This window comes from Elaeis guineensis, chromosome 5 (assembly GCF_000442705.2).
Source record: "Elaeis guineensis isolate ETL-2024a chromosome 5, EG11, whole genome shotgun sequence".
NCBI classification, from domain to species: Eukaryota; Viridiplantae; Streptophyta; class Magnoliopsida; order Arecales; family Arecaceae; genus Elaeis; species Elaeis guineensis.
Window position 1 is genome coordinate 30,014,228 of NC_025997.2, and position 72,089 is coordinate 30,086,316.

The 72,089-nt window shown below is 36.2% G+C and overlaps 1 protein-coding gene and 1 pseudogene across 1 annotated transcript; both read right to left on the reverse strand.

Moving 5' to 3' along the window:
• Positions 1-9,122: 9,122 nt before the first annotated feature.
• On the reverse strand, positions 9,123-26,206 carry LOC105045241 (probable serine/threonine-protein kinase At1g01540). Its single transcript, XM_010923451.4, has 10 exons — positions 25,502-26,206; positions 25,345-25,383; positions 25,121-25,273; positions 24,725-24,921; positions 24,376-24,608; positions 23,489-23,615; positions 23,341-23,412; positions 23,005-23,188; positions 22,667-22,799; positions 9,123-9,653 (listed from the first exon to the last, which is right to left on the reverse strand). Exons 4-10 carry the CDS (start codon positions 24,876-24,878, stop codon positions 9,402-9,404), a joined length of 1,155 nt encoding a protein of 384 aa, XP_010921753.1. The 5' UTR covers positions 24,879-24,921; positions 25,121-25,273; positions 25,345-25,383; positions 25,502-26,206; the 3' UTR covers positions 9,123-9,401.
• Positions 26,207-50,817: 24,611 nt separating this feature from the next.
• Positions 50,818-50,970, reverse strand: LOC114914266 (5.8S ribosomal RNA; annotated as a pseudogene).
• Positions 50,971-72,089: the final 21,119 nt, after the last annotated feature.

The following is a 72,089-nucleotide window of genomic DNA, read 5'->3' on the forward strand; positions in this document are numbered from 1 at the left end:
TGCCTTGTCAATCCTGAGCCTAATCGGTCTGCTTTCAAGGAAAGATCAAAAAATATGGTGTACCGACTAGGAGTTGAGACTGATAGTTTTTCAATCAAGGCTCGATTAGATGAGTTGATTTGAAAGTTTAGCCGACCTATAGTTGTTATGCTGATCAGAGATTATCTCGATGTGCAAGTTGAATGAGGTTCGGATGCGATAGGAGATCGACCAGCCCTTTTAGATCAGAAGTCGGATCAAGAACATACCGACGAGGAGTTGGAGAGAATAACCTTCGACATTTGCCCGACTAAAGGTTGGGCAAACCTCAACAATTAGGCTGTCAGAGAGGTACCGATATGGATCTGATGGGTTGTAATGGGCTTAAGTCTTCACATATCATCAGTCCATTCCAAATTACTCCTAACAGGCTCCATTCATCAAGTGTGCATCTCAGTGCACCACTACAGGAATGAGGAATTGTGATTGGTAGCATACATGACCATATGGTATGTACAGTATAGGGAATAATTTCTTTTCATTGAGAGTCTTGTTCCATATAGAATCACACACGATGCATGCATTGGTCTACTTGGCCCTATGGTTCAGTTTTAGCAAGGTCTAGGCATGTTCCATTAGGTTTGGCCTCACATATTAACCTATTTATTGATAAGATCTATTTATAGTTGTCTTATTAAGTGTTTATCCACAAGGATTTTGTTTATCATGATTTTTTTTTTGGGTGTATTCTTATATACTTGGTGTCTACTTCCATACCAATCTAGTCAAGGGCAATTGTCCAGTTTTTTGCTTATATTTTAAGTAGTAAGTATTTAGTACTTCAATATTAATGTTTACCATTTAATGCAAAATGTTTACTCTTTACCAACTACATCGTTATTCTTCAACTTTATTTTTAAATCATACCCAAATATTTGATAATTACTATAGCATGGTTAGTTTTTACTATGTCAATAAATGTGTATCCTCCAAGGACTTTTGTTTATCTTAAGAATGTTAGTATTTTTTTCTTATAGTTAGCATTTACCCATATCTAGCAAGCAATCCAATTGAGTGCAAGTCTCCTTTGTCTGTTTATCTTCTAGATTGTAAAAATTTTGTCCTTTAATCCTAGTTTTTACTAGTTAAAAGTAAGTGTTTGTTCTTTACCAAATTATCTTATTAACCTTTTGCCCTACCGTTTACTCTAAACCATTTGTTGGTTTCCTATCATGGTACCAAAAATTAGCATTTATGTATTTCCCCAAGCAATTTATTTGCTTAATCGATTGATGAAATATCTACCATCCATCTAATAGATTTTTTTTTTAAATAAATTAAAAATACCAAACTCAATTGTTAAAATAGTAGATTTCAAATAATAATTTCAACATGAGTCATCCAAAAGGGTCTAAGTTTTCTTGTACCAAACCCATCCATAAGAGTTCTATGGAGCAGCTACATAGGAAGATTTTACAACATTTATGCTAACAAGTTACGGCGCACTTATGCTTGCCTACCACAATGCATGTTCTAAAATCCAAATTTACCTAAAAAATACCAAAGTGCGGGACTGGCTCAAACATACTAAAGCAAAAGCTAGAAACTAAATGATATCGAACCTATATGAGAATATTTGTTCTCTAGTAAAAAGATAAAGTTGTTATTAAATTTGTCTTGGAACTGAACAAATCATATTTATGGCATGACTATGGTCTTAGCATGAAAACTCAAATCAAGCCAATGTTTGGGCACGCTAGATATAGAGAGATGCATGACATTGAAGGTTATAAACCTTTTCTTTTTTAATGAAAAGGGAGGTTAAGCCACCCAAAATTTTATTAAGATAAAAAAATAAAAAGAAAAAGAGTACACAAAGTGAGGAAAAAAGGATCCCATATTTCCATCCAACATAAGAAGAGAAATACAAACTTTGAAATCTAAAACCCCCTCCAAACATTGAATATTATTCAAGTTTTGAAATTCAAATCTCAAAATTCAGGAGAAATCCATCTTGCCATTATCTATAGAGCACAGTTGATCGTCGAAGAACTTAGCCAAAGAAGAGTAGGAACATGCCTCAACCTCACCTTACTTTGAACACCAAAAATGAAAAGTGAGAAGGAGAAAAAATATGGAGAGGAGAAGGGAGCCAGATCGAAGAGAGAGGAGAGAAGAAGATGAGAAAAGCAAGAAGGGAGCCAGACCGAAGAGAGAGGAGAGAAGAAGAGAAGAAGATGAGAAAAGCATTGTCTTATGGGATGGAGAGGAGGGTAAGGCTCAAAAAATGAGGATTGAGCACTCATAAAGAGAGAAGAAAGAGAGGAAGAAGTATGGGTGGGGATGGCCTCTCATAAGGCGAGATCAAAAAAGGGGGGGGGGCCTCACACAAAAAGAGAGAGAGAGGGAGAAGGTAGAGAGGGTTATTTCATTGGCAGATAGAGAAGAGAAAGAGAGGGAGAAAGAGAAGAAGGGAACCCTAGATCTACTCGGCCAAGGCATTGAAGGGAGGAGGGTAGAAAAGAGGAAAAGAAGGGGGAAGATAGGGAGAAAGAGGAAAGGGGAGATAGAGATAGAGACAAATAAATAGATAGAGAGAAAGCAAGACAGGTGAAGGGGATGCTGGATCTATCAATTGGGTAGAGTCGGTTGACCACCAAAAAGCTTTTAAGAAGGATCTAGATCAAACAAAAATGTTGTTGCTGCTACATTAGGGAAGGGGGATTGGGGAAGAGTGCAGGTGCTACGCCAGTAGTGGAGTTAAGAGAGAGGCCTGCTATTACAGCTATGAAGAGATGGAGGCAAGTATCGTAGAGTGGGATGATGAGTGAGGGATGTCTGATCGTTAGAGAGTAAGAGTGCAAATGAGTCGGATCGAAGTCGATTATAAGTGATCCTGATCCAATCTGATTTTTTGATCGGATCTGAATATTGGACACAAATCTAGTTCAATAGAAGATCAGATCGCATCGAGTTTATGATCAAATTTCTTGATCCAATAGGTCATTCAGCTCAAGTCGGGTCCATATATAACCCACCCCAATCCATGAAATATGGGTTTGTTTCGGATACAGATCCGGGTCAGTTTAGATCTGGATTATAAATAATAAGATCTATAAACAACCTTATTTGCACTACTATCAAACTTAACTAAATTTTGATCCTGATGCATGAAACTATTAAAGCTCCCATGTCCCATATTCTTCATCCAGGAACCCAAATAGCCTAATCATATTTTTTTCAACAAGATCAATAAGTAGAAGATCTGTAAGCAATCTTATTTACACTACTACCAAACTTAACCAAGTTTTGATCCTGATGCATGAAACTATTAAAGCCCCCATGTCCCACATTCTTCATACAAGAATCCAAATAGCCTAATCATATTTTTCTCACCATTATCCCTAACTTGGTTAATCCAAATTCAAAATATTCTGATACAATTTTAAAAGATGAGAATTTAAAAAATTAATAGGATGTATTTTCAAGAGCAATAGATATTAAAACAGCTTTGATCAAAATTAACATTCATGTAACATAGAAATAAAGAGAGATGAGGGAAACTTGATAGAACAAGAGCATGTATAGAGGTACTTCTAGTGTTGTATGTGATCTAGCATGCTTTTGTTATATAAATGAAAATATATAAACATGCATAAAAGATATGCTTGGGATCCCCTAGATGAACCCCTGAGAAAAAGTTCAATCATATTCATGACCTTTCTTCTTCGAGTCTTTGTATTTTACTGCTTGAAAAGCAAATAACATCAAGTGAGTTCCTTTGAATTTAATATAATCCATAGGACCATAACATTTTCCATAGTGATTGTCCATATGCAATATTTCCTATAGTCAAAGTAATAAGATATTGGCTTTATTGATAATAAAAATAAGCACTATAGATATGATGGTAGGAAGCACTTACATCTATCCAAAACCAGCACTACAAAAAATTATTAGCCATAGCCTAGTGATCTGTATAAGAGGTTAAAACATTTGAAACAGCAAATACTTCAATAACATCCAGTTGTAGAATTAAATACCATTATAACTAAGAATGACTATTACAAAATTGGTGGATGCTAGCCTTTACCTTATCGGTAACTATGATAAAGGGGGGTGTGCATGCAGCTTTCTTCATATTTCATCCATTTTTTTGGGCTAGAGAGATGACCAGCCAAACCTACAAATAAGAGGTATTACATATTAGAGAAGCATTGAGAATGCACTGCATGCCAAAGTCACCACCTCACTGGCTGCTAAAGTCATTGTCATTTCGTTGGGGAGAAGGAAGATTGATCAAGAATGAGAAGAAGCCTGGGACATGGAGAGAAGAGTGATTGGAGATGGAAAGAGAGTGTTATTGTATTTTAAGAGAGCATCTAAGAGGTTAAAAGAGAGACTTGGGATGGGTTCAGGTTCAGCCATTCAGATGAGTGTTTGGGTCTTATATTAGGTTCGGATCAGTTTGGTTGGATCGAATTATTTATCTCAAGACCCAAATCAACCCAAAAGCTTCCACAGATTGGGTCAGGTTGGATCGGATCGAGCCAAATCAAAATTCAGTAAATCTAGACCCAATCCGAAAAATGGAACAAATTCAATTTTAGAATCTGATCCGGATCTGCAGATCCTTTAAAACAGTCTGAGTCGGATCTATGCGGATCGGACCATAGGTCAACCTATCCATTATAGCTTTATTGAAGAGGGAGACCACTCGGTTATTTTCTTCTTCTTTTTAGATGGCAGAATGAGAAAACAAAGGGAGAGGCTCCTAAAGAGTTGGAGAAGGGAGAAGAGATAGGAAGGGGGAAGAAAGAGGAATGGGGAAGAGAGGAAGAGAAAGAAGAGAGAGAGAAGAAAGGGGTAGGGAGGGAGAAAGAGAAGAAGAGCCTAGCAGTCAGCTAAAGTTAGACAACCGTCAAAAAAAGATTGCTTCCTAGGCGCTTTCACTAGAGAGCTCGAAGAAACTCGGAAAGAGATAACTTCCCATGGAGGTTCTCTTCTAAAAACCTCTAGAGAGAGAAAGCTCCATTCATTCTAATGGCTTAAAGGTTATGAACTTTAAGTCCAAGTTAGATGAAGTCTACTTTCTTATGAATTTTATCTTCGATCATTATTTGGACTAGTTTGACCTTGGGGAATAACTAATAGTAGGCTTAGACTTTGCCTTGTTGTTCCTAATTTTTTTTATTTATAGGTGAAGGTAATTCTTTCCTTTTGTGTCCTAACATCTATTGTACTCATGATATTTTATTATTATTCTTTCCTTCTATGCCCTAAATATTATTTAGGAGGTTGCAAGGTCCTCCACCATTATATTTCGAAAGAAAAAAAAATCTATATATCGAGCATGCAGGTTGCTTAGATATTGTATACCAACAATGTGATTTATGCAAACTTCCTAAACACAAGGGATCCTAGAATCTAAGGATTTCCAGGAACCTAACTACCTCAAAGAAGTAGCCAAGACAGATGCTGGAAGTTTTCTTATTGAGAAATTGTCAAGTTCCTCTCCCTAAACTGGCCAGCAAATTGCAAATGATTATATCTCTAAATGTGGTTATAAATTATTATTCATGAGTTACATATATTTTATAAAAAGATGGTTATAATCCTGAAATTCATTTATTAAATCGTTATGAGAAAGAATCATCCTATAAAACATCTAGATGCACTATTGTCAGGCATAAATATAGAAATTGAGAAAATATTATTTTATTTTGAACTAGTTTTATCTTATTTTGAAAATTAAAGAATTCTATTTTATTGAGAATTGCCTCTTTCTCTGATTCTTCTCCTTCTTCCTCTCTTTTCTTCCCTCCTCTTCTTTTTTCTCTTCTTCCTCTCCTTCCTCTTTCTTCCATCCTGTGTCACTTCAGATTTTTGTTTTTTTGGTAAGGCAAGTATCCATATAATTGTTGTCGTGATAGATCTTAAGATTTTAGCAGGTTGAAAGAAAGAAAACTCTTTCTGCAACTTCAGCAATTAGATAACTTCTCCAAATTGCCACTAAAAAGACAGAGCAAAAAGGCTTCACATATATTTGTATCAGAAAGGATGACTTAGCATGTGTTTTGTTTATGATTGGAATAGGAACGAGAATGACCATATCCCCCAATATATTTGGTTTGTGATTGAAATTAGAATAAAATTTGAATACCAAGAAAGAATAGGGATTATATTTTGGGGGATTGGGGCTATTCTCATTTCCACTATAATCAGAATGGGCATGGAACACCCCACACCCACAATAGGAATGGCAATGAGTAGGGTTTGGATTGGATATTGTACTATCCATCTCTAAACCTGAACTTAATATCCTATACTCAAATCCTACCCGATATCCGATCGGATAAGAAAAGAGATACACATTCCCATATCCAATGGGTTCGGAAATACCCACGGATAACCCATTTCTCCATACCCAACCCATACCCGTCCCATACCTATCCCATACAAAAAAAAAAAATCAAAATAATTTTATGCATATTATCAATCAAAATAAAATTACCAATTCAACATAGAACATAATTTATGAATCCAAATTTATAGAAATCAAATATAGAAATAGAATTACAATTCAACATAGAATATATAAATAATCAAAATAATTTTATTCATATTATCAATCAAAATAGAATTACCAAAATAGAATTATAAACATATATATTCAAGTATGGGTTCGCATATTACTCATATCCGTAGGTTTAGATCGGGTTCGGATTCGGATTTGGATAGAAAACAGCATTACCCATACCCTACCCATATCTATGCTACAGTTTTCGGGTTTTACCCAAATCCGAACCCAAACCCAAACCCAAACCCAATCAAACCTTATTTTTCGGATTTGATCGGATTTGGATAGGGTGCATACCCATCGAGTCGGATCGATTTTATCATCCCTAACAACCAACCCTACAAACACACACAAAAAACATGCTCCTAAGTTGTTGTGTATATTAAGGAAGGTTTATGCAAGAATGGACCTTATGCAACTTGACATCATATTTTGGCCTAAAATTCAAACCGTGCTCGTTGTATGATTTCTATTTTTTTTTTTTTTTTTTTTTTTTGACCTTTTTCCTCTTTAATGAGGGCATGCTAGCATTTTATTTGAACAACAAATTTTCAAGCACGGTCACACAAAAGCAAGAAACCAGCCGGTAAATCAAAGTCTATATGTCACCATTGCTCCAGAGTAGAAAGGATACGGACATAGTTGATATATAAGATGTAGGTACTTGGAAGAGTGTTGCCTTCACTATAATTGATTAATCTGGTGTCACTACCTCAGTAAGTTTTCAGCAAGTAAAGCATGCGTAAGTTCAAAACATTAGGTCAGCATTTGTTACAAATTTGGTGTGCTAAGACACAGGATTGTACATCTAGTTCCTGATTTTTCAACCACATGGTGATGACTGTTAGCGCCACAAGATCTTTGCAATCTAAGAAATTATACCCTATACCGTATGCACCTCGCCTCACTCCTGTAAGCCCCATTCATCGTGGACTTGTCTCGGATTGCCACCCCAGTCACCTCGTCTCGGTTTTTTCCTGTGGTGCGCGGCTGGTGTGGTGCATGTGTAGGGCATAGTTTCTCGTGGAATTTAGACTCTGCCACATTGCAATAACTTCAACTCGTGGAATTTAGACTCTACCACATTGCAATAACTTCAACCATTAGAAACTTCATCCTTCACCAGTGAACCAAGAGAAAATAATTGTATAGCTTAATTTGCTATAGAGCATCGTGTCTTGGAAATCCTGGAGATTTGTAGCCCAGCCAGATGTCTCAATTTTGTTGGTCTAAATGTTACAGGACTTGGTTCCACTGAACAATCGAAGCGGTATTAAATCGCAGTTGCCTCCTTGCTGCAGCCTCGGATACACGCTTGCACTGAGAGGAGAAACGAGAAGAGGAGGGTTAAGGTCTTGATGAAGCTTTTCTTATTTTTTCTTTCCTGCCTTCGGGGATTTCTATTATTAATGCATGTAAAGCGAAGCCTCCTGGGATCCAAGTGAAAAATGCACTCTTCAGGCGTCTATTGGTATAAACTGCGGGATGTTGCCGAGTCAAAGTAACTCTTCTCTGAGTTCTAATGGATTTCAAATTGATCCTTTATAGAACTTGAAGCTTAATTTGGACAGGCACAAACCCGATCTTGTTTATTGCGCCATTTTGTTTGTTAGGCCCGATTTCCATGCAAAACATCTTTCTTTGAGCTTATGGAGGCTTTTTCTTTAAAATTCTTAAGATCTAATTTAATTGGATGCGAACAATTTTCCGTGTCTTGCCTTCATTAACAACTCGGTAATCATCTTACACATTAAAAGTGGTTCCAAATGTGGGGAAGAATATTTTAATGTGGCCAACAATACTGGAACTACAATATGGGAATTAGCAACCGTTCTTTGTATTTTGAAAAATTTTGTACTCTGATTCCCATGGATGTATTTACACACTGATGGTATAATTTATCCGATTTATCCCCCGTCCCCCACCCCCAACACCCCCCCGCGCCCCCCCCCCCGGAAAAAAAAAAAAAAAAAGGTTTTCTGGCTCCAAATCTAATCTGAGGGATTCAGCATATGTACATGATTTCCCAGCAGAGTTCAATAACAAGCCCAAAATGATACATGGAAGGTTTATAAAACAGAGTGCTAGCATTAGGGGAAAATGGGCTGGAGTTGTGTCAGTATGAAGGGGAGAAATGGACGAGTCCCAGATTAGATGGTCAAGTATATGGGTTACATGTTTAAGTTTTCTCTATAAAACAAGGAATCACAGTGCTCATGGTTGTATGATTTGCTTAGTTAGTATTAATCTGCTCCTGTTTGTTGGCAATTTCTGGCAATTCTACCTCTTGGATATGTAGTTTATGCTCTAATGAAATGAGGTTGCAAGTCTCCTGGACTCCTCTAGGCTTTGAGGAGTCTGAACAAAGATTAGCGTATCCTGCTGGATGGAATCACTTTGATATGCTACGCTGTAGATTTGATAAGAAGGAAGCAGATTGACATTCCTGGAGTTGGAAGCTAGAAAGAAAGCATTTGGGACACCATACAATTAGAAATGTCACACCTTGCTTGGGACTCTAAACTATAAGAGAAAAGTCACCGACTACCAGAAACTCAGTAATGGTTTTTAGATGGATAACGCACAGAGCTTGAATTTAACAAGATATCCTATATCAAATCCTGAGCTCACCAATTTGTAGCTGCAAATATTTTTGTTATCTTCAATAGAATGCTATTACTGCACATTATAGGAGAAAAAATGATAATAATGTACAGCAATCACTGCTATACAGGGCTGCAAAGCAGGTACACTGCACTGTCCAAAAAACAAACAGCCACAGGTCCTTTGATGAATAAGATTGCACCTGGTGCTGATTATTAGGCAATGGGTGTTCTGTTCTTCATGAAGAAGTAAACAACTGGCTGCCCAGGGTCACTATGGCAGTACCATCACCCATAACTGTTGTCAGCGTCATCTCTGTCTCCAGAATCAGATCAAGGTCTGCGACAACAGCACTCATCTTCGGTCGTTTTCTCCCAGATGGATTCAAGCATTGAAGAGTTAGCTTAATCAAATCTTTCATCCCTTCAGGGGTAAAACTGCTACCCAGTCGTTGATCAAGGAGGTCTTTTGAAATCAGATGTGCTTCCACCTTGTATGCATATATATATATAAAGAGCTATCAGCATCATTATTTCAGAGCAGCAGCTTACAGAAGAAAGGAGATTACAGGAACTAAAACATCTAAGAAGAAATTTGGATAACATGGTCATCAATTTCACACTGAAAAAAAATGGAAAAATTTGGATATAGCTTGAGTCATAACATGCACACAAACAGACATGCACATGGAGAGAGATATATGCTAAATGAAAAATTAGAGCACCTTTGCCAATTCACAGAAAAATTATGTGATGTCAAAAAACTAATCTCCAACATGTCACTGGCTCATGGAATGACAGCCATTCATCAAATAATCCTTCCTGCAGTCATGTGCATTGCATGTGTTGCATTCATGAATTTATGGCCCAGCACAGTATGAATATAGTTGTCTTTGAGAGACTGGATGGTTATATCCATGATCCGAGCATTAAAGAAGTTTTCTCATTTCATGGGGTTATTGGAAAGTATTTTCCAATGTACATGATGAGATGTAAATAAGAGCCAACTATTCAACCATGTATTTAGTAGACCATTAACCACTCAGTCAATTGTTATGTAGACCATTAAGGCAACTTTCATATATTGAAAACCACAATCAAGAATGGCTGAACTTCATGTTTTACACGCTACGCGCACACACCGACAAACACAGAGAGAGAGAGAGAGAGAGAGAGAGAGAGAGAGGATCTAGTTGTCTATTTCCTCTATTCATATCAAATGAGAAAACATTCATTCAAGTCTTGTTAGTCCTACACATTATTTCTAAGTGGCCTCATGAATAATCATTCTGCTCTATTTAAGTTTTTTACCAGCTGGTCTGCTCACACCACATGATCTGACCTAATTCAATCAGATTCGTCTACTCTAGATTGCTTTTCATCCTAGATCATTGAAGGACACAATGTAGCTGATTGTTACGAACCTGCATTTGTTTTTGATGCTTTAATTGGAGATTCAGTGCTTCCTCTATATCTTGAGTGCTGATTTTGGATTTTATTTTACTCAGACTTTCTTCGTTTGTCAATTATTCACTCAATCTTTTTCTGAGATCTAGTTGGATCTTTTTTCTTTTTTTTTTTTTTTGAGTGGTTGTTGGTTGGGGGGGGGGGTGTTGTGGAGCGACTGTTACATCCATCTGAGGGACTAAGTCCATTGGAAGATCATTGTTCCACTTTTGTGTCCTGCATTTTAGTTTTGAACAAGGAAACAAATACTGTCAAACAGGACAATACATCAGGACCATACTGTTCCAATGGAAGACCAGCACTGTACCATCCTTGGATGCTGAGACCTGTTGGATTAATAGTTACCGACTGTACTGGCTGGTATCGACAGTCCATCCTGATTTTGTACTGTTCCATTGTTGCTTTTCACTTTTTCATCGATCATGATAGTTTTGATATTTATGAACCATACTGGTACTGTAGCATTTTGTGACAAAACTGGTACAGGATTCAGTTCAGCATTTAGAACCTTGGTATTAGGTCCACTTCACCCCATTACCCCTTGACAGTATCTAACATTCAGTCCATCTCAACATTAAGAATCAAAATCCTACTAAAAACAGAATAGAATATGTTTCCTTCTTACAAATTTTTGGAGTGGGGCCCTTTCACTGCAATATTCAGTTACATGGGTGAAACATTGCAAAATATCTAGTGAACTTCTAGGTTTTCTTCTTGTTTTAATTTTTTTCCTTCATGGAAGACTGGCAAATTCCATTCTTTACATCAACAATGTTAGTGCTAATTACTTCTAAGTCAGACAAAATGTTTACCATTTTTGCTTAAATCAGCCATAAAATTTGTTATAATAAGGAAAAGAAATTCTTCTATGGTCAGTGGATCATTCATAATATCATCCATTTAAACATTTCAACTCCCCACATCTGGATTACCTCACATATTTTCTGCATCATTTGTGAGTTGTAGCTGTTCTAAGAACTAATTTTTACTTTTCAAAATTGCTTGAAAATTCTCCAATCCAACAACACCAATGAATTAATTCCAAAGGATGCAGTGGTAGAAAGTTTGCCATCTTGCTATCTATATCTTTGATAATAAGGAGCTATTTGATGATTGGACCAACATGAAAACTTCAAAAGTTGCCTATAAATGCACTTAGTTGTTCAACTAGAGATAGGTTCCAATGCAAATGACTCCATCAACATTCGCAAGAATTTCACTCCGGTGAAAATTGTCTATAGTTATTAAACAGTCCCATAAGGCCTTTCACATATAGCCATGTTTTAGCCCAAAAGGTCCATCTTGCTTCTTGTCCTCCCTATCAACCTAAACCCTAGCTGAAATTAAGAAAAGAAATCAATAAATGCAAAAGTTCTCATATATATTAGTCCTCTTATTAATTGAAGGTTCTAACAATACTGCCACCCCTCCATAACATTTGCTGGATCGTGTGTTTGTAGTTAGCTAGATGACATAATTCTAGGAATAAATAGTAAAAAGCATGGTTCACATACTGATCCATATCACCTGGTACTGAGTGTTTCATATCATACTGGTAAGATACCAATACAATACCTAGATTCAATATGGCATCAAGCCAAACCACCCTATACTGGGCAGAATTAATTGGTTCTTCCCGATTTTGTATTGTGCAGATTGTACTGCTAAGACACCAATATAGTACCTTGGTCTAATATGGCACGGAGCTGAACCACCTATACTAGTAGAACAAGCCAGTTCTTCCTGAGTTTGTATTTCACTGACCCACGCAACCTAGATTCCAGTGGTACCATGGCATGCGTTGGCATGAGAAAAGGGTTTCTCAAACCTAAGCTAGTATGGGTTGCACTGTACTATAATGAGTGTGCTATACCATATTGGTAAGATCAAGATTCACCATCTTGATACTGGGCCTCATACCAGTCCAACCTATTACTATGTTGGTATGGGCTAGTTTCAGCATACCGAGTGTTGATACGCCCCTTACCACGTATTGGTACTGGACCGATACAATATGTATATTCCATACTGTCTGGTTCGGTATGGTATAGCAAAACCTTGGATAAGATACTGGTATGCCAGGTAAATATGCTAGCTTGCATTGGCACACTAAACCTTGTATGACATGGCAAGAAAGCCAGTTTTATCCTGTGAACCAATCCCAAATAGAAGTTGCTGAAACATTCAACCATCTTTATGAATTGATAAATCAAAAAGCTGATATCTATATAAATCCCTCCTTTTACCAAAAGAAAGAGTTCCTAAGATTACCCAAAATGAATTAGTTCAAGTCTTTATACACGGCTTGCCTTTGAAAAATATGTAATGAAATTGTTAATTTTGGCATTTTAAGCAAGGTTTAATTTTTATTTGACTTGATCACAAAATATTTACCTCCATATTATAAAAAGCATGTTAGTATTATGTATGTAGTTACACTTCCTATTACATCTATAATAATGGAATTAACAATCTTTTTGCCATCGGTGCTAGGGCTGTCAATGGACCAGTCACCATAAACAGCTGATCCAGAAAAAAATGGGCTTAGGCATGAGCCTCAATGATGTTCAAAGGCCAGACTTAGTCCTAAAAATTGAGGCTAGGCCAGGGCTAGAAATCGGATATACAATAAAAAGGGTTCATTTGGAGCCTAGACTGAACCATAAATAGTTCAACTAGGTTGGGATAGAACCTAATAACCCAACCCAGGTTTGGGCCTAGCCCACTCTAGGTTCAAGGTTTAAAATTTCTAATTTCAAGCCTAGGTCTGACCTAAAGCATTGGCACCCATAGACATGCCTACCAAGACACCATCTTGTAGTTTTCAACCTTCATGCACATTTATAACTAAAAGTTTGTTGACATTGCCAAGATTCAACAAATATGCAAGGACACATGCATGTGTTACAAAAGTTCAAAAACATAAACACCAATTATTCTTAGTTCAAAGTAGCGAATTTGGAAACACCTAAATGGTTACATGTTTCCTCCACTTGGGGAAGGTCTTATGTTGAACATGGGAGGTGAAACCCTAGAATAGGGCATGGGTAACTTACAATGATGGGTCTTATATTCTTTTCTCTGCAAGAAACTTGAAGCCAGCTAAGAGTAGATCCCAACTCACAATTGGTTCCTATCGAAGGCCAAATATAATACTTGTTCCAATATTTTCCAGCTTAAATTATGTGGCTCCTCTTAACAATGTTATCTATAGCTTATGCTTCTACTATAGACCAAAATAAGAGTATTGAACTCCTCTTGCCACGTTTAACCTTCATCAACGTAGTCATTTCTAGTTCCATCATTTTACATTTACCACACATCTAGATGCCTTTTTTGGTCCTCGCATTTAACATTGTGGTCAAGCTAGTTTTGTAGCTATCTCATATCAACAATCGCATAACACCCTGTTCCCTGATATCAGCACATTGAAAATATCTTTATTCTTTTCTTAGTAATTGATCTTAGTAGAATGAAACAACCAATTGGGGTGGCCTGTCAATCATCTTCAATCATTCCCTTGTTTGAAGTTTCTAAAAAGAATTGCCTTCTATATCTGCACTTGTATCAATTCCCACTCCCACACCGGCTTTTGATAACCAAGCAATAGATTTGGAAATATATCATCCCTTGAAATTACAAAATTGTCAACTTAGATAATCACAAAATATATTCCTTTTGGTCTAGAATGATTTGTGAACTTCTATCTTGTAACAATTGCTTTCCTAAACAACACAACTTTCTGCTCTCATCATCTGACATTGTAGTATCTTGTAGATAACATCCATCAAGGGGCTCTTGGAGATTAAATTGCATCTATAGGAAGTGAAATCGGTAGAGGTATAAAACAAATAATTAGTGAAGTCTTGTTGTCACCAAGCACTCCTTATTCTCAACATATCTTACTATAAATAACAAAAAAAGGCTTCGTACCCAAACTTCCTTTAAAAAAAAGAAAGATTTGGCCTTTAATCGGGCACATGTGTCTCTTTGGTATGGGAAAAGAGAGGTTTGCCGTATCAGTACCTACTACCTTGAACTAGGCATACCATGTTGTACTGGTATCGAAATGTTGGTATGTCGAACCGACCCTAATATTGGGTGCACCGACATGGTACCAACATAGTATTGGTCCAGGATCCAATACCAACATGGCAAACCTTGGAAAGACTATTTATTTCATTTTCCTTTAAGCAATATGCACTTCTATTACCAAAAGTAGTGCTCCATATTTACTCTTTAATCATGATTAAGAAATAGGAAAAGAAAATGTATAAACTAAAACATGATTCATATTTACCCATTTTTCATTCCAATGCTCCTCTTGAATAAAAGATGTACATATCATTACGTAGTCATGATTAATGGGATTTCAGCCATATATTAAGTCCTCTTTCCACTTGAATTATAGATATTTGCATTACACATGCTCATTGCTAGTGATACATATAATTGGCATCTTCATAGAAATTCTGAAAATGCCATCCACTTTTGCTTAACAACCTTGTCAATTTGTGATATTGACTTGGTGCTAGTCTAGGACATCGTTGATTGACCATCACCTTAAATTACAACAAATCCTTTGAATCATTCCAATCACCTCTTACCTCATTAGCAAAGGGAGCTGATGGGATGAAGAGGCAATGAATCATAACATTATTCAAAACTTTAACATTGAGAGGTTTTATGCACCGATTTTCATACCTAGTCAGTGCCTAACTGGTACATTCCTTATTGAACACTAGTAGCATTCATCCTATGGTCTTGACACCTAGCACAAGAGATGTGTTGAGTACCACTTCCCTACTGACATTGTATGGTACATGCCTTATATTGGTTGGTACAATTTGGTTGCTCTCATAACCTATGGAATGAGATTTATTAATGATTACTGCAAAGGTTTGTATGGTACATGCCTTATATTTGGTTGGTACAATTTGGTTGCTCTCATAACCCACAGAATAAGATTTATTAATGATTACTGCATAGGTTTCAAGTCGAAGATTGTACCAGTTGGTCTAAATTGTCCTGCATTGTATTGATGAGATGCTGGGTCTTTATGGATTCTAAATACCTATGATCGCAGAACCTAATAAGATAGCAATTATGACCCAAGAAGTGATAAATACTTGGACATGGATTTGTAAACCTCCTATTTGCCAATAGAAATGTTCTACACACGATATATCATATAACCCTTTGGTCTTTTAATGGAACATGGTATTAATGTTCATAGTGCCCTCTACAGAAATTGAACATCAAAAACATAATTATTAGGGCCAATTCATTGTACTTGCTTAGTATGCCCCCCTTTTATCGAGTGCCTTACCTGGTTCACTAGGCTGTTGGCCTACCAAGCACTTGCCTGCTGCTCCTGCCGCCCGCTTGGCAGGCGGAGTGCTCATTATTCTAACTGTTCTCTTTGCTGGGTCCCCTTCTATTGCTCTAGACATAAGCTTCAAGGCAGATTTTAGTCTCAGTGTGGAGACACTGCAGCCAATTGCAAGCTCCCATCAAGGCCACTTTCCTAATCAAAAGGTAGGAGAGCACCCCTTCTCTTGAAGTTATGGGGTCATTTTGCCTTGTTCTGATATGGGACCTTGATACCATAAACATCAGGTTATCTCTATTGGTATCAGCTGATAAGAACCATAGTCACAAAGTTTAGCATTCGAGAACAATCTGACAAAGTTGCGAAGCTTGAAATTCAGAAAAATTTGGCAAATTCAAAAAATGTGATAATTAAAAATTAAAGAAACTAGATATTTGCTAGTATAAATAATAAAAGGATCTATATTTATAATGAAAAAAAATGAAGATAGAAATTCCTTGAAAGAAATAAGAAAAAGCTCCCAATTTCTGATTTCATTCCAAACTTTAAGATTGCTTAAATGCTAAGAATAGACTTTTCACTATCCCTCTATTAGTTTATTTTACCTCCAAGGACTAAAGATGGGCTAACCAAGTGAAGAGGTGAAAGCATCAATATCATTAGATAATCAATTTCAGTTCTTTCTTTTTTTAGAAAAATAATTGTAATCCTTGATGGTAAATGAAAAGAAGAGGGAAAGCTAATGAACATGGAGCACCATGGATGTTTTCAGAGTATAAATGGCCAAGAATAAGCCACTTCGAAAATTCCTTGAACATATGAGACACTCCATGGATCATGGGATGTGGAGAAGAAAACAAACATGGAAAAGAGAAAAGAGAAAACAGGAAAACAAGAGAAGGAACACGCAGGGCCGGTCCTAACATTTTTTAGACCTGGGGCCAAATAAAAAAATGAGGCTTTCTTTATTAAAAATTAACATACTTTAAACATTAATTATCATTGAAAAATTAATCTACGTGCAATAATTTTCTATAGATATATTCGTTAAGCAGCGTGTAAAATCCATCATTAATCTATTTAATTATTTCTCTTCTTATAATATTATAAAAAGTCATTCTTGTATCCCATTGGAACATCAATGCAGGGCCTGGAGCCTAGGGCGGTCGCCCAGTTCGACCTGCCCTAGGGCTGGCCCTGGGAACACGATAGAGAGGACTGGCTCTTCTATTTCCTTTTGGAAAAAAATATATTTTTGGTACTCTAATTGAAAGCTAAATCCCTCACAACCTTGCTTTCCATTGTACCTCGAAAATTGAATCTTGCACACAGACAAAGCCATGCACTCTTTCATTTCTCAGAAAATAGTTCGCGGATCAATGAATTATATGCAAGTTCTACAAATTTAATTAATTATTGGTATCAAGTATGTGAACTAGGGAATTATTTACTCAATGGTTCCACTGATTAGCTGGTCATTAATAATTCACAAAATTTTTAACCTGACAATTGGTGAATGAGATGAGTAGTACGAATAGCATGGGTGATCTGCACCAGCCAGTATTCATTAGTGCTAACCAGGGCATATCAAAAGGAGATGCCCAAACCTCTATTTTGGTTGTTTGACTCACACGTGAGAGAAAGAAAGAGAGAAGAGAAAAAGAAAGGGAGATAGAGCTTAAATATGGCTTCCATCGCTGAGATCCAGCCTCCTCGAAGCCTAAGTCCAATTAGTTACCAAAAAAAGCCCAAGTCTAATTAACATCCTCTATTACCTCATTTTTTTCTTTTAACATCATTTTGGCTGACAAAGTCATGCCAATATTTTACATTTGGCATGAACTTACGATATGTTGTGTCTTAGGTATCAACTTGTTTATTTTCGATATGTATTTTAGTATTTCAAATGAATAGCTAAAAAAAGGAAAAGTTAAAAAATAAAGCGAAACCTGAAGCACCATAAACCAAGACTTCTTCAATCTTACGTGTTTGCTAGGTTTTGGACTGATGCAATTCAAGCTGTTGTTTTTCTTATTAATCGTACTCCCTCTATTACTGTTTTAAAAGGCAAATCACCTTACTATGTCTTGTATGGCTATCCTCCTCGTGACTCACAACTTTTGAAGATATTCGGATGCTTGTGCTACCCAGATCTATAGGACATCGCCAATCATAAGCTCTCTCTTTGGTCTCTACCTTGTGTTTACTTGAAAATTTCTAGTAAACACAAAGGGTTCTGATATCTTTATCCAAGTACTGATAAAATTTATATTTCTCAATATGTTACATTCATTGGATCTATTTTTCTGTACTCTTATCTCTCCAAATTTACTGACTCTACATGTTCTCATTCAAATTTTCAATTGTTTTAAGATTTTTATCAAATCCACCTCTGTTAGGTACATCCCTCTACCCTCAAAGCAATCTCATAATTTGATTTTCTTTCTAACAACAATTCTGATTCGAATTCTTTTGGATACTCCTAATGTTTCACCAGATTCCTCGTGCTTGGAAGGACTGCCTACCAACGAGATCTCTGCCCCTCTCCACCTAGGACTAAGATACATACGTTATCTGACAATTTGAAACAACTTCATGTCTATACTAGAAGACCTCATCCTCCCAAATCTAAAACTAAACCCTTAGTCACAGTCAAAACCACATTCGAGCCTGCACTCCCAAATCGGAGTGGTCCATAACAATAGATTGATCCCTCACTCGGATCGGCTGAGACTGATCCAATTTTTGGGATCGATTCCTTTGATGCAACCAAGCTGCCACCCTCATTTATACCCTCCGTTGCTCTTGCATTGTCTTTTATTCGCACACACCCTATGCTCACAAGATCACTTGCTGGAAAGTGAGATATGTCTTCTTCCCTCCTGACTTCCATGGCTTCTACTTTACCTATTGAACCTAACTCTTTTTCTAAAGCCTTTCAACATACAGGTTGGTAATAGGTAATGTTGGATGAATATCAAGCCTTACTCTCCAATGCATCTCGGATCTTGTGCCTTCACCACCCTCTGTTAATCTTATCGACTACAGGTGGATCTTCAAAGTGAAATAGAAGGCAGGTGGCTCTTTGGAGTGCCTCAAGGCTCGGTTGGTTGCTCAAGGCTATAAATAGCAACCGAAGATCAACTTCGATAAGACCTCTTCGGTAGTTAAGCCTACTACTATTCGCATTATCCTATCTGTTGCTATCTTTTCTTGGTGGTCTCTTTGACAATTAGATGTTAAAAATGCCTGCCTTCATGGTGTGTTGTCTGAGAAGGTCAATATGACGCAACCACCTGATTTTGTGACCCATTCTACCCCCACCATGTTTGTCACTTGCGAAAGGTTATTTATAGGCTCAAACAAGCATCCTGTGCCAGGTTTCAATGATTTACCTCATTTCTTTCTAAGTTGGGTTTTTACGGGAGTACAACTGACCCTTCCATACTTGTGTTCCATTCTACATAGGGGATCATTGTCCTTTTATTATATGTTGATGATCTTATCATTATTGGTAGCTCCTCCTCTCTATTGGCTTCCTTAATTTCCACCTTGTAGGATGAGTTTGCCATGAAAGATCTCAGCCCTCTTCATTACTTTCTGGGAGTGGAAGTATCTAATTCGACTAGTGGTGTATTCCTTAACAAAAGTATGCTTATAATCTCCTGAAGTATTATGGTTTCTCCTCTAGCAAGCCGATCTCTACTCTCTTGCGCTTAACATCAATCTATCTGCTTATGAAAGTTGTCTGCTTGAGGACTCTTACACTTATTGTCAAATCATGGGGCTTTGCAATATCTTACTTTCACTCGTCCAAACATCTCTATGCTATCAACCTCATGGCCAAGTTTTTGCATGCTCTATGTGAACCACATTTTCAAGCTGTCAAGGGCATCTTTTGCTATATTTGTGGTACTTTATCCTATGGGCTTCAATTTTATTGATGTCAGCGTCTGTTCTCAGTGGCCTATTCAGATGCAAACTAGACAGGATGTCCTGATACTAGATGCTCCACTTACGCTCCACTTCTGAACTTTTTTATCTTTTTGGATGCAAATCTCATTTCTTGATCTGTTAAGAAACATCCTACTACATCTCGGTCAAGCTTTGAAGTTGAATATCACTCCATCGCATTCATGCTCGTAAAGACCATCTGGATTCGCCATCCTTTTTAAGATCTTGGTGTGGCCCTTGTGCGGTCGATCTTTATTTACTGTGACAATCTCAGCACTACTTATATTGCTATCAATTTGGTTCTTCATGTGTGCACCAAGCACATTGAGCTTGATCATCATTTCTAATAACAGAAAGTTCAAGTGGACAATTTGTCTCTTTTTTATATTTCTTGTGACAAACAACTTGCTGATATCTTTATGAAGCCATTGTCCACTTCTCGGTTTACTTTACTTCGATCCAGTCTTCACATTCGACCACAGGATTTTCAAATTGTGGGGGATGTTAGAGTATTATTTTATTTATAGTATTAGATGTATTTATGGTGGTGTTTTTTTTTTAATTTCTATGCCTTATTTGTACATGTCCATTTATGCTAAGTCATCTGTACATATCTCTGTAAATATTAATACAACCCTAGAGAGGGGTGTGTTGCTTTTACCCAAATTTTTGGATAAGCACAAAATCCTCCCCTAATCTTTACTGTAACATAAACAAAGCTAGAAAGCTTTAACAACTATTGAAAATAACAAATAAGAGGAATGAAATTTACATCCCAATGAATTACCAAGATGCTGGGCATCCAAGTCGATACCATACCAACCCAGTCCCTAATTGATACCAAATGCAACATCGGGATTTGAAACCATAGCTAGTGCAATTTGATGTAGGCTTGTAATTTGAAATTTTTCCATCAAGTGCTAGAGAAATGCTTCATTAGTAGCTCCCCAGCAAGAACCCAAATGATTTTTCAAATTCCTTGTTACAATTTGCAACCCTCTCCTACATTCATAATCATAACCACAATGGCCATATATGAAAATTAGAATGTCAAAGAAACTTCTCCTTCAATTGAGATGTTGGCTAGGTACCAATCAACTTAAACGCATTGATTCTGACACATTATTCAAATGGAAACACAAGAGGAAGTAAAATGGCTGAGGTATTACGACCAAATACCGAAATATCAAATATCATGTGATAGTAGTGTGCCAATCTGGAAGCAGCAAGGTACATACTATGGCATGCTATGCCTTGTTCTTATGTGCCCATGCTTAGCATGTCTTATATATACTACAAGGTGGCATAACACATAATGAAATATGGCTACTGCAGTATACAAATGGCAATTGTCGGTAAGGCACTGGCACGGTATATACTATACCATGCCATGTCGAGCTAACCAGCACTTAACCCATGGTTTCAACCATACAAAATATTTTGAAGGTACAGAGGAATAGGACATATTTTATTTCCATTAATCATCTGCACCAAATTAATGATTAAGGGTAGTTATATTTAGAAGACATCACAGTTTTTTGCAATCCCATGTGGGATTGATAGGAATCTGATTTATACTAAAAGTGGTATCTAATAGGTCTAGTGAGTACTATGATAAAAATTAAGAAGAGAGGGGCCAAGAGTTGTCTCTGTATAGGGTGCATACCATACCAGTAACCATACTGAATCGGTAATGTACCAGCTTGGTATCTAACACCAAGATTGTGGACTTTGTTTATGAGTGCTAGATCTAAAGGTCTATCAAGGTTACTTTGCATAATTAGGAGGGCATCTGAAGCTGTTACATCAGTAATGGCCTTTATCTGATGTCCACTTTCATTTGATTGGCATTTGGCACTGGGAAAATTTTAAATTAGTAATGGGCCATTTGTCATCTATAGACTAATTTGTCAATATATAGTGCCTAATGTCCACTTTCTTCCTAGCTTGGTATCTAACACCAAAGTGCCTGGAAGTAATGGGCCATTTGTCATATATAGACTTGACTTGTATGTCTATTAAGTTATATACTTAAAACAAGCATAATCATTACACAAGTCATTCTCCAAGTCTAATAATTTCACGCACCATGAAGAAAAAACATATTAAGATAAATAAACATTTGTGCATCCTTCTGTTTAGTAATTACTATTCCAAGTACCAACATGTACTGATTTTTGATAACTGTAGACTTAGGTTGGACCATTGGAATTTGAAAGTCTTAGTTTGAGAGCTAGCTGCCAGATCATTGTTTTCCCTTTCAATTCAGAACAGAAAGAACATCGAATAAATGGATCAATTGCATTGAATTTGAAAATTTAGGCTGATAAGAATTGAAGCTCAAATCTGGTCCATACAAGCTATGTGCAATTTTTCTGATTGAATGAATTGCTTTTTCTCTTTAATTTTAGAATTGTATTCTGAATCTGAGTAATGGATGATACTAATTACAGGATGAATTCGATACTATAAATTCATTGTTTCTTAGATAAATAACCTTGACATGGTTAGGTCAAGAGTAGCTATCGACTGACTTCTGATTTTTTGAGTTCAGAAGAACATTGAGACTGATCTGATGTAAACTCATCAAAAATTTATTTTCATCCCACCAACAGGTGCAGTCGTTATCTAGGTTTATGATCTGTCATCCATAACTACTATCCCTACCATGCTTTTCAGAAACAGAATTTAAAATTACATTCTAGTACTAAGAAAAACTGTCACAACAATTGCATAAGAGTGCTACATTACCCACTGGGCTAAGCTTTCATCTGACTCTGGAGAGAAAAAATGTGCAGCTTCTCGACCAGTTATGAGCTCCAGAAGGAACACTCCAAAACTGTACACATCACTAGCTTCAGAAAGAGCACCAAATTCTTCAACCCTAAGCAGACAATAGTAACAAATTATCACACAATCATCAGATAAAATGAGAATAACTCTACACCCCATAATATAACTCATTACTTATTGTAAAAGAGCTGTAATTATGCAATATAACAGATACTGTGTTGTATAATCTAACTCATGCCTTGAAAATATTGTTCTTCATGAAATTTTCTGAAGAAAATTTTAGAAAATGAACATACTCTGGATCCTGGAAGACATTGCCACCAAATGATTGAGATGGGCCAGCATCTTCAAGCCTCTGAAGTAATTGAGCTATACCTGCATCTGCTACCTTTGCAATGAAGTTTTCATCAACCAAGACATTACTTGATTTGAAGTCCTTGTGAACTACTTGAGGAACAAGATTATGCAGATGGGCTAAACCTGTAGTTTGCTAAGGTGTCAATTTTTAACTTTCAAGTGTTAAATGTCCCTAAAAATTAGACAGAATCTGCTTTGTGATCTACTTATTACAGTCCTAGCTTTGTCCTTTCTTCAGATAATGTAGCCAACAAGAATTTAGATAACTTGATTACCTTTAGCAGCTCCTATAGCTACAGAGAGCCTCTGTTTAAATTCTAGTCTTGCCACTCGATCTCTTGCACTATCTGCAAAGCAACAAACAGAAGTCATATCTATAAGCTCTGGAAAGAGTTGTTCTGTTCAAACAGAATTGATCATTACCATATAGATGACGGCTGATACTTCCATTAGGCAAATGTTCAAAAACTATCATTTGTAAACCGCCTTCCTGGCAATAGCCAATAAGAGCAACAAGATTGCGATGGCAAATTTCTGATAGTTTTTTAACCTGCTTGGCCAATGGAGAATGTCATTTTGCATTCCACACCAACGTGACTGATGATGCAAATCTTGTTCATCAATTGAATTTACCAAAACAAAAACCTGGATAAAGTATAGATAAATAACGGTCTTTTTTTTTTTTTTTGGAGGAAAAAATGGAGTAAATAAGGAACTTCTCACAGTCCGGTATTGTTATTACTGTGTCCCGCACAACTAAATATTAGAAGATGATAAGCTAGATGCTGTTGTAAAAGCTTAAGGGCACAAGGCAAGTTTTTTCAACAAAGAATTTGATGTTTTCTGGCAAATTTTATGATTTATGATAGACCATAATACTGCAATCAGACAACTTCATTCAAGCGCACAACCATGTTTTGCTCATGTATTTGTGACAAAAGTTTCCATATTTTACTTCATATCCAACTCATCTTTCTACATCTTTGTAAACAAAAGAGAGAAAAGAAAAGAAAAAAGAAAGGAAAAGAAAAAACTTTTTTATGTGGCCTATCATAAATTGCAAGACCTCAACATTATATCAGATGGTATTAAAAGCTTTTTGCGTCACATTGTATGTCAACATTGCCAACAAAAGTGGATATGGATCTTATTGAGTAATTTTAAAAGTAAACATAAGTTGTATGATCTTTCTCAAATGAAATAAAGAACGATGAAGAAAATGAGAGTCAAGGAACAAGAAAAAAGGATGATTTGGTGCTGGATATGAAAAGAAGAGCACAGCCTTTACTACTATACAAAGCAGTTATTACCTCTTCGATAAACTCCTGTCGTGGAGCACTTTGACGCCTTTTAATCGCTACAATAGTACCATCGAGAAGCAAACCATTGTACACCAAGCCAAAGCTACCACTGCCAACAAGGTTGCACTCATCAAAATTATTTGTGGCCTGGCTCAATTCTTCAAATGTAAATTGCCTAGCTCCCTGATGTTCAGTTGCATGACCCCCACCAGCAGAGGACATCCGACCTCCCCTACTCCATTCTACCGCTCATTCCAAAATAAGAAAAGATCAACAAGAAAAGGAAAAACAATCAAGAAGAAACTTCTCCAAACTTCAAACTTGTTAAATCTCAATAAGAACTTGGGAGAATTTGTACCTATAGTTGGAGGGTCCGACGAACCAGTCTCAGAACTTCTATTTGCTAGGATCCTACGGTGGAATATACAAAACCACAGAAACCAAGTGACAATCACCAAGAATGCAAGAGCACCAATAGCTCCTCCAACCATGGCTGCGAGCGACCTCGACATCTCGTACACACTTGCCCCGCTCCAAAAAACCAAAACATTGAACCTGAAACAATGACATGAATAAATACAACACTGCAGCATCAAACGTGGCAAGCGTAACGGACCAAATAAATGAAGTCTGCAGATATTAGTTAATAAGCACAGAGTAATAATAACATTCTCACACTACTCACACTAGTGTTCTGCTGCTTTTAACTGACAATTAAACTACAAGCCTACAAATCACAAGATACTTCTCATACCTCAGATGACGACACTGGATCCAGTGCCACTCTCCCCAGAGTAATTATTGTATTTGACACTGGCCTTATATACTGCCAAATTTGCTCCTACCTTGCCCAACAGCAATGCCAATACTGCTCAGAAAGCCCAACTGGCATGACCTATAATTCTCACTGCAACAGAAAGATCACGTACTCGATGGCTTGTCAAAATTTGGAAGGAAGAGAGGCCAGAAACAACCTACATTGCCAACCTCAAGCATCCTACTGCTGTGATCAGTGACCTGCAACTCATCTCATATGTTTCAGCAACATATCATATGGCTTAAAAGCATAAACCCAAAGGAGAATCTCAAACTACGCACACATAAATAAAGAAATAAATCTGGAGCCGACAGATACCGTCCTGCATTGTCGAGCATCGGTCCTAGTCGACGACCACTTTCCTTTGAATTGATTGAACAATGCCAGCTGATGAGGATTGGTCCTAAAGCAGAGAGGAGGAGCAAGCACTCAAAGGAGTCCAAAAGAACAGATAGGGAGCTTTGCCCTTGTGCCCCACATGACCAATGTACCACCTTGCAATCTTTTAACAAAGGTAATTTTGTGTGTGTCTGTGTGTTTGAAGGATCTGAGACCATGTGTTGACACATAGTATATACCAGCCTGTGGAGAATCTCTCCATCAAGAATGAGTAATGGTGAGGGCTAATAGTATAAGCTGGTGTCTGGGGAGGAATGGGGGTGTGGGGGCCTGTGGTTACCAACTGTAAAAATGTTGGGGGGTTTTACCAGCAGGAAGTGGACAGGAGGAGGGTGGCTTTTAATTGGAAGAACAGTAGCAAAGAGGGGCATATTATGAGCTCAGGGGATTGGGGGAAAGGTGGTGCCCAAATCTCTCATCCTCAAGATCTCCTTCTCCCCCTCCAGCATGGTTTTGCCCCTGCCATCTCCCATGGCCTCATGTGGGGAGAAGGGGAAGGATTACCTTTTCTAGTACTGGAGATTGAGATTCTGTTGTCACTAGGGTGCCCCCACCCCATGTTCCCAATTCTGATGGTGGATGGTTTCCTACCCATGAGCAATAATTGAGATTAAGGAAATAAGCTCTCTTTTGTTTAGATGCAGTTTGGGTGGTATTGGAGTGAGTGTTACTTTCTCCTCACCTTCTTCTCTTGGATGATTGGTACTTAATTGGCTATTTTTACCCATTTTGGTGTCAAAGACTGGGTCCCTTGTGCTTGTCTACTTGTCTTTACCTTGAGGCATATAGCTGTCATTGTTTGGTGTTGGGTGTTATTTTGGTTTGTTGACTTGTTACCTTTGCTTTAGATAGGCTGGAAAGCCAGGTAAGGGTTGGTGAAGTAGTCATATTGTAGAGAGAGAGAGAGAGAGAGAGAGAGAGGAAAAGGAGGACAATGAAAGGCTTTTGGTTTGGAAACTTTTTGAGTTTTGACCTGAAAAGTGAGACTTTCATCTAAAAATTGTCTCCAGATTAAGCTGCTGGAAGCTGGGGAACCACTCCATTATTTTTTATTATACTTTAATAAACATGTTTTAATACATAAGAATCCTAGCAGTTAGCATTACATGACAAAGTAGGCAGCTTTGTGCCGTTGAGAAATAATAATTAGTACTAAACTCTCTGTCAGAATCTTTTAATTCATTGGATGAAAAGCCAAGCCGAAACTTTTAACAGGAAAGACAACGAACTGCTGAATCTTTTTAACAGTTCAGGAACATGAATAGTGAGCAACTGAGTGCAGGGGGCCGCTATAAACATGATAATTATTTTAAGGTAACCCAAAAGTTGTTTATTGTTTCAGTTTGCACGAGAAGCTACCTTCTCTTGTGAGGATAATTAATTAACTGGTCACAGATTTCAAATTTGGAACTACAAAGGAGTTAAACGATTTATTAAGGAAGTTACAGGGATTATGAATCGATGTTTTATTCTTTGTCTTTGGCAATTAATCAGCAAATATCTTCAAATTTAAGGGTCTACCAGAAGCATTAATACTTCAGATTTAAAAGAATTGCTGCTATACGTATATTACAGGACTAGAAATATCTATGGAGTTCTTACTTGAAAAGTGGGGGAAATCCAAGGCATGAAGTAGATTCATGCTTTTTTATGGACTTGAAATGCTAGTATTCCATGTCATCCATCAGTCTGTTATAAGGATGATAAATATATTAAGATAAAACCAAAAGCTGTTTGTTTGTCAGTTTGGTGCAAGAATTGACTTGCTGTTATTAGGATGATAAACTAACCAGGTCAGAAATTTCAAATTTGTAATTTTAGAGGACGTTGAACCATTTACTAAGGGAGTTGTGGAGGTTATAACTGAACATTTTATTCTGTGTTAACAATTAATCAGTAAAGTTATACCCATCCTACATATAAAAGCAAATATTTTGAAATTCTATCTGTCCTTTTTTCTTCAAAAAACACATCATTCCACCTCTTTTACAATGTTTTTAACTAATTCCTATTTAAATAAATTTGACAATTTGTTAAAAAGTAAAGCAAAATCCTAGCTTTTACAAAAAGGAAAGGAAGAGAATAATTGGATTATATTATCAAGGAGACAAAAAGAAAAAAAATGAGATCCCATTATTTATTTTTCTTCTTAAAACTTTATTCCATGTATCTGGTTGTTAACTCTCTCAAAATTCAAGGGTCTATCAGAAGGATAAATACTTTAAATTTTAAATAATTATCACTAAATTACCCAAAAAAAATTGCTACACATATATTACACTACTAGATATATGTGAGGAGCCAATCAAATGAAATATTTTTTGAAGAGGAAGAATGCCACAATGCCATATCATGGTTTGGAACACCATGTCCCTACATGGTTAGACAAACTTTCATTCTGTGTCTGGTCCTACCCTTGAAAGTTCTGTTTGAAAACTAGGGATTCAATCAGTTTGATTTGCATGACTCACGGAGTTGAATCCAGCTGAAAGAAATACAACTAATAATGGTACACCTCCTATCCGAATCACAACACACAATTCAACTGGATTCCAATTCAAATCCCAGACTATCAAGCTTTGCCCAATTAATTGACCCAGCCACATTATGGACTAGATCCATTTATGGGTTTATTAACTCCACAAACAATCTGAATCTAGGAACTTTGGCAGATGGAGCAGCGAAGACTCAAAGGAGAAACCTTGAGATCTTAAAAGATTCATCCAAATGATTGATCAACTAAGTTGGAATCTCAAACAAACTATAATGAATCATCCAATCAGCTATAATTCATGAAATAAGGACACAGCAATCCATTTGATTGTTCAATGTAAAGACAACCTTAGTGTTTCACTTATCGGCAGTCCAACAGCATGTGGAATGAGTTGACTATACCAGCCCAATGAGATGTAGAACTGACCACATAAGTATTTCATTTTTTGATTAAAAAAAGAAAAAAAAAAAGATGGGAGAACTCATGAAGGATGTCCAATAGAAAATCTGGTGACTGCCATTCCAAGCACAAACATAAGAACAGGCCCACTGCCAGCCTAACAGATCTGCTCCAAAACTTGCTCCTCGAACCTTGTTTTATGACCATGTGAAACAAGAATGAGACCCTGTCACTATCAACTATAGTGGGATACAATAAGCTAATATGATTCACCAACTTACATGTCTAATTTTAGGATTATAATAAGAAAATCAAAAGGCAGGTGCATAGATATATCCAACTGCATCAAAATAGTCACATATGAGTCGGCAGAAGAAACAAGTGGGATGAGCTGGAGAGTGCCTGCCACCCAACAAAGTTTGCAGTTTAAATCAGGGATATCCCATCATACCCGGATGCATCTGGCAACCAACACATTGGGTCTCATTGCCATGTTCCCTTGACCCACTCCCAGAGGAATATCAGATCTTAGTGCCACAATTTCTGCAAAAACTACCAGACTTGTAGATCAATTCTGAATCAGGGGAGAGAGACATGGATTCGGAAATGAGGTGAAATAAAAATAGTATCAGAAGAGTTCTTTGTCTTGACCAAGTGAAACTGTTTCATTTGATATATTTTGGTAATAATACAACAAACATTTCTCTATATACCATAAAAACAATTCAGTTATCTGACCAATAAATGCATATCCAAATAACAAATCTCTTTACAATAAATCATAAACCAGGGCCACTTAGCCCTGCAATGTGAATGAAACCCTGCTTCAGCTGCAAATATGGACAGAATTTGTAATGCTTTTTGATTTTTCGTCCACCTTTAGTAAAAGATTTGTTGTAACAAGATGTCAAATAAAAAAAAAATCGAAGAAAACAAAGATCAATACAAAACTCAGGATTTCACATAGAAAATCCTTTGAATCAAAGAGAAAAACCATGGACAAAGATAGTTGGAGATTTTTCACTATCTTCAAAATTAGAGATTACAGACTATAAGATAAAGAACTCTAGAAAAGTACTCATACCTCAAAAAGCAACATATCTCACCAAAATAGGTACATCGAGATACCAAAACAGATATTCCGCCCAATAAAATGGAAAGACTCCTATTAACACTGTGGCCAGTGCTAATCTAAATGCAAGACATACCTCTACAAGATTGATTATGCAATAGAGGTGCACTTTACACTACTTTAGAGGATCTAGTCACCAGCACCACAACATTAGCATATCTACAATATTGAATATAGCTATTAATTCTCCTACATTATATAGTAAAATAAACCAAAGACAAGATTCATGCATTCTTACCAGACCTTGGCTAGAAGACTGCCCTTTATTAGATGCTTAGAGTCAAAGACTACAGTTGTAGACTGAAAGACTACAGAGATATAGATAAATGAATTTGAGAGTGTGCACAAAATGTATAGTATTGGGGAAAATGCCAAAATTAGGTACATAGGCCGGCCCAAAAAATTGGAACAAGGTTTGATGGTTATGGTTGCAATTTGATACTTAATGTTGTTGCAAGACTATGAGTTGAAGTGGATGTGACTGAGGTCGGACTCCTTCTACCTGAAAACTCGACATCGGCCCAGGGGATGAGACATCCAGGAGAACCTGCAAGAGAAGTCTACGCTCACTGAGATTTTTCTGGTAGGAGATCTTTCGATGCTTAAGTCAATCGGAGCTTGAGAAAAGTAGAAAAAAGAGAGTATGAAAGGAAAGAGTCAGAGCACAAGAACATTCTCTTTAAGCTTATTTAAGGGTCCCTTTGTTACCCCCTGATATAGAGATGGAGCTGTGAGTTGTTACACTAAAACTTGGTAGGTGGTTAGGCCTTAATTCTCAAGGCTGCTAGGCCTTAATCTGTCAATTGATCCGCCCACTAACCTGTGAACCAAAATTATTAGTAGTGGGCGTCAATCATGGATCATGCCCATGTTCTAAGAGTTGTTGGAAAATTTCAAGGATCACCCATGTGGATAAATGGATCGGTGTCTGAAGATCGATGTTGAGCTATGGTTCTGCCTTGGATTAGCGCTTAAGTAGGTTACCCGGCTTGATTCATCATCGTCGGTAGGATCCAACCTTGGGTTTGGTAAATGTCCAATTAGCAGGTCGGACAAGAGCGCATGACATAAAGTTGCTTCATCTTAGTTCCTTGGGTCTTCCTTCGGTATCCAGGATTGTCCTATCGATGAGTACTCGATTTTAGCCTGAGGAGGAGAAGATTGGTTTGGATGGTAGATAACCTCCATAACATTTGCCCCCACTTTCGAATATGAAGTACTGAAAATAGTAGTCAATCAAAAATCGAAATATCCAAAATAGATCAAAAGTCAAAATATTTAAAAAAGATCAAAAATTGAAATATCCAAAGTAGATCAGAAATCGAAATATCCAAAGAAGATCGAGTCGAAATATCTAAAGTAGATCAAAAGAGAAATATTGAAATAGATCAAAAGCGAAATATACGAAGTAGATCAGCAGTTGAAATATTTGAAAAAGATCAGAAGTCAAAATATCCGAAGTAGAGCAAAAGTCAAAACATCCAAAGAAGATCAAAAGTCAAAATATTCGAAGTAGATCAGAAATTGAAATATTTGAAGATAATCTAAAGTTAAAATATCTGAAGTAGATCAGAAGGGAAATATCTGAAGTACATCAAAAGTTGATCCTTGATAGTATATTTTGTCAAGTCAATGTCATTGTTCTAGGCCTTCACTCAACTTGTTTGTGGATAAGGAGCATCAGATGACTATATTGAGGGATTCTCAGAGAGTTAGCCCCTTCGTCATCATCCTCAGCCTCTACTTGACTCATCTATGGACAAGGAGCACCAGGCCGCATGAGAGGTTCCTAGAGGGTTAGCTCCCTTGTAATCCTCAGACTTCGCTCGACTCATTCATGGATGAGGAGCGCTAGGTGGCCATGAGGGGTCCTTAAATGGTTAACCCATCGTTGTTGTCATTGGCCTCTGCTCGACTTGTTCGTAGATGAGAAGCACCATATGGTGACGAGGGATCTCTGGATTAGCCCCATCATCATCCTCAGCCTCCACTAGACTCATCCGTGCTTGAAGAGTGTCAGATAGCCATGAGGGATCTCTGGAGGGTTAACCCCATCATCTTCCTCAACCTCCACTCAACTCATCCATAAATAAGGAGTGCTAGATGACCATGAGGGATCCTCAAAGGATTAGCCCCTTCTTCATCATTCTTGGCCTCCACTCGACTCATCCATGGATAAGGAGCGTCAGGTGGCCATAAAGGATCCCTCGAGGGTTAGCCTCATCATCTTCCTCGAACTTCATTCGACTCATCCATGAATGAAAAATGCTAGGTGGGCATTCCATGTGGTCGACCCTTTTCGACCTAATCATCGATTCTCGATCGAGGTCCGGATATCCCGTATTTGATCACTTCCCTTGAAAATCAATGCTGAACTCGATTGCCTCGAATACATATTTTCGATTATTTTTGATGACTTTATTTGTGGTTAGCTATAACCAACATTTAACAAGAGACCTACATCAAAACCCAAAGGAAACATTTTCATTGATATAATTAATGGATATATGACTTATTGGCACTGTCTCTTCGCTCCCTTTGCTCGATCTCCTACCCCCCTGCTATCTATGAAGCTGAAGATCATATTGATGACACCTACCGTGGGTCAGTTGCTGTTGTTCTCCTCATCAAGTAGGTGCCAAGATGGCTCTTCAAGAACTTGAATCTGTCGATCCCTAACATACTTTCTGAAATAGCCTATTTATATTAGGGCTTCAATCTTGTCCTTGAGCTGGAGTCATTCCTCGATATCATGATCGTGGTCATAGTAAAAGCGATGGTATTTTCCCTTGTTCCTCATTGGTGAGGCCTCCATTGGTTGGGGTCGGCAAAAATACCCTTGGACTTCAATTTCTATCAAGATCTGAGCATAAGGAGTAGAGAGAGGAGTGTAGTTATAAAGGCACCGAGGGGGACTCCTCAGCCTGGGGCTCTTCTACAGCCGAGAGGACTCTTCCCCCACCTGGTTTGTACAAAGTTCTTCTCAAACTTTCTTACTGGAGCTACTGCATGATGCAAGTCAGCATTTGGATCTGCTAGTGATTGCAGATCAGCTGTGGTAGGGGGTTGCACAATGGCAAACTCTCGGGCAACACCACTTTGGTTGTGGTGAGAGGATCATCGGCAGGAGATGGTGGAGTTGTGTTTTCTCATTCTCACCATGCTTTCTTTGCTCTTCGATTGAACTAATAACCCTCCTAGCATCAATTTATCATTGCAAGACTCCAGTCTGAAGCGGATGTGGTCGAGGTCCGACTCCTTCTAGCTCGAAAACTTAGTACTGGCCCGGGGGTTAGGACATCAAAGAGAACCTACAAGAGAACTCTACTCTCATCAAAATTATTTTGGTGGGGGACCCTTTAGTTTTTACTTTAGCCAGAGCTTGAGAATAGTAGAGAAAAGAGAGTGTGAAAGGGAGGAGTGAGAGCATAAGGGAATTTTTTTAAGTTGAGCTTACCTGAGAGTCCCTTTATTACCTCCTTATATAGAGGTGGAGCTATGATTGGATAGGCCGTTATGTCCTAATTCCCTAGGCTATTAGGTTTTAATTTGACAAACTGTTAGGATAGGAGATCTGCTCACTAACTTGCGAACTAGGATTGTTAGTCATAGATGTTATTCACGGATGGTGCCCATATTATTAGAGTTGTTGGGAGATTCCAATGATCACCCACGTGGATGAATAGATCGATGTCCTGAGATCGGTGTAGAACTATGGTTCTATCTTGGATCAATGCTCGAGCCGATTACTAGGCTTCATTCATCATTGTCGATAGGATCTGACCTTGAGGTCAGTAAATGTCTGATTAGGAGGTTGGATAGGAGCCAATGATGTAAAGTTGCTTTGCCTTGGTTCCTTGGGTCTTCCTTTGGTATCTAGGGCTGCCTCATTGATGAGTGCTCGGTTGTGGCCCGAGGAGGGGAAAGTCGGTTCGGACAGCAGATAACCTTCATAACACTTAAGAATCTATGGTTAATTTCTTCCACATGTCAAATATGGTGTTCAAATTATTTTTCTCAAGTCAAACACTATACTGGTATCTTATGCCATTCTAGACAAACTAGTAGTTATAAGATTTTTAAACAGTGCAAAAATCATGAGATCATGCTTAAGGATACAAAAGTTTAGCAGGACCAGTAGTCAAATGTAGGATCTCTTTCTCTAATTTTGATATTTTCCCTACCACAGTTGAATGAGTTCTTCAAAGCATTCATAATGCAATCATAGATGCTAGTCTGTGCAAACATATCACATGTTTTGGTAATAACATCATGTACCCCACTAAGGGTGCTAAGAGTTTTGCCTCCAAAATGTTCAATAATAAAAATTGCTAGCAAAATTCTATTTCTTTAACAATTGCAAACTACAACTTTATTTCTTTTGGGTCAAGAAGTTTGCCCGATTCAATTCGGAGCTCATCTATTTTCTTTGGTTAATTCTTTAATACAAGCAAAGGCATCAGCTTAAGAGTATAAGCAGTGCAAAAGTAGGTATTTAATATCACACTTCAAATTCGGGACATAACATGGCCATGCTACCGAGAGGTACGATTTTTGATAATATGAAGTCTAATAATCATAATCAGCTAAAATCTCCATAAATAAAATATAATAAAAATCTATCGTTCATTAAATAATTAAACTAAGATTGGTTCAGAGCATCTAAATCCAAAATCAAATATCAAATCTATATCTCATAATTCATTAATAATTAATTATAAGTTCATAATCATCCAATAAATTAAGATTCAGCTGCAAAATTTTCAAGCTCGCTAGCACAGACCCTCAAGCCTAGATCATCCTTCATTTTTAGTCTTATTTATCTGCATAGAAAAAAAAAAAAAGATATGAGCTATACCAGCTCAGTAAATAAATCTTACACTATCTTATCCGAATCAAGTATAAGTTTATACATGCATCAACAAATCATTTAGAGAAGATGATTATCATAGTAAGATAAAACTTTCAAAATAACAGTATATCATAAACAAATGATACCATTGCATATGCATAAATCATACAATTTATATGAACAAAATTTTTAATAATAATATAAATAAATTCATAAATCATGTCAACTTTATAGATAAAGTTATAAATCATTTATTATTTTATTATATCATAATTCTTAATAATTTTTTCAGACTAAATGCTAAGGCCACTATTATATCCATGATAGGCCTGTGATTATGTACCAACTACTATTATCTATTGGTAGGATTATATACCAACTACTATTATCTGTTGGTGGGGTCACATGCTAGCTATGTTTACCTGCTAGCAAGATTATACATAGCTATCTGAGATTCTTCAACCATATTTATTAAAATAAGTATTCTTAAATCATAGTTCATTGAATTATATTTTCTTAAATCATGTATAAATAAGATAGTAGATAATTTTGTAGAGCTCATTATCCATAAATAATTTTTTTATGATAAAACAATAATGAAATCATTCCTTTCATGACCAAATATAAATTTCATAAATATGAAGTTCATATCTCATAAACAGATCATTTATAATAAAATATTCAAATAATTATTATTTTATAATAAATCATGAATTTCATAATAAATATGCTCGATCTTTACAGAATAATTTTTTTTTATGATAAAATAATTAATAATTTTAAAAGTAAATAAAAAGTGTCAGGGTTACTTATCTCTTCTATCCTAGTCCTTCAAACTTCAATCGATGAATTTATCAAATCTATGAATATATTAAAAATATAATTAATTTTTATTCGATAAATTCAATCATAAGAAAAAAAGATTGTCGATTGGATGGTCGGTCCAATAGGTTGTCAGGGCATCGGGGCAATTCAAGACTATTTAGTCGAGGGTCAGATCTAAATGACTCGATCAAGAAATAGTAAAGTATAGATTGGATCAAAATCAAGATCGATCAATAGGATTCATCAATAGTAGATTTCAAATATACTAGACATGACCAGATAATCGGTTTGACTGCATGGATGTCGAAGTAATTTTGGATTGTCTTGTTTTCATCTCAGGTTCATATGTACTGGGGTTCATGGGTCAGATATAGAGAGAGAGAGAAAGTAGAGAGGAAAAAACCCCTAAAGAGAGAAGGACAAAGAGAAGAGAGAGAATTCTCTTTCTTTTTTCTTCTTCTCTTTTCTTTTCTTTTCTTCTTCTTCTTCTTCCTTTTATTTTTCTTTTCTTGTTCTTTTCCTTTCTTCTTTTTTTTGTCGAATCAAGAACCAAGGGGGTTGATGGCTCATGGTTGGTAGTCTAGTGGTGACATAGGTGGCCAGTAGCGGCAGAGCAAGGGATGGCTTGCGGTAGCGCCTAAGGCTAAGAGAAGAAGGGGAAGAGAGAAAGAGAAGGAAGGATCAGGGCCTTACCTTGGCTCCGATGGTATGTTCAACCTCGATTTTCGATAGGTGCAAGAATAGGAGGCTGCAGCTTCAATAGGAGAAAAGAGAGAGAAAAGTGTTTAATGCTCGCCTGTGGAGAGCTATAGGTGGTCATGGGGGATACAAATAAGGAGCCCTAGGGTCCTCTTTGCCTTAGGACTTCCTCTTTTCCCAAAATCAAATGGAGAAGAAGACTCCCGATGGGAGTCTTCTTCTCCCAGCATTTTTGTTCTTCTTCTTTTTTCTTTTCATTTTTTCTTGGCTGCTTTGAGATTTATGTGGCTGATTTGGGTTATCATATTTAAGATGTACATTACGTAATGACAAGGACTTGGTCAGATGTACAATTTTTCCATTCAAATTCATATTTGTAGTCTTTTGACAATATGCTTGGAGGATATTTCATCCTGAAATTCAAAATCAATCTAACAATCAGCTACCTTCCACAATTAAGGGAAGTAAGAACTAAAATTGCTCATTACCATTCCCTCTTTAAACTTAATAAAAGATGAAATATAAAATTCCTATAGATACTTAATGATGATCAAGAGTTGGGTTATGGGATATATTTTGCTCACATGTATGTGATCTAAATTCTTTAATGAACAACCCATCGTCATAAATGCAATCAAATTTTAATTCCAGCATACCCTCAAGTAAATCTAACTAATCCTCCTATGCTAATTTATTTATATGAATTCTAGAGGGGGGAGAGACATCCGTATTCACTCTTTGTCATAACTCACATCCTTGAAAACTTGAACGTGAATGAGGGAAAAAGACTCAAACAATGTGTATATAAATTTTTACTACACCTTAACTTGCAAAATACTCTACACCTCTAAAGTTTAATGAGTCGATCAAAACACATGTTTGTCCATTTCATTTATTATCGAAAGAACTAGGTTTTCCAAATTAAATCTAATAATGGTTATAATTTGAGTCTATCAACATTCAGTATCTCCTAATAACAATGATAAATCTCAAACAATTACTTAATTTCAAAATTTATGCCTATAATTCCAAGAAAACTCTAATTAAATCCACTATTTTTCACACAGGTCAGTTATAATCATCTTTAACTTTAGAAGAAGCAAGAATACACAAGATTCAATTGACATTAAGATCACCAGATAATGATTATCTGAAATAAATAAAATAAAGGTACCATCTTTGCTGCATTAGAGCATGTTGTCGTAAGTCTCCAGTCTAAGGTGTGTGGATGTGATTGGTCTCCTTCCGATCTAGGGATCAACCTCAATCCGAAGACTAGGACTCCTTAAGAAACCTGAAAAGAAAGTCTAGTCTCATTGGAGATTCTCAGGTGGGGGATCTTCTGATTCTTAAGACAACTAGAGCTTGAGAATAGTAGAGGAAAGAGTATGGAAGTAAGAGAGTAGATTTGTTCTCTTAGAAGAAGAACTTATTTAGGAGTCTCCTGTCCCACCTTTATATAGGGGGAGGTAGCTATAAGTTACCTCTAAATTCGGTAATAAAAGTAGAGAATTAGTTAAGATTTTAAATTGTTGACCTCATGATTGATTTTGATGATTATCAAATTTTGAGTATATTATATATCTAATCATGTGTTTCAAGAATATTTATAAGTTTTTTCAGATGTTAAAATTAAAAAAATATTTATTGAAAAAGATCTCGATAAAATTCACTAAGTCAAACTCTTCAAAAGAGAAATTCAAATTAAGACTTAGTGAAGTCAACCCTAGAGCAAGATGAGCTGACTCTTTCACTGAAACAAAGATGGCTCGTTATGAAGAAAATAAAAGTGAAAGATAAAAATATCATTTAGAAGAGGTTGGAGCCAAGAAATTTAAATTTGAAAGGTCAAACAATGAAAAAAAATGAAGTTAAAAAATCATAGCCGATCCATACAAGAATCGAGCCAGCTCTGGCATGGAATGCCCTTGATATTTTGGTTTGGCATGCAGTTGAGCTAGCTTAAGATAAATTCGAGTCAATTTGAGATAAATTTGAGCCAGCTCTCTCATATGGATAGAAAGATAAATTTTGAGTTCTGCAACTCGAGCCAGCTCGAAACAAGATTCAAGTCGGCTTTGTCAGTACTTTAGAAAGCTGAATCTTCATTTCTACAGTTTGAACCAGCTCGAAACAAGCTCGAGCTAGCTTGAATTCAAGTCGAGCCGACTCGAGATTAGTTCGAGCTGACTCGATGGCTCCTGACAAGCTTAACGGCTAGTTTTTTTATCAGAACTTAATGACTATTTTTCCACTCCAACGATCATTTCAGAGCTTTCAAAGGCTAGAACTCACTCTTTAGCCATCTCCAAATATATTTAAGGCTAGACAATCAAATTAGAAGCAAGTTTTTGAGGAAATGAGAGCTTAAAGTGAGATATCTTCAAGAATAAGAGTGAGCCACATTGCACATCTACAAGAAAGAAAAAAGAAGATTTAAAGTACTGAATTTAGATGGTATTTCAAAAGTAATCATCCACACTTTTTCAAGCATCCTCTCAATATTAAAGGAAGCAAAATGAAGCTTCAAACGAGCGATCTTTTCAGTCTCTTCTTCAAGCATAAAAGAGTTCATTATTTTATTTTTATTTGAACTAAAATTTTTATCTTGTTTAATAATATTTTTACAAGTTTCTTTAGGAGAAAAAAACTTAGGATTAGATTGGTCCAAGCCCTTAATTGGACGAGTATAAGATTTTGGTTGGTTGGCCCAAAAAATCAATTGAGTTGTTAGTGAGCCCGAAAAACTAACTGTGTAAGATTTTGGTTGGTGATCCTAGAAAACTAACTGAATTTTGTTTGTGAGTACAGAAAACCAAACACACTGTAATCAAGGGAGGATTGTAGTGAAAATTTCAAAAAAAGTTTGAAAAGTAGACATAGGTGTGGGTTGCACTGAACCACTATAAAATCTGTGTGTTTGTGATTGTGCATTGCTTTCTTCGCCCTCTTGCTTTTCTTTCTTTACTTGGTTTTAGTTCTTATTTTTTATTTGATTATTAGTTATAAAATTTTGTGGATCATTTATTTTTGCAGCTGCACATATTGATCATATCACAAGTACTTAGTTAAGCTTTAAATTGAGGAACATTATTGTTTAGAAAGAAAATCTGATTAAAATTTTTAAACAACCCAATTCATCCCTCCTCTTGGGTTGCTACCTCTGGCAATAAGTGATATCAGAATAGGTGCTCTAATATTAGATTGTTAACCTAACGCTCAAAGAGTTAAAGATTATTGCAACCCCAATTAGGTCATCATTTGTTAAGGGCCAATCCACTTCTAAACCACCACTTTTTAATGGCTCTAACTATATATTTTAAAAAGCTAGAATGAAAATCTTTATATAAGCACTAGATTATGATATGTAGGGAGTCATAACTAGAGGACCACACACACCCACATTAGAAATTAATGGTGCATCTTTTCCTAAGCCACAAAAGAATTAGGATGAATATGATAAAAAGATGGCTTAATTAAATGCAAAAACCATCAATGTTCTTTATTGCTCTCTTAATGTACAAGAATTTAATAGAATATCCACTTGTACATCAGCAAAAAATATTTATGAAAGATTGAAAGTGACTCATTAGGGAGCAAGCCAAGTAAAAGAATCCAAAATTAACTTGCTTGTTCATAAATATGAAATATTTAAAATAAAAAAATATGAGTCATTTTTTGATATATTTTCAAATTCACTAATATTATTAATGCTCTTAATGATCTTGACAAAACATACTCTAACTATAATCTTGATTGCAAGGTTTTAAGATTTTTGCCAAAAAAATGGAAAGCAAAAGTGATGGCCATACAAGAAGCCAAAGATCTTACAAAGCTATCTTTAAAAGAATTAATGGGTTCACTCATGACCCATGAGTTGAACATAGCTCAAAAAGAAGAAGAAGAAGAGCCAATGAAGATGAAGACCATTACCTTTAAGTCTACTGCGCAATATGAAGAAAGTGATGAGTCGGATGAAGAAAAAAATGAAGAAGAGAGTGAAGATGATGAGGACTTGACACTTTTAACAAGAAAATTCAAGAAGTTTCTTAAAGAGAGAGATATGAAGAAGAAGAAGAATGAAGAAAAGAAAAATATCACTAGTTGTAAAAAATACTCCAAAAGAGCAAAGAAAAGAGCTATGCTAGGAATATGGGAAGATAGCGACACATGAAGTTTGGATGAGGAAGAGGAAGCATCAAATCTTTGCCTCATGGTCAATGAAGATAAGGTAAATTCTGAAAACTCCTCCCATCTTACTTTCAATGAGTTATTTGAGGTCTTTAACAATTTAATGCATGAATTCAAGATGTTAAGGCTAAAAAATAAAGAGCTTAGAAAATCTAATCCTTCTTTGGCCGAAGAGAAAAACAAAATTTTGAATGAAAAAGAAGATCATTTGAAAAATATGAAAAACATAGCCAAAGAAAAAGAAAATTTCTTAAAACAAATGAAAGCTTTAACTAGGGAAAAGAAAAATCTTGCAAAATCTAAAAAATTTCTAGTTGAAGAAAAAGAAAAACTTTTGAAATCTCAAAGATCTTTAGAGGATGAGAAAGATAAATCCTTGATTTCTGAAAAATTTCTTTTAGAAAAAAATGCCCAATTAAAGAAAGAGATTGAAAGCTTAAAGTCTATACTTTAAAAATTTAGTATTGGATCTCAAAAGTATCAATTCATTTTAAATAATCAAAAGGCTATTTTTGATAAAGTTGGAATTGGATACAATTCATTGGGAAAACAAAAATTTATCAAAAACATGCTTAACAAAGCTTCAATTGAAAATTATTTAATTAAATATTTTAAATATAATAAAATTGATCACAAAATTTTTGAATGTAATGCTCAAAAAATTGGCCAAACTTCTATTAAACAAATTTGGGTTCTAAAATAGACCATGTTCTCTAACCTCCATAGATCCAAGATGACTTGGGTACCAAAAATTAGTAAATAATTTTGTAGGTACCCCAAGGATCCAATGGAATGAAAAGAGAAAAATATTATAGATGGGAGCCTTGGAACTGAACTTCAATAGGTGATGATATTTGGTATAATCTAAACCTTTCTCACATCATTCCATCAATGATTGTTAAAATTATTTTGATTGAATCTATTTTAATGATCTATTAATATAGTTTTATATTGTGTTTACTTGAAATAGTTTTTATGCATTGATATGATTAGTATGATGGATTGATTTTAATGTTTGCAATGAGTTGAATGTTTTCATTTTAAAAATCAATAGACTCTCCTCTATGTTTCATTTTTGAATCAATTTAAAATGAACTTATCTTAAAATTTAGCATGATATTCTAGCTTCTCCATATCAAAATTTGCAATTGATAAACCTAAATTGAAAGAAGCTTAGTTGTTGAATATTTTTTATCATAAAAATTATTAATGTTGATATTGCCCCCATAAGATGCTAAATTATCATAATTTTCCTAATAAATACATGAAATAAGTACTTGAAGATTAGACACTCAATCATAAAACTCAAGTGCTTGTTGTGTTACATTACATCTTAGATTTACCCTTAAGGATTTAAAAATTTTCTAGTTAAACCAAAACACATAGAGCTTTTATCTAGATTTTCTTTCTTGATATCCTCAATTTGAATAATTATCTCACCCTCAATTGATCAAACTTTTTTATTTTCAAATTTGATTTGAATATCATTTTTGACCACTTTGGAATTGACTCATTTCTGAGACAGGTTGATCCTTTTTTTGGGATAGGGTGTTATAACCCGAGCTGTCCCTTTTCTTGTTCTTTCTAGCTTTTCTATTTTGAACCAGAGCTTCCTCCAAACATTTCACTGCCTAATTCATCCTCTCTCCACTCAAATCCTACTCCATTTCTGGTGACTTGGTATTTATGGCACCCTAAAGTTTGTGGCTCAATAGGCTAAGTGCTCACTCACGATTTCTAATGAGGTTCCAGTTACAATTCCACTGACTGAAACTCAACTTGAGGAGCTAATCATTCAGACTATAGAGGCATAGGTGGACCATCCAAAAAGTTTAGACAGATTATATTTTGATTGGACGAGGATGCACTAGTTGAGAGGATCTCTTTCCGAGTTGTCAGCGAGGTCAGAGCAGAGTTTCAACGATTAGCATCAGAGATCTTTGCCTTGATGGGAGAGAAATTTCAGAGACTTGCTTTAGTAGGGACAGACTCTCGAGGCCAGTCATCCAGAGCTACCAGATCACCATTTTCTTCCCAACCTGATCCATCATCTTAGAGCCTCTTGATCATTTTATTAGAATGCTAGAACATTCATTGTAGAATCATAGTTCTCCTAGCAATCTAATTTTTGGTTGTTTTGCATGTATACATCATTTTACTTTTGAAATTAATTAAATATGCATAGTTTGGAAGAAAAAAGAGGGAGTATCAAGTTAAATAAATCATTTGGTACTAACTATGAAAAATAGGGGGAGATAACATTATTAGAACTTAAAGGAGAAATTACTTTGGAACTTAATGAAAATAGAAATTATTGATTTATTTGTACACCTCTATTGCCTTGATTTATTCTTGAAAAATTATTTGTACCTGATTTCATCATTCACACTTTACATGACTTGATTGTATTAATATTTTGATAATTAACTAATATCAAAAATATTTTTGATCAATTTTTTAAATGCTTTTCATAATTTGGTATCAAAACTTTTTTTAAGAAGTTACCATTTGGATTGGTTTTCAGGATAAATAGCATAAAGATGATTATTTTCATAATTGGTATCATATTTTCATAATTGGTATCAGATGGATTATGGGTATCATATTTTTATAATTGGTATCATATGTTGTCTTGTACTCAATTGTTTAAACCTTTTGGCAAAACAAAAAGATATTTGTTTGTCTCAAATATATTTTGCATAACCTTGACATTATACCTATAAGATAAATTCTAAAGATTGGTATCTTTATAAATCAAATTGATTAATACTTCTTGAGAATAAAAAGAAATACTTTTTATAAAATTAAATATGTCTCATGTCATACTTTGAATCATCTACTCAATATGCTCAATTTTGAAAAGATCTATCTTTTTGGGATCTATCGAGTTTAAAGCAATTTTGTAACTAAATTTAAGAATCTACTCGATGCATCTATCTTATTCAAAAAGGAAGATAAAAAGTTTTTAAATCTATATTATTCTAAAATTCCATCTGAAATTTGAAAAAGTAAAAAAGTTATGAAATTTGAATATAATTAATTCTAATGATGTTCTTTTTTTTTTGACAAAAAAATGAGTATTATGTCTCAAATTAATTTTATATTAATATATTCCTGATATAGCAATATTTGAGATGAAGTTGAAATATTTATATTCTTTTTCTGAACTTAAGAGATTGATGCTTGAAATATATTCTATGCTTGACTATCATAATAATTTTTTTTAAATTTAAAATCTAAATTTAAAAATTTGGATAATCTGAATTTAAAAGTCAAATTTAATTGGTATCAATTAAAGGTGCTTAATTTGAGAGAAAAAGGGGGAGAAAGCATCATACCATAAAATTTTCTGATATTCACTCTTAAATACAGGAGGAGAGATATTGATTGAATTAACTAATTTGATTTAATTAGAAATATCAATGATTTTGAATATTGATCTGAAACTCTTAATCAATTGCTTTATAGTTTTTCTAATTTATGCTTTCATATGTTCATTCTATTTGATTTACTTGATTTGATTGACAAATCATTTTTGACAACTAATTGGAGTTGAAATAAATTTGAAATATATTCTCACTCCTAACAAATTGATTTTAACATAAATTTTTAATTTTGAAACTCATCATACTGAATTTTTTATGTACTAATTTTATTATTCATAACAATTAAGTGAAGTTAAATTGAATTGAAAACTCATTCTTACTCTAAGAAATGAATTTCTAAATCTAATCTTGCAAATCATTTGAAAATATGAAGATATCACTAAATTTTTGATGTGCAATAAAATTTTTTTATAAAATTATTTTTACTCTGATATTATATTTGATACATTTCCGATACATATCTTTTCAAAACTCAATTGACTGAAATTTATTAAGAAAAAGAAAGAATAAATATTGATTTGCATGTTATATTTATTTCTCTGCTCAAATCTTTTGAAAAGCTCTATCCTTTAATATCGATTTGAAAAATCTGAATTTGATCCATTTAGAAAAGGGGAGAGTGGTATCAATATGAATTTGATACCAAACATGCTTATTTGGGTATTAGGTATACCGTATAGTTTAAATTTGACAATCTCTTGAAATCAAAATTTTTTATATTTGATATATTTTTATATTTGAACTTCGATTGATTTTGATGTTATTTCTTGATTCCTCCCATGAGCTTTTTGATGTTGTCAAAAAGGGGAATAAGTATGTTGAGTATATGCCTAAAGGATTAATGCTTAAGAAACTCAAATAAATTTGATGCTTGAAATTTTATGTTGAGTATATACCTAAAAGATTAATGTTTAAGAAACTCAATGAATTTGATGCTTGAAACTTTAATACTTATTTATTTGAATGAAATATCATTTTGATATGAGTATGTGAAATATATATGTGCAATGAATTAAAGGCTCATTAAGAATTTTTATTCATTATTTATAATGTCTTGATTTATATTATCTATTTTTTTAGCATATACTCAAAGTTTTGCTATCATAAAAAATGAGAAGATTATTGACCCCGCAATTGATTTTGACGATTGCCAAACTTTGATATATCATATATCTAATCATGTGTTTCAAGAATATTTGTAGGTTTTTTCAAGTATTAAAATTAAAAAAATATTTATTAAAAAAGATCTCCACAAAATTTACTAAGTCAAAGTCTTCAAAGGAGAAAATTCAAGTTTAGACTTAGTAGAGTCGATCCCAGAGCAAGATGAGCTGACTCCTTCATTAAAACAAGGATGGCTCATTATGAAGAAAATAAAAGTAAAAGATGAAAATATTATTTAGAAGAGATTGAGGTCAAAAAATTTGAGTATGGAAGGTTAAACAATGAAAAAAAAATGAAGTTAAAAAATTAGAGCCGACCCACCTAAGAATCGAGCCAATTTTGGTACGAAATATCCTTGATACTTTAGGTTGGCATGCAGTAAGATTAGCTCAAGACAAATTCGAACCAGCTCGAGATAAATTTGAGCCTGCTTTCTCAGGTGGACAGAAAGGTAAATTTTGAGTTCCACAGTTTGAGTCAGCTCGAAGCAAGATCTGAGCCGGCTCTATCAGTACTCTAGAAAGTTGAATCTTCATTTCTACAGTTCGAGCTAGCACAAAACAAGCTCAAGTCAGCTCGAATCTAAATCAAGCCAACTCGAGATCAGTTTGAGCCAACTTGATGGCTCTTGACAGGCTTAACGGCTAGTTTTCTAACCATTGCTCCATGGTTATTTTTTCACTCCAGGCCATTTTAGAGCTTCCAATGGCTAGACTCACTCTCCAACCATCTCCAAGTATATTTAAGGCTAAAGAATTAAATTGAAAGTAAGTTTTTGAGGAAATGAGAGTTTAAAGTGAGACATCTTCAAGAATAAGAGTAAGCCACATTGCATATCTACAAGAAAGGAAAAGAGAGGTTTTAAGTGCTGAATTCAGAGGATATTTCAAGAGTAATTATCCACATCTTTTCAAGCATTTTCTCAACATTCAAAGAAGAGAAATCAAGCTTCAAACGAGCGATCTTTTTAGCCTCTTCTTCAAGCATAAAAGAGTTCATTGTTTTATTTTTATTTGAACTGGAATCTTTATCTTATTTTATAATTTCTTTACAAGTTTCTTTGGAGAAAAAAAAAACTTGAGATGAGGTTGGTCCAAGTCCGTAATTGGATAAGTGTAAGATTTTAGTTGGTTGGCTCAAAAAATCAACTAGATTGTTAGTGAGCCCGAAAAACTAACGGTGAAAGATTTTGATTGGTGATCCTGTAAAACTAACTGAATTTTATTTATGAGTCAAAAAAAATAAATATACTATAATCAAGAAAGAATTATAATAAAAATTTCAAGAGAAGCTTAGAGAGTGGATGTAGGTATGGGTTGCACCAAACTACTATAAAATTGATGTTTGTGATTGTGCATTACTCTCTTTGCTCTCTTATTTTTCTTGCTTTACTTTTAGTTCTTGTTTTTCATTAGATTATTAGTTAAAAATTTTATTGATCATTTGCTTTTGCTGCTGCACATATTGATCACATCACAAGCATTTAGTTAAGTTTTAAATTGAAGAACATTATTGTTTAGAGAGCAAATTTGATTAAAATTTTTAAACAACCTAATTCACCCCCCCTCTTGATTTGCTATCTTTGGACAACATAAATCCATTGGGCTATCCCAATATTTCCATGGAATGGGATGTGCCGCCATCCCACCCCATCCCAGATAGAGGATATTCTAAGATATCCCGATTAGAACACTAGGATGCTAGCGAGATGCCCTATTCTGACATATGGGATGGTATCCTATTTTAGTGTCTCGTAGGACATCTCACTAGGATCTGAATCTTTAGAATCAATATCCATGATCATGAGGATCATGGGTAGTGCATTACAGGCGTTAATTATATGACATTAACTTTTGTACCTGTGATTAAAAGAAACCATCCGAGATTCTGAGAGATTTCTGTGGATCCATCTTTCCTTCTTTAACAGTCTGATGGCTTCAAGCTTCATCTCGAGTTGTCGGCTGATCTCTAACTATACGGTCGTTATATGTCTGATGATGAAAAATTATTTTAGTTTAGTCATTCGATCTTCTCTTCCCAATATCTGAGGAAGTCATTGGTATCGGATCTGAGGTAAGTCTTCGATCATAACTCGAAAAAGGAGAGGTCAAGGTTGGTGGTATGTTCTCTCTACAACGGAGTGCAAATTAGAATATCGTTATCAGAGCTAGAGGAATCAAAAAGCAATAAACTAAATAAATCTACCAAAAACTTCTAGAGGCCCTGCTAAATCTACTATTTATGAGTTAGGGTTTATGAGTTGAAGGGGATTTAAACATAGAACACAGTGAGGTGAGTTTATGCATCAACCTGACTCACGTTCGACCCACTTTAGGTAGGTTTGAGTCTAGCCTAAATAGATTTGGATCATAAAATGGCCAACCTATTTAACTTGTTTGATTATTCGAGTCAGATTTGGGTTCTTGTTTTCTGACTTATTTAATCCATTTAACCTGTTCATCAAATGGGTTGGGCCCAATTGGGTATCCATCTAAAAAAACTATAAAAAGTCTATCTAAAGCTTGCCTAAAGCTCATGGGACCCTAGAATCTTGTTTAAAATATGAAACCAATGCACACATGATCCACAGCTCAGGAGTGATCATGACTTGTGACTTTAATCCAGAGTCTTTGATCCCCTTCTCTTGTTCTCTACCTTTCCTTTTTTTTTGGGTTAGGGTTTTGAGAGGCAGTTCAAGGATAGGGAGAGGTACTAGAGGGACAGCAACAGCATCAGGATTGGCCTTGAGATCCAGTTGGAGGAGCGGTGCCTTGTTGGGGAAGGTTGGGATGGAGCCATCAGTCCCTTTCTCTTATTCTCTGCCTTTCTTTTTTTTCTTTTTTTTTTTGGTTAGGATTTCAAGAGCCCATTTGAGGAGAAGGAGAGGTACTGGAGGATGTAACAATGCTAGGATCGAGCCAAAAAGGGCTTGAGATTTAGTTGGAGGAGCGGCACCCCATCGAGGAATGCTGAGATGGAGTCAAAGAGCTGGTTGTAGCTAAGGTTAAGAGTCTGAAGGTGTCGGAGGGAGCCCAGCTAGTTGGAGATGGGCCCGGAGAGGAAGTTCTTTTTGAGTGTAGTGAATCAAAGGTCAGAGCAAAGGGAGAAAGAGTCTAGGATGGAGCTGATGATGCTATCGGAGATGAGGGAGAGCTTAGCAAGAGCAGAGAGGTGGTGGAGAGCGGGATTGAGACTATCAAAGAGGGCAGTAGACTCAGTGGGGGGTCACCGACGGTTAGGGTGATGATGAGATCACCGAAGCAGAATACCCCTGAGAAGCCATAGGTATCCTCTATGAAGTCCCACTTGGTAAAGCATCTCTTCCATCGTGTTCACTCCTCCCCTTCTGAAGTTTTCTCTCTGCTTTTTCTTTTTTGTTATATAAATAAATTTAAAGTCTAATATGCTTCCTTAGATAAACAATTAAAATAGTTTGGATCAGATTAGCTTAATCGATTACCTATTTAATAAATAGATTAAATAGGTCGGATCAGATAACTTGTTTATTAAACAAGACAGGTTTAGATTTCAAAATCTGACCTCAAAGATTCAGGTCCAAATGGGATGTCTTGTGGGATACTAGGATAGGGTACCATCCTATATATCGGGGTGGGGCTATCTCGCAAGCATCCCAGCATTCCGATTAAAATATCTTGGGACATCTTTTATCCTATGCATGGGGATAAGATGGGATGGCAGTGCATCCTGTTCTATGAGAAAACTAGGACAATCCCATCCATATGATTTAAAACCTTGCTTGATTTATTTGATAAATAGATCAGGTTCAAATTTAGACTTTTCTGATCCACATTTGATCTGATCAATATATAATCTACCTAATTGATTGCTACTCCTGCTTTTTCTTTAAGAAATAATACACTTTTAAGCCACCAAAAAATGTACGACTAAAAGGAATAGGATAAGATTTTTTCTTATATTAAGGATAGATATTTTACATAAGTTTCTTAGGAAAGTAAATGCTCAACTAAATATAACTCACTCTGGAATAAGTCTTTCTCATGGTCAATCAAAAATGCCAAAACCACTTTCTTAAGCATTACATTTTTGAGAATCAGCTTTTCAAGAATAATATTTTAGAGAAGAAAAATTCTTCTTGTGAACCAAATTGGAGGCTAAAAGAGAAAGTTCCTTAGAGGTCCCTCAGTAAAATCATAATTATTTGAAAGCATGAGAGCTTACCAGGTCCATAGAGTAACCCTAGAATAGTTCTAAGGTTATTTATATGGATTTTGTGTTATAAGGATTTGTAAGTAATTTAAGTTTTAGAAAAAATTACAGGAGCACCCCCTCAATTTTAGTCTAATTTTACTTACACTCCTTATACTTTAAAAAGTCTCAAACTAATCTTTTAGTTATCAATATGTTTTAATATAGTCTAGCAGTTCATTTAGCAACAAATGGTGTTAGTTTTCTCTCTCAATAGACCAAAATACCCCTCACTCATAGGTAGATTTGGAGAAAAAAGAGGATGAGAAAGAAAAGTGGATGAGGAGAAAGAGGAGGAGGGGGAGGGGCTATCGGTGGAATGGGTTGGAGGAAGAAAAGAAGGACAAGGAGGAGAAGAGAATGGGGAGGAAGGGGAGGGAGAAGGATGGGTTGTCACGATAAAGAGCGAAGGTGGAGGGGGCCAACTATCATGGAGGGGGATGGTTTATGGACAGTTTAGAGGAGGAGGAGAAGGATGAGAAGGAGAAATGGATGAGGAAGAATAGAAGAAAGTGGAGAATGAGTGAAGGTAGAGGGAGCCTCCATGAGGAGGAGAAATGGGTGACGAGGAAGAGGATGGAGAAGGATGAGTTGCTAGTGAGAAGGTGCAGATATAGATGGGGCCATTGTAAAGGCATAGGCTTTGTAGATGGGTTTGAAGGAGGAAGAGGATGAGGAAGAGAAGTGGATGAGGAGGAAAGGAAGGAGAGAAGAGGGGCCACCGGCAATAAATGGGTTGGATGAGGGCTTCAAGGAGGAGAAGAGGATGGGGAGAAAGAGAAGAGAGAAGGATGTATTACCGATGAAAAGGGGTGGAGGTAGAGAGAGCCGTCATAGAGGTAGATGGCTTATAGACGGCTTGGAAGAGAAGGAGAATGAGAAAGGAGAGGAGGAGGTAAAGGAATGGATAGAGGTGGAGGAAGGCATCAGAGGAGGAAAAATGGATGAGGAGGAAGAAGGAGAAAGAAAGAGGAATGTTGGCGACAGAAGAAAAGAGGATCAATCGGAGAGGAGAGAGGAGATAGAAGGTGGAGATAGAGGTATTTCCATCATTTTATAAAATAATAGCATCATGTGATGGTCACATGACATCTTTCCATTAATAGAGATAGACGATTGGACCATATTAGAATATATCAATAACTAAAAAGGTCAGTTTGATACTTTTAAAATATAGAGGTGTAAATAAAATTAGATTAAAGTTGAGGAGATATTTCTATAATTTTTTCTAAATTTTATCCTACTAGCACTTTTTTGATAAAAAAAATTATCCTATTAGCAATTTACGTACGTGGAAAACTCATTTGAGTTTTCTTTTATAATTCCATTTGTGAAATTTGAAAAAAAAAAATATATACACTTTTTTCTAGAACCCTTTCATATAATTGTAATATATAGCTGGATAGCTTCTCTCTTTTGGAACTCTTTAACTACTAGCTTAATTCTTTTCTTACATGCCATCATGTGAGATTGTTGAACCGACAATAAATGCTCAAGTACTATCGTAAACCATGCACCATGCAATAGGGTACCCTCTTCTACATACCCTTAAGCCTCTAAACTCCATGAAAGCAGGATTCTCTAACCCAAGTTATTGGCAAAACCACCCAAAACTTTACCTGCTTGATAAACTGGAATCTTCTAATATGATTTTCATTCTTTATATATCTATATGATGCAAAATCTATAATGGAATTGGAGAACCTTGCTAGTCACTTTATTTTTGGTTTATTTGAAGTCAACCAAAAGTTATTATAACATTCTTATATTAAATAATAGTTACGTTAAAAGCGATTGTAGACTAAGATTCATGAAAATCTATTTTTGGTGGCTGATTGGGTTATTGGCATATTAGATTGAACGGATCGACTATGCAGGCATGCCCTCAGTTGGGTGGCCTGAGGGGCAAATTGCATTCAAAGACTCGGTGGTTCGCTGAATTCTGTAATTCACACTAGGCATCGTATTTTACTACATTTTTTATCTATGCGAGAGTCGAGATATCCATTGTTGAGAGCTGTATGGTATAAGGCCATTGTTTGCAGCAGCACCCCCACCCTCCCGACACCCAAATGGGGACGGATGGATGGTGGAGGCACCTCCCCTTCCATGCTCTTGCTCCTTGGCACCCTCCACATCGGGTTTGGTCCGCCCGCCGCCCCTCGCACTGCACGCCATGAGCACTCCTTTGCATCCAACTGGACAAGGGTTTGGGCCCCGAGGCGAATATGGTAGGGGGGAGGGGGGGTGAGGACAACACAGTGGGTCGATCGGGCCTTCCTGATATGGCACACCATGTTCACAGATTCGTGGGTCTTTCTCATTCTGATCTCAGCAATGATCTTTCCATAGGTTCCCTTATGAAAATCTTGTTACAACTTCTCCTTCATCTAAATGATAAGATTCAGTGGACTTCTCGTGACATCATGAGTGGCAGACTGCTTGCATCACCATGATCCAAACACTTCATCGGACCATTCAATGGGTAGGAGCGACAGATGATATGTATAAAGGGCAAAGATGTAGTCAATGCGAGCTAATGACTCATGCTCAATAGGAACTCCTCGTTGAAGTCCAACAATTGCAATGATCTATCCCCATCATGATGAAATTTTTGAAGATTATCTGGGCCTGTCGGCTAAGGCTATAGACTCGTTGAATACATCAGTGTAGCACGTGTGTGGCTCACAACATTTAAGAGCATCACAGACCTATTATTGCCTCAAACTTCCAAGGCCTAAGTGGCCATAGTTCCTCTAAGAAGTTGGCTGTGGAGGGATGCCTCTGCATAGCTAGTTAACAAGCCAAGATCTCATTCATTAATGGAATTAATCAGACAAATCGCTCCACCAACTAGGAATAAGCATGCACCACCACCCATAGAATCATAAAAGAGCTCTCAATCTCTTAATCCTTGCTATGTCTGGACCTGGTAAGTTTCCTCATGTTGAGTCAAATTAAACCATAGACTCTACTTCTAGGGGTACCCTTCTATCAATTCCTTTAAGTTTCAGCCTTGGACTATACTCCTCCTAGAACCCAAATTTTGATTTCTCGTAAGGTGTCGGTAGAGTCCTGAAAGTAACATCCGCCGATCCTTGGTCGGCAATATTTATGGTTAAGACAAGGATGGTATCTAATCATCTTCGAGCTTCCAACTTTTGTTCTTGATTAATAAAAACATTCTTAGCAAATACTTTCATAGTGGTTCGTTTTTTATAAATCCAAGAATTTCACCTCTTACTATGAAATACGAATGTCCCTGGCTATCCCTCTTAATCATTACTCTGATCTCGAATGCCAACACAATAAGGACCAAAATCCTATACTGTTATCCCATGCTAATGTATCCAAAATGTGGGCTTGCTTTGAGCATTCTAATTTCTTCAAAGTAACGGCACTGGCGGCATGATCCATCCAGTTAAGGATAGGAGTGCATTGTTGGCAAAAGGGTGGGAAGATCGGTGCACACCGTGGGGCAGATTGGTCGATCCAGCTCAAGGTCCAACTACGAGCTTTTCAACTGCAACAACTTAAATATACACTATTGGAGCTGGAATTACCACAACTGCTAGCACCAGCCTTGGCTTCCAATGGATCCTCATTAAGGAATTTATATTGTGCTCATTCTAATTACCAGAGTCTAGAAGCCTAATATTATTATTTATTGTCACTACCTCTCTATGTCAGGATTGGGTAATTTGCATGCCTGCTGCCTTTCTTAGATGTGGTAGCCATTTTTCAGGCTCCTTCTCTGGAATCAAATCCTAATTCTCTATCATCTATCAACACCATGGTAGGCTCCTATACTACCATCGAAAGTTAATAGGATAGAAATTTGAATCATGCATCGCCGCACATGGGCTGTGCGATCTGTTGAGTTATCATGAATCATCGGAGCACCTGTGGAGCTCATGCTGACATTTTATCTAATAAGTGCATCCCTTCTGCAAGTCAGGATTTATTATACTTATTAGCTCTAGAATTATTATGGTTATCCGAATAGCACGTATCATCAAATAAATTATAACTGATTTAATGAGCCATACGCAATTTCACAGTTTGAATTAGTTCATACTTAGTTCATACTTACACATGCATAACTTAATCTTTGAGACAAGTATATGACTACTGATAGGATTAATTAGGCAGCACGTTCTCTAGCGATGTTGGATCCCTGCCCGCCATCCCCTTCGGGGAGCGGGGTGTTGGGGTAGGCCGGATGTCGTCACGTCAGGCCAAGCAACAATGCTTGGCAATAACTCACATATAGAGAAATAGATCAACAAAAATTGATTCCATAGTTTTACCAAAAAAAAAATTAACTCCATAGAAGAAAAAATTGACAACAGATAAGAATTCTTCAAGATGGAATGGTCATCACACCAGAGAATAAAAAAAATAAGATTCTATGGGTGCTTCCAAGGAAACTTTATAGTTGCAGATAAAAGTTGGCTGTGAGAAGTATCGGAAAGAGAGAGATCTCAGCGTGCATCTTCTTAGTTTTAAATTCGTGTACCATCAAGAAACTAACATCGGGAAGACAGACTTCAATCTTTCCGATGTGCATGGGAGCAAAAGTGATATAAATATTATTATTTAAATTTATTTTTATATTTAAATTAATTTAAATATAGATAAAAATTTAAAAATTAAATTAATATTATATTTTTATCTATATTTATAAAAAAAATAGATATAAATATGGATAGATAACTATCTGATTTATATCCAAATATTCGAATCCATATATAATCTTCTATAATATTATATAACACTTATTAATTTTTAAGAGAAATATATAATCTTATAAATATATTATTAACTTGATTTATCATCTTTTTAATAATATTTTTAATTTTATAGTCATAAATTTAATTATCTAAGTAATATCTATAACTATATTCATACTTCTAGTATCCAAATTGTATCTGTATCTGTTTAAAATAAATATGGATATAAATTTTTATATCTAAATAATATTCATATTTGTATTTATATTTATCAAATAACATAAATATTGATATGCATATGTTGGTCTCCAATCCGTATCCGATTTGATTTCAGTCTTAGTCCATATCCATAATAATCGCTCTCTAGTATTCGGAATTATTTCACGTGCTGACCACATGTCCTCGTAAGCTCCCATCTTTACAAACATTCGGTAAACTCTTCTGTGGTTTGGTCGAGTTGCGCTCATTTGGATGGAGCTTGTGATTCAAAAAAGAAAAAATGACGGCATGTTAAGTGGTTGATAAAATTTTAGATAAATATATGCCATGAATTAAGAAGGTATTTGGTAAATTAGCATCAAAATGATTGGAATGAGAATCGAAATGATCATATCTTTCAAAATATTTGATTTATGATCGGAATCAGAATCTAAATTGTAATAGAATCATAATTCTTATTACTGTTGTTTGATTCAAGATAAAAATCAAAATCAAGTCAAATTTTTATTTTTATCTTTAACTAAATATTTTTAAAATTAATTATTTTAAAAATTGACATCAAGTAAGAGTTGAACATAATAACAATAACTATGGAGGTTATAATTTTACATCAAATTTATCTGAGCAAGGCAAATGATCCGACGCATTTTCGACACGTTAGGATTTTATCTAGTTGAGAACATTGACAGGATAAGCCCAATTGACCAAGAGACCTTATTACGTCAGCAATGTCTCCAGAAACAAACCTGCTTGGGGTGCAAGATGTGCTTGCTTTCTCTTTTTAACATTTCTATATTCCTTTGAAGATTGGAAGCATTAAACCATGGAAAATTTTCAACGCTCTCTTCTCACCTCCTCCAAAGAAGGAGCGTGTATGAGGCACCAAGCCAACCACTCCAGAGTTCAGACCCCTTTGAAGGTCTAATTATTGGTTGGACCACGTCCAATGGACCACGCCAGATCCCACGGTGGATAACACGCCACGTTACCCTTTATTTCACCAATTCCCGCTTGTGCGTGGTCCATGGTGCTATGCTCCGAGATTTGTCCCGGTCCATTTGGACCTTGTCCATGCCCAACGGCACAGCCATCCGCGAGATGGAGTCCCGGAAGCGAAACGGGCGCCAGACGGCGTCGGCGACGACCGCGTAACGAGATCCCGGGTTGTTGAGGGAGATCGAGTGGTGACGGAATTGGAGGTGGAGGAGTTTTTCGCGATCCTCCGCTGGATGCGCGACGTGTCGCGGTGCTTCGTGGTAGACATCCACGGCGGCAGGGCCGGCCGGCCTAGGGAGGTAGCAGATGGATCCATGCGGGTGTTCGGATTGGATTTTAGCGATTGGATCATTTCTTTCACCAAACGGTTGAAAGTGGAAGCCACACATTCGCATAATCGCATTCCCGTTTTAGACCCCAACTCCCCCAACCAAATACCCCCTCAATTAAAGGTTGGAATGTTAAAAAACTTATTTACATGAGTATGAACTCGCACCGGCAACCCATGTGCAGGGACTAGTTCAAATGTAAGATATAAAACATCTAGAATTTTTAAGATTCTAACAGTCATACATAAAAATATTCAATTTCTATCTAGATTTTACGGTTGAGAGGGTGGACTTAGCTCTGAATTTACCTAATTGTTTTATGCAAATAAACCCCTTGTAGAATTCCATATAACTTTTAAGTATACCAATTTCCAGGAAAAATTATGGTTTCATCTCTTCTAGTTTGGGCGATTTCCGCACAAAACCCTTTCATCTTTAAAAGTTTTAAAGGTAACCTTTCAAATTGCTAATTCATTCTAAAATTATTCTATTATTTATCTCCATAAACAAAGTGGTATTATATGACTATTACATGATACCAATAATCTATTATTTAACCAAAATGACCTTTGTTATCCAACTTTTATAGATTTGAATATTGGTTCGAAGAATAGATAGGAAGTGGGTTGTATCTGTTGCAAGAAAGAAGAATCACCTTCATGTGAATACACCATTGGATCACCTATTGTATAGATCTCAAAGCACTTCAAACTCCATTCATCCAATATGCCAATATTTTTTTCTTTGGTGGGAGGTGTTGTGCGCACTAAATTACCACCACCTCCCATGTTTTATCCATCTTTCCCATCCTCTTTTATTCTAGCTTCGATCTCTCCCTCTTCAATCACTGAATATCACCACAAATCTCTTTCCATTTATCATGCCTTGGTTCCTCCATCAATTACTTCCGACCATCATCAGTCAATCATCATTGTTAACAACATCCCCTATTTTCTTTTCATCTCCTTGGATTTGCCATCACCACTCCATTCCTTCTCTTTCTCAACAATCATTGTCAGCCTCCTCACTCAGCATTAACTACCTGACCTATGCTAAATGGCCTCGAACTCCATCTCCTCCTCTTCTTCTCTCAACCAAACCACCATAGATTTTTCTCTATTCTCACCATGCTTTACTCGACCAGGCACTAAATATTCCTCTTGTACCATTTATCACCCCTCTAGTCGTCGGCCCTCCAATGCATCATTGTCTTCTACCACTGCTCCACCACTGCATTGGCCTGTTATCACCCAGTCCAACTAATGGAAAAGCATGCCAAGGGCTCAATTAATTTCTTGGAACCATCCCAACACCCTACTCTTCTCTTCTCCCCTCATTCTTGTTCACTTCTTTTATTGTTTCATTGATCCCATCCACCCTTTTATTCTTTCATCGCCTACTACTAGCCTTTCATCTTCATCATAATTGCCTCACTAGATTTTCTGCTACTTGTTGGCACCAAACCTATGTTTCCATCCCTCAAACCTCTCGTCTGATCTCTCTCTCTCTCCTTTCCCTCTGACACTATGTTTTCACCTTAACTCCTTAGCCTACTTCCAACTCTCTCTCTGCCCCCCACCCCATGCCCTTTTCTTCCCCTTTTTCTTTGATTTTCATGCACCACTCTAGCGACATCAAAGCCGACCCATCTAAATTGATCAATCTTAGCCATTGTACACTACTAGCTTAGCATCTTATCTCTTCCCATTGCCAGAGTCAAAAATAAATAAATGCTGGATAATCACTAGAAAGGGAGGATGAGAATAGAGAATTGAAATGGGATGAGGGTGGAAGATGTCAGAAGAGGTACAAGAATATTTTAGTTATTTGAAATGGCAGACTAATGGCACTAGTTGGTTGGTGAACGGAAGGATCATTTTGGGCTACTTTGGAATCTCAAATGACGCATTTGAAAATTTTTAAAGATACGAGGATGTATATGAGAGTTGTCCAAACTAGATGGTTGAAACTATAATTTTTGTAATTTCTAATAAGAATATTGTTCAACTATAGTCTTCAATTAATGTCCAAGCCATCATCACCTCTTAGCACCAGCTCTAGTGGCATTTGCTAGAGCAAGTATCGTGTGAGTATACATGCGGTTATGAGTTTACTCTTATATTAGCCACAACTAGATCATGAGTATTTATAGAACCAAAAAACTCAAATAATATCTTCTAGCTAGTCTTTTGGCTGAGATCCTAGATTGTTATAAATGGCATTAATTAGAGTGAATGTAATCCATGACCTATGTGAACTAAACGATGCTACAGCATAAGCTTATTTGGTTTGATGATAGACTGATTGTAGTATTTCTAATTGGATAGAGATAATTATGATTAGATTTGAATAGGTTTGGATTCTTAGCTTGGTTGGGATATTAGGACTTAAATGGGGTAAAAGGATATGTGAGGACGACCAATAGAGGTATGTGTTTACTTCCACATTAGCTATATATTGAGTAAATCTTGGGTATATATATAAGGTAAAAAATCCAAATAACATCTTTCAGCTAACCTTTTTGATGAGGTCATGGGTTGTTGCAAATTATCTAGCTCTAATTTTATTGTAACTATGTATCTTTCAAATCTAACTAGTGTGCCTAGGCCATTCTACTGTATTGAGCCCGGGTCCTCTTATTGTACTGAATTGGACCACCCACATTTACAACAACTGATAGCCACTCTAATCCAATAACCTTTGTCAATAAGGAAAACAACAAACTAAGAGGAGACAACCTCACACTGCTAAGTCCAAATGTAAAAGTTATCCTAGTGATGGCCAGAGTCATGGCCAAACTATTATAGTAGCATCGGTTTTAATTCATGGCGAACATATACATACTACTCCCAAGGAAGTCTGATCTAAGATATCGTTTGGAGATGCATGTGATTGGTAGTAGTCAAAGCATGTCAAATGAGTTGGCCAAACAAGCCTCAAAAGACAAAAGAGAGTTTATGAAGGATATCCAGGGGAGAATTCGATGGCTGCCATTCCAAACACAAACATGAGAAATGTCCTGCTAGCCAAATGTCTCAAATTCAGGTGATACTAGTAGAACACTATTTTATGATAGCTATGCAAAATAAATATAAAAACTTTGTTACTCTATTGCCTCAAGTTTAGTCCAATAGGGTCACTAGTTTAAAGTTGTCCATTTTTCTATTTTCAAAATAAAAAATAAAATCATACTATTTAAAAAATAAAAATATAAATATATTTTGATATTATTTTAAAATATAAAAAAGTGGTGGTAGCAACAATGATGGTGGTGTGGATATAGATGGGATGGTAGTGGTGATATTAGTGATAAACGCAATGGTTGCATGGTGAAGTATTGCTATGGTATTGATGACAAAGGTTGTAGTGGCAATCATAGCTGTTGTGATCAAGGGCTCAGATGGATCGATCTCTGTATCTATGCATATGAGGTATTATCCATTTCGGCCAGCCCATGGCATATAGCCTCATGATTTTATTCTTTAAAAGATATCTTATTAAGGGGAGAGAAGGTCTCGATACGATATAAGCCAGAGTCTTTCTTCACTCATAAATCGATGTGAAACAAAAAGTGTCATCCTCCCATAATAGTAGTCCCTCAGTCAAAAAAAATACTGTGTGCATAGGTAGGAGGCGTTTCCCACAGATAGTGTCAATGTTATGATCAAGGACTTAATTTGCTCGGATGGGTCAGCTCTGCACCCGTGCATATGAGTTATTGCTCACTTCGGCCAACTGATGGCATACGACCTCATGATTTTGCCCTTTAAAAGATGTCTTGCTGGAGGAGAGGAGGCCTCGATCCTTTATAAGTCAGAATCTCTTTTGACTTACAACCAATGTGAGACTAAAGTTGTCATTCTCCCACAATAGTAGTATCAATGGATAGAGTGGTGTCGATGGTGTTGTTGGTGGTAGGGATGAAAATATCGTGGTGGAGATATTGACATTGGTAGTATTGATGGCAAGCGGTGGTGGTGAAAGTGGTAATTATGATTCTAGTGTTGGTGGATGTGTAGTGGTGATATTGGTAGTAAGGATGGTGGTGTGATGGTAGTAGTGGTAGTAATTATAGAGTTGGTAGTAGCTACAATATTGGAGTGCTATTATGATGTAGAAAAATCATCAGACTCGATGTAGACTACTTTAGGCACCATAAGTAAGGTTAGATGGGGTGTAGGAGCGATATCCATTATATTAAAAAGTCAAATTATGAGTCGAATTTTCAGAGACCATAACTTAACTGTACCATGCTCAATTGAGATGATTTTTTTTTCAAATCAAGTAACCTTTTGAGTTCTACAGTATAGAGGCCCATTAAAAGGTACGGCAACCCATACCCAGATTCCATTTTTTGGGCTTTGAAAAGGACTATTCAAATTCAAAATTTAGTTTTCAAGAAAGATTTTAACTAGGCGCATCTCCTAATTTGAAAGAATTAAATGGAGTGGCTGAAGACAAAGTTAATAAAAAAGTTGAGATTTACCTTCTATAGGATTTTTAACTTTTTATGTTCATCTTTACTAATTATGTCTATTCTAAAAACCTTAGTCCTATTGGAACTAGAAAAAAAATCTAATTTGAATTATATAATGATGGACCTCACTAATATAAATAGAGGCTATATATTTTAGTTTTTGAATGGATTAATAAAGGAGAAAGAGACATAAACGCTTCTTTCTCCAATTTTTCATCTTTTTCTAATGATTTTTTGATAAATTGAAGTGGAGTGGATTGAGAGAATTACTTCTCTCCTTGATCATATCACATTGGTGATGGTGGAGACAATATAGATGGTGGTATGAAAAATATAAATTTCTCATTTCTTCAAATAATGAAAATGAGGATATTCGACTTCTCTTCTTTTGAAAATTATTTAAAAAAATAAAAATAAAAAAAAATTCACCAAATATTTTTATCTCAATTTTTGTATTTTTATTTTTAAAATGTAAAATAATAAGAAAAAAAATGATGCTAAACAGGCTCTAAGATTATTGTTTTTAAAAAAGCCATGACTACAATATGGAAACTTTGGACAGGTGTACTTCCTACAATTATTGGATGTAGTCGAGAACAAGTCACCCAACCCGAGGGCCTTCCTTGTGCACATAATTTTCATCCTGAAGATCTTGCTCAAGATACATCCAATAGAGAAGATGGAAGAGAGTAACCCCAATCCCCTACGAAGTTTGCAATTTTTTCTAGTTACAAACGATGTCTACAGTCTAAATCAAAGCCATCCCATCAAACTTGGGTGCTGTCAGGACAGTGGTCGCTAACATAGCATATTGCTGACATGTTCTTAGCACCTATCCATCGAAAGGCCATTAATGTAAGAAATTTAATCTTGATATAGAAATAACATACCTCTAGCTATTGTTGTTCAAGCTCAAAAACGAATCAAAGATGAAGAACCTTACGAGAATACCAGAAGACAAATCTGTCAGATGGATTTGCCTTGCTTCTATCCTATAAAAGAATGCTACAAAAAAGTTTTTCCAGTTTATGCCTGAGGATCTCGATGCCTATTATCAATGGAGAGTCACAGGCTGTATTTAAAGGCTAGACCAAGGACTCTTTTAGATTAACACAAATTTTATCCATTAAGAAATCATAACCATAGTTAGGGCTGGAAGTGGGCTCAGACCGGCCCGAGATCCATCGGGTCGGATTTCGGACTGAACTCGAAACCATTCAGACCGGGCTTGGGCCAAAAAATAAGGCCCATTTTACTTTCGGACCGGGCTCGGGCCTACCTTTGGCCCAGCCCGGACCCAACCCAAGTCTGAGCCAGAAAGTTTAGCCTGATTATGAGCCCAAATATCAAGGGCTTCATTCCATCTTTCTCCCTTCCAAAGTTTTGAGTCCCGATATTTTCCATCAAGATGCCCTGGATCCATTCGTCGATCGTTGCCATCCTCACTCCCGATCCATCCTACTTTTCCTTCGGTCGTCAGTCTCCACCGTCGCTCTCCTCCCATTCTTCAGTGGCATCGGGCTCCCCCCTCCAATCTCCTGCAAGTGCTCTCCTTTCCACAAGTCTACCTTTGTCGTGCCTGTTCTCTCTAGATCGCCGCTCCCTCAGGCCTCGACTGTCGCTCCCAAGCCCCCGTCTCCCTCCGACCGCTGCTCCCAAGCCCCCATCTCCATCCGATCGCTGCTCTCTCGAGCCTCGATTGTAGCTCCCAAGCCCTCACCTCCCTCCGACCACCGCTCCCAAGCCCCACTACCCAGTGTACCTCGATCGTCTAGACCTCTCTCAGAGAATCTGACAAGCTCTTCGATGGTGTCGGCAAGGTTTGTGATCGGTCTCGCCACCCACTCTAGTCTCAACTGCAATCGCTGCACCTAGCTCCTCATCGCCCATGCCCACGCCCACGCCCACGCCTTTGAGATGGGCATCATCTTCACCAAAATCGATGAGCCACCTAGGGCAAGCTCGAGCTCCAGGAGCCAGGAGGTCATCATCGTCGTCAGAGACCTAGCAGCATTGTCGTCGTTATGACTAGCCACCGGAATGGGTTAGGGCTTATAGGGATTTAGCCTTTTTCTTTTTAAGTTTTAACAGGGAATCAGGAGTGATGTTGGTGATGGGCTGGCCCGATCTATTCGGGCGGGCTCGGGGCTGGCTCGGGCTGGGTCTTTTCAAAATTTTCAAGCCTAAGCCCGGTCTGAAGCTCGATAAAAAATTTTAGGCTGGGCTTGAGCTGGGGTCCGGCCCAGCCCACTTCCAGCCCTAACCATAGTGGAGTCCTTATTTTGATCAAAATCCATCTTTACCTCAAAAGAGTTTTAATTATTTATTATCACTTAATTATTTTAAATTATCTTTAATGATTAGGTCACATATATGGGCCATATCAAGCTCTAATACTGGGATGAGCACAACATTCTCTCACTTAGCTTATGTGTTACAATGAAGATGCCAAATAGGTGATAAACAAAATTGTAATATGGTCATAAATCAATTCAAGTCAAAACTCTCATTTAAATAAGAAATTTCAATACATGAATTATGGCAGTTGTATCCTATAAATTGAATACTTCCTTTCATATATCACGATACATGAAATCTTTTATTTAAGTACTTTATACTTTTCTTTATGAATAACTTCCTATAAGCTATTTAGTGTCCAACTTTATAACATGAACTTTATGTGCATAAAACAAAAAACCATGTCCTTTATTTCTAAGAATGTTATAAATATTTAAACAAGAAGTGAATCAAACAAGAATTGAACTAATGATTCCCATATGATCCACTTGATCTTTAAATTGTTTGATCGATAATCCTTTAGTCACAGAGTCTGCAATCATTAATTTAGTATTGATAAACTGGATATCGACTTCATGCTTCTTGACATGATCTTTAATAGTAAGATATTTTATATTGATGTGCTTGCTATGATTTTTACTTTTATTATTTTTAAAAAAAAAACTATAGTGAAGTTATTACAATAAATATTTATTGATCTTACAACAAATCAATAATTCTCAAACTAGAAATGAGATTTCTCATCCATATTGCCTCTGAAGTAGCTTCATAGTATGCAATGAACTCTACCACTATGATAGATGAAGCAACTATGGATTCTTATTACTTCTCTAAGATACAATATCTCCAATAAGAAGAAATATATATCCTAAAGTAGATTATCTTGTATCCACATATCCATCAAAATCTAAATCCAAATAACCAACCACCTTCAAGTGATCAGTGTGTCTATAGATAAGCATATAATACTTGGTTCCTTGTAGATACTGCATAACTTTCTTTGTAACTTTTCAACGATCAAGGTCAAGATTGCTTTGGTATCTACTCAAAATTTTTATGTATATGCAATATCAAGCCTTGTACAGACCTGTGCATACATCAAGCTTCCCACTGCAGATGCATATGGGATGTTCTTCATTTAATCTTTTTTTAATTCATTTTATGAACATTGATTCTGACTGAATTTATCACTCTTCATAATGGGTGCAACTATAGAAGTACAATCTAATATTTTAAATTTTTTCAAAATCTTTTCGATGTAGACCCTTTGAGACAAACCTAAAATCCTTCTTGATCGATCCTGTGAATCTCTATACCAATGATATAAGAGCCTTTATCCGTATCCTTCATTTCAAAATTTTAAGAAAGAAATAGTTTTGTCTTCTTTAGCAAACCCAAATCACTACTTGCAAGTAATATATCATTTACATATAGAACCAGATATATGTATTTATTTCTACTAACCTTAAGGTATATACATTGATCTACAATATTCTCTATAAAGCCAAAACAACTAATAACATCATAAAATTTTATATACCATTAGCAAGAGATCTGTTTATTGGGAGGATTCCTCATGAATGCAAAATATGGATCTCTCGTCCAAGATTGCAATCGCTGGTGATGATATTGTACTGCAATAGAAAGAAAGAAGAGAGATGTATAAAGACATAATCAAATATGTGGATCAATTCAAGATTTATTTTTATAGAGCATGCAAGCTTTATTATGAAAGAAAGAATAAATACAAAAAAAATTACATCCTCTCAACCCTCATACATCAATCTCTCTCTCAACAAGAAGCACAAAAAATTCTTGCAATACTCTCAGAATCCCCTAAGGAGACTCTCTGGTGCTACCTAAAATCCTTAGACTTGCTCTCTGATCCTCTACTCATGCCAAGATGCTACATCTTGCTCAGCCACACTCTTTATTTTCACAGGCTGTCAGACCCCTTTTAAAAGCCCTAAACTGACTCCTATGAGGACTCTGGCCATCTGATCACCCATGCATGCATCCACAGCTGTCTGATCGCACCTGCAAGCAACTGTGGCTGTCTGATCATGCAAATCCGCACGTGGATCATGTGAAACCACATGTAGACCATGCAAAATGCCTTCGCTGTGCTTTCACATGATGAATCACATGTGCACTGTGCACTGGACCATGCGGTGGATCGCACATCCCACGCATGCTGGGCTGCGTGCGCCTGCGGACTATGGGTGCTAGCAGGCTTGGGCACCCACAAGCCAAACCTACTAGCTTGTGTGCAACTATGGGTCACGCCCGTGGGTCTCCTCCATCTTGGACTTTGCTACTATAGATTTTTCTGCTGTTGATCGAATTTTGAGATGTCAAAATTCAATAATCTCCATCTCGACTCAAATTTGGGCTCCACATAACTTTGAGAGCTTTTGGATGATTTCACCCCCATGTCCTAGGGCATATGCCTGACTGCTCATGGATGGATAAATATGAGAGTCGAGCTAGGCTATTCGATCCCATCTTCATCATATGTTGTGATCTATCTGATTTGAGGCTTGCTCGGAGTAGCCTCTTGTGGCAATAGGAACTTCATCCTGCGATGTCGCCTGTCATCCTTTCGAGTCTCTCATCTTGTGCCCAATCTGTCTGTACCTAGAGCTCCACCTCACTCTCAGCTCCCATTGACTTCTGAAGCTCCACCTTAGGCTAAGCTCCCTGTCAAGAGGTAATATTTTTCATACCTCTCCCCTTCAACACAACCCTACTACCGTGCAAAATCTTCAAGATTTCCTCATTAACTCTCCACCTGTAGCTACTTGAATCCAGTTTGTTTAGTGAAATTAGATTATTCCTGAAATTGGATACATTCAGATCCCACCCATTTCTTCATTGCTCCATCATCAATGTATAAGTTGACAGTCCCAATACCTTTGATCGCACAACTCAATCCATCGGGCAAATGAACAGTACCCTCATTACTCTCTGGGGAGTCAAATAGCTCTTCTTTGTAATAAACATGATGTGAACATCAGAATCTAAAATCTACTATGAAAAAGAAGAAGATATCTCATCAGACACCAAAAGAACATCATCACTTTCTTCTATATCACTATCTTGAACCATCGCTATAGTAGCCTTCGCTGATCTCTGAGCTGTGGACAATCTCTGACTCGATGTCCCAACTTATCACACTTGTAACACCTAATCTTGCTGTAGCCCCTTGACTTGGACTTGAACTGTCCATCTTGCGATCCTCTACTCCTTCATCCTTTGCCACCACCATCTTCAGTCACCGCCATAGCCAAGTTGCCATCTGAACTCGAAGATCGGCTCTCCCACTTGAGAATCCTATTCTGAGGAGTGTAAAAGTGACCTCATCCATCTTGATAATGCTCTTTTTCATAAGAATAGTAACCAAAGACTCAAAAGAAGGAGAAAGTAATGAAAGCAGGACCAACGGCCTGATCTTCTCTTTAACCTTTTCACCAATGCTAAAAAGATCAATAAGGATCTTCTGAAAGTTGCTGAAATACTTCTACACGCTCTACCTCTCACTCATTTTTAGCTGATAGAACTATTTTCAAAGGAATAGAGCATTAGTGAGCGACTTCACCGTTAGATGTATGTCCTAAAAATCAATATGGCTGACATATTGTAATACATCTAGGATATAATTTTGTACTTAATATATTGACATGATCAATAAAAGGATAAATTCTTTTTCATTCAAATATGATGTGTCCTTGAATCATCCATGAAATTAGTTTCGATACATATTCTCAAGATATTGAGAATTAGAGATATATATTTAATTCTTAAATGCTCTCGATCATAGGATCATCATGAAGACGTGATAGATCCGGATAGACTAATGCATAAATTGCTGCCTTCAGAATAGACAATCTCTAGTCTATAGTGTAAAGATACTGGACGATGAGTGCAAATAGTTGTTAGAGAATAACTAGTACCGAGCGTGACCATACAAGAGATCACTTAAATTTCTATTCGATCATCAGTGATTATCTCGATGCTATAGTTGTGTGACTGATCCTTTGACTTGAGATTGTACTGCTACTCACAGTGAGACTGCTAGAGTTTGACTGATATATAAACATGGGTCTCAATGCACCCTTATAGTGGATATTGGTGATAGTTGATCTACTGTAGGAGTGGAGTGCGCATCAAGATACGATCTATTGACCTGGATAGAGAGGAGTAGTCATATAAAATTTGAGAGGTTAAGTTCAAGAGTCTGTGACCACAGCAGTGTGATTGATAGAAAAGAGTTTTCATAGAAGTCACAACTAGACTTGAGCTAATCGAATCTATCATATGACTGATGATGAGATTTGATGATTTATCCATGACCTGCTGTTTAGTTGGGACTCATGATAGAGGGACTGAATCATATGTTAACTACACCTAGAGGTTCATTTCAATTCTACTGGATTGCCGCTATATACTGCTTGATGTCACTGGTGGATTATGAGAGCTCACTAGAATTATTCTGGATGACAATCCTTGCAGAGTTAGAGTGAAATCGTTTGATCCATTGAAAAGAGTTTCAATGATACGATGATAGAGATCATTGTATGTCTCACTATCAGATAGAATTGAATCTATGGAGTCACACAACAAAGAAATTAGATCTGAAATTAGTAATTGAGCTTATGAAGTATCAATTGAGTTTAGAGAAACCCAATTGGGTTCATGGTAACTTTGTTAGCACATGATTAGATCCAATTTCTATTTTTGTTGGGATTACTTATTTGATAAGATAATTCTAACTTAATTACTTGTTAATATCTACATGAATAAGATCTATGAGACTCTAATTATTGAGTGTCTAAGGCTATAGATCATATAAATTAAGGGTGTAAGTCTCTAATTAATTTTTTTGATAGTTATTCTTAGGCGCCATAATTATTTGATCAAGTTGGACATGTCCATTGATTAGAGGGTCTTTAGTTCTCCTATGGGGCATCTCTTGGGTGTTTTTGGGGTGTCTAATTATGGGTGCAAGGCCCCAATTGTTGGTGCCTAAAGGGTCTCCTAAAGTAAGTTGGATGACTTAAGTTAATAGGAAACCCAATGTAAGTAGGACTGTATTATGTGATTGAATAGGATTCAAGCCTTGTGCCTATTTAAAGAACCTTCCTTAAGGTCTCTAGAGTATCCAAACCAGCAGCCCCCATGCCCATAGAAGATCTCCACACCCTCTCTTCCTCCCTTTTCTCTTCTCTATTGGGCATTCTACATGCCCCTTCTCTTGGGACATGCGTCCCAAGGTGTTCCATGCCCAAGACTGTTGGGTACTTCTTTCTTGTTGATTTCTAGCATCTGATAGTAGCATATAGCAAGAAAAAACTCTAGAGAAGAGGAGAAGAAAAAAATTAAGAAAAGAGATCAAGTTTTGATCGCGATCCAGACTTCGTTCAGATTCAATAGGCTAAATTTTTAAAAAAAATTCAAATTTAAAAGGACTATTCCAGACTGATTGTGAGTGGATACTCATAGAGGCCTCATATTTATGCAGCTAAGAGAGAACCTCTTCTCTTTTAGATCTAGATTTGAAAAAAATTTTACAAAATAGGTATGTGATTTGATCACAATCTGAATTTCAACATACATCAATTTCAGCATATGAAATAGATCCATATGGTTTTATATTTTCATGCATGCATAATTTAGATTAAAAGTATTTTAATCTTATTCTCTATTACAGTATTTAAAAAATAAAATTTTGAAATACATATGCATGCACCAAATCTTAGAATTCCAACAGTGGTATCAGAGCTATAGATTATATGCTGAATTTTGATATACATATCTTTGAAAAGATTTCATAATCAAATTTTTTCTTGTTACATGAGATGTATAGATGGATTTCTAATTTGACATTTGATTTTGAATTTAATTTTAGAACATATAAATAATATATAATTGCATGTATAGATCTAAATTTTGATCTAGAAAGAGTTCTAGTTCATGTTCATATGATACATAGATGCATGCATAAAACTTAAAATTTTTATATAATCTAAATTTTGATTCATATATGTGATATATGTTTACATACTTATATCATAAATTTACTTTTAATATGATCCATGATCAGTATATGAGATATATGATATCATGCTTAGATCTAAAATTTTATTTAGATATGATTTTACATACATATATGTGATTTATATTTGTGTATTAAAATCTAAAAATTATTTTTATATTTTAAAATTTATTTTTATGTAAAGAATTTAAATCTAAAATATAATTTTATAATCTAAAATTTATGTTTATGCATGAGAGTTTTGATCATAAGAAAATCATTAATTAGGTCATACAATAGGATTGTATTTAAGGTTTTTGATTTGAGTCATATAGGTCTAATCTGATTAAGTAATTGATCAAATCGAGTCAAGTATTGATTAAGATCAGATCAATTAAGTTAATGATCATATAATTATTGTTGATCAAATCAATTGAATCTCATATGTAGAATCAATTAACCTAAGGATTTAATTTTGCTCGTTGGTATGAGCCCAATTCGCTTGAGCTAATCAATTCTGATCAATCGACCTATTGGTATCTAAGGTAAGTTAATGAGATGTAATTATTTAATTAATTTTGTTAACCAACCTGATCAATTTATTGGTGTCTAAGGAAGGCAATGGGGAGACCCCCATCGATCTTCACTTACCTGATCAATTTGAAAGATTGGGTTTTGAATTTGGTTGCTTAGCGGTTTGGTTTAGCCCGTGCCAGTTAGATCGGTCATATGATGATTGATTAGATGAGACCTTAACCTAAATCTCTCTATAAATATTAAGTCCATAAGTCTTTCACCGTTGTAGATGTGCGGGCGTGCTACCGGCGTCGATTGTTCTCGATTGGTTATAGTAGTTCAATTGCATCGGAAACATGCAACCATTCTGTTAGCAAAAAGTTGCTCCAGGATAAGGATGGGCTTGGGCTCAATAACTGTTAGGTGAGGGACCCAATGACGGTCGTGCACTTGCTTGTGAATGATGGGTTAGGCTTAACTAAGAAGTGTGGGCAATAACTGTTAGGTGAGCCCACATGACTTAAAGATCAAGTCACTGCAACATGCTTAGAGAAGCATCTGGATAAAAAGTTATGTACGTATCAGTGTGCATGTTATCAATAACTGTTAAGTGAGGTGTATGTCATCAGTGGGATCGCAGCACCCACTAAGAATTTTTTGTTGCATTAAGATTTTTATTTTTTTTCAGAGAGTGAAGGAATTTGATAAATTAGTGAGAGTTATTATTTACATCTTAAAATTTTTAGAAGCAAATTAAACATTAAGTACAAAAGTCTAACTTGAATCTCTACTCTCGTAGTTAAACAATATCAACCTCAAACCCTCTAGCCGCATCTTTGAAACCAATCGTTTGATCGGTAATAATTTTAAAGACTGGCTCAGAAACCTCAAGATTATCCTAACCTCAGAAAAGTTAAGCCATATTCTCGATCAGGATCACGTAGTGCTACCAAACTGTCCTACTACTGAGCAAAGAGCTGCTTTTGAGAAGTAGATGAAGACAGTCAGGTCAAGCACTATGTGCTGGCATCCATGTCAAACGAGTTACAAAGCCAGCACGAGCATATATCTACTGTCTGGGCCACGATCTCTCACCTACAAGAGTTGTATGGTGAGCAGAGCTATACTGCAAGCTTCGAAGTGTCCAAAAGACTCTTCAATCTGAAGATGCGCGAAGGACAGTCTGTCCATGAGTACTGTATGATCATGATCAAGGACATTGAGGAGCTTGGGAAGCTTGAGCTAGACATGCAAAAAGAATTGCAGATGGATCTGATCCTTCAATCTTTTACCAGTTCATATAGTCAATTCATTATGAATTTTTATATGAACAAACTTGATTGTACTATTTTTGAACTCGTCAACATATTGGTCACCATGGAGAGTACCTTGAAGAGTTCAAGGGGTATTATTCTCACTGTGGAGCAGACTTCTTCTTCCAAGAGAAAGTCTACTGAAAAGAAGAAGGGTAAATCGCAAAGAAGCAAAAGAAAAAGAGCAAGCTGAAGAAGAATGGTTCAAAGGCAGCTGAGATAAAGAAAAAGTATTTTTACTGTCATGCTGAAGGCCACAGAGAAGGAACTGTCCTAAATATCTGGAGAGCCTAAAAATCAAAAAGAGTGATAAATTTCTGAAGGTATGCTCGTAATTGAATCTAACTTTACAGTTTCTTCTACTTTTAGTTGGGTATTAGACTCTGGCTCGAGTGCTCATATATGTACCTCAATACAGGATCTGATAGAAAGTAGAAGGTTGAAGGAAGGTGATATGATCCTTCAGATTGACAATGGAGCAAAAGTTACTGTAGAGGCCATTGACACTTACCCTTTTTGATTACCGTCTGGTGTTAGATTAGATTTGAAAGACTATTATTATGTTTCTGTAGCTAGTCAGAATTTGATTTTCGTGTCTGTCTAGCACAAAAAAATTTTGAAATTTATTTCAATAAAATTTTTATTTCATTTATTTATGAAATAAATTGATTGTACAAGGTCTTTTAATTGACAGTCTTTATCACTTGCATGTTGATATGAATGTGAACCTAAATGAGAAAATAGTAAGTGCCATAGGCCAAAAGAGACCCAGAGATAAAATTAACTAGAAGTACTTGTGGCACCATAGACTAGGCCATATTGGAGAGGACAGGATAAACAGACTGGAAAAGGATGAGATCTTTGGCTCTCTTAACCCAGAGTCATATCCAGCTTGCGAATCTTACCTTCAAAGAAAGATGACCAAGTTATCTTTTATAGGACATGGGAGAGGACCACTGAGTTACTCATCCTGGTACACACTGATGTGTGTGGGCCATTTAATATGCTAGTCAGAGATGATTATACCTACTTTATTACCTTTATCAATGATCTGTTTAGTACGGATATGTGTATCTGATAAAACACAAGTCTGAGACCTTTGAAAAGTTTAAAGAATTCAGACATGAATAGAAAAGTAAATAGGTAAATCTGTTAAGATTCTTCATCTGATCGAGGAGGTGAATAACTTAGTCAAAAATTTTGGATTATTTAAGGACAATGATATAGTCTTTCAATGGATCCCTCTTGAAATATCTCAGCTCAACAGGATATTTGAAAAGAGGAACAGGACCTTATTGGATATGGTCAGGTCCATGATGAGCTTCACCGATCTATCCTTATATCTTTGGGGATATGCATTATTAACTGTCATTCATTTATTGAATAGGATTCTATCAAAGTTCGTTTCTATCACACCATATGAGATATAGTTCGATAAGAAGTCGAGTCTAGATTATCTCAAGACTTGGAGATGTCTGGCCTATGCCAAGAGACAGATGGTGGATAAGTTAGAGGATAGATCTATTATAGCTCACTTTACAGGATATCCAAAAGAATCTATGGGATACTACTACTTTTCACAAGACCACATGTGATTGTGAGTCGAAACGCTATATTTCTAGAAAAATAGTTTATCTAGGATGGCGATAGTGGGAGGTTAGTGGAGCTCAAAGAGAAAGTCTCTGAAGAGCCAAAAGCTATAGATCCTCAGGAACCCATAGTCCATGAGCCAGTAATTGATGTTCCTCTACCACCTGTAGATCTAACAGGATCTTCAACCTCTTGAAAGGTACATGGGTATACTTACAAAGAAAGTTAAAAAATTTTTCTTATGGAAGATAGGGACATCCTGATGATCCTAATATCTTTGACGAGACGATGTCTGACATCGATTTTGAGAAATGGTTAGATATGATGAAGTCAGAAATTGACTCAATGCACTCGAACCAAATTTGGACCTTAGTGGATCTACCTGAGGGTATTGTACCTATTGGATATAAATGGATCTACAAAAAGAAGATAGGTGCTGATGGTAAGATAGAGACTTATAAAGCTAGGCTTGTGGCTAAAGGTTATAGTCAGTGCGAGAATGGACTATCAAGAAACCTTCTCACCCATAGCCATGTTGAAATCATCCGTATTCTGCTTGCTGTTGCAGTCTACTATGATTATGAAATCTGATAGATGGATGTGAAAACTATTTTCTAAATAGATATCTTGAGG

What these genes read in the sequence shown, in the direction of transcription:
- LOC105045241 (XM_010923451.4), bottom strand. Translation starts at nt 24,878, where the DNA reads ATGTCGAGGTCGCTCGCAGCCATGGTTGGAGGAGCTATTGGTGCTCTT. An exon ending in AGCTATAGGAGCTGCTAAAG is followed by an intron (nt 23,189 to 23,340) that starts GTAATCAAGTTA and finishes AGCAAACTACAG; the next exon opens with GTTTAGCCCATCTGCATAAT. An exon ending in ATGAAAGCTTAGCCCAGTGG is followed by an intron (nt 9,654 to 22,666) that starts GTAATGTAGCAC and finishes TATGCATACAAG; the next exon opens with GTGGAAGCACATCTGATTTC.